Source organism: Tenrec ecaudatus, chromosome 1 (genome assembly GCF_050624435.1).
Source record: "Tenrec ecaudatus isolate mTenEca1 chromosome 1, mTenEca1.hap1, whole genome shotgun sequence".
NCBI lineage: Eukaryota > Metazoa > Chordata > Mammalia > Afrosoricida > Tenrecidae > Tenrec > Tenrec ecaudatus.
The window spans coordinates 169,211,608-169,282,672 of NC_134530.1; the positions used below are offsets into that span (position 1 = coordinate 169,211,608).

Sequence of the window (71,065 nt, forward strand, 5' to 3'; positions counted from 1 at the left end):
GACACATTATCTTTGTAAACACATACACACCTGTAGGAAATATGGCAATATGTGTGACTATATTCGTGTATGTGTTTCTGGGTGATACGGGGTTTAAAAGGCCAATGTGCTTCTAAGCCCATCATTTCAGTTTAATTGACTGCAATTACCGTCATTGCTCATTGCCACCGAGTTGGCTCAGACTCATGGCAGCCGTATGTGGAACAGGCCAGAGCGGTGCTGGGTCTTCTGCCATCTTCCTGACCAGTGGGTGGCTTGAGCTCATCGTTGTGCTTATTGTGCCAACCCGCCTCACCAGGGTTTCCCTTGTTCTTGCTAACCCTCCACTCTACCATGAGCGATGCCCTTTTCTAGCCACTGGTCTTTCCGGATGACTTGTCCACAGGAAGGAAAGTGGGGTTTCCCTATCCTCACTTCTAAGTTGCTTAACTGAGCCCCCACTGTGGGTCACTTTGTACACTACGCACCTGGCAAACTAAGACTCACAGAATATGGTCCTTGACCGCAAGGAGCTGACAGTTAATGAGAAAAAAGCATACAAGGCATTGCAACACAGTGAGAGAAGTCTAACCGTGAAAGTCTGCAATCAATACAATGATAGCGCCTAGCAAGGAGTGACTATCTCTGGGTAGAAGGCTTCATAGAGGGAGCGGCACCCAATCAAAGTTTGGATGGATACACACAAGCACAAGTTTCATCAGGTTGAATGGGATGGGCAATCCAGTTATAGGAATCAGTACGTATGTACAAGGACACCGAGGCATGAAACAACGTGGTGTGTCTGGGAAATTACAAGCCATTTGATATTGTTGGAGCATGGAAGGCAAGGGGGCCAGGGGAATGTAGAGCTATTTTTCTGGTGAGGTGACAGATAGCCACATACGGGAAAATGTGTATTTTTGTTTGCAGATAATTATGTGTGTCTACTGTCTTTCCATAATACTTCAATCAGCCTGTAGCTGAAGCAATAATGGCATGCATATTTATTACATGATTTTGTTTTTGCCTGAGTTTATCACACAAATTTCACCGGTCTCTGCTCATTGTTGGGCCATTCCCCTATTACTGGGTCACCTTTTACTCATTTTCTTCTGTAATCTAGTTATCTTGCTCCCTTTCCTCTTGTGTTTTCTCCTCCCCGTATTGATCTGAGTCCATCTCCAGTCTCATAGGTCATTCTTCATTCTAAGATCAACTGACTCCCCTTCTTCCTTCAGAATGTCCTTAGAAGCCTTCCCTGGATGGCTTAAGAATTGTAATGGCTAAGGCTTGGGAGGAAGACATCCTGCCTTTGACTTCTGGGACGATTGTTTTCCTTCTTAGTGCTCTTGTGCCAGTTCCTCACTTTCTCCAGCCCTAAGGATGCACATCTGTAAAATAGGACACATGAACACAGCAGTGGGGGCTTGTGGCGATGAAAGGGCATAAGAAATGCAAAGAATTTAGTACAGAATCTGTCTCATAGTTGGCCTTAGTAGTTGTTGCTTTTAGAGGAATTGTAAATTCAAATCTTCTAGTGGTTCTCCTGCCTACATCATATGCATATGCATACATATGGTGATTTAATTTGGTAGATCTTTATCTGGGCTTTATCTGCTTTGTTGATCAGCCTTAGAGAAGCAGGGCTTCTCAACTCAAGGGAGAATAATGCTTCTTGGAATTGTGCAACAGCCTTGGGGAGGTAGCTTTTCTTTATCACTTTCTGTCTATAGTTGGAATTTTTAACTTTATAAATAATAAGTTTAATTTTATTTTTAAGTATGGATGGGGTTTCTGGGCAGAGAGTTTTGAGCTCTTTGTTGGGTTTGGTTTCGTTTTGTGCCATTGCACACAAAGAATAAAGCGAAGCAAGCTCTAAACACATAATAAAATGCTTTTTAAAAATTCAGTACTTTAGAAATCATTCTAATCATAATTAGTTAGACTCTTGGGGGGTGGAGGTTTCATTGAAAAGTCCTGGTTGGCAGGAAAAGAAATGAGTACAGGATTTAGAACCAAGCATATCCCGATTTGGATCCTGTATTTACAAGTTATATAATCTTGCAAAACTTTCATTGCTGTGTATTTGGGAGCTAATCACCCTAACCATAGTAGGGTGTGTCTGTTCGGGGATTTACAAGAGATCTTATATGGAAAATATATAGCACGATGCCTGACATCAGATAAATGGTACCTGTGATTATCTTTACTATGTGCAAGTTGTCTTAGGTGCTGGCTTAAAACAGGTTAGAATGAAGATGCTGGTTAAAATTGGCAATTAAGTTAGAGTTGATATTAGGATTAGTTGTTAGAATCTGTAATAGATTAGGGTTAGGATTGAAATTAGAATTCAATTAAGGTTAGAATTAAAATGCATGCAGAGGTTATTATTGAGGATGGGGTTAATTAAAACTGGGTAATAGAAGTAAGAAGCCATGTGAGGAGAACTGGTTTACTTGGGTGGAAAATTGAAGAGGAAACCAGTGTGGAAGTCCGTTAAGAATTTACTGATAAAGAGAGGTCACACAGAGGAGAAGGGTTAGAGTGCAGAATAGAGTCTGAATGGATCTGAAGCCAAACTTTGTGAGCTCTTTCCCTGTAGGTGCTGTTGTGTGCCCTTCGGAGATGAATATGTAAAATTCACCCCACTCAGGCTGAGTGGCCCTCCCCCCTTGGGAGCTGGAGCGGGAGCCACGTGGGGAAAGGAATGCCCCGAGCCCACACAGCTGTGTCTAGCCCAGCGCCAGCGCCAGCACCGCATTCCACACCCCCAGCTACCCTGGCTGTTGCTGAGTGGACAGGGCATCCAAAGCCAAGATAGGGCTTCTTCCCACTCCCCCTCTCTGCTCCCTTTGGTTTTCCCTGCAGCTACCAGTTCTGTAACCCCACGACCCACTCCAGACATTGTGTAAGCCTCTGTATGTCAACACGTTAGAGTGGAGGGTAACCATAGAGATCACAATGCTACATGGATACTTTTATTTTACATGGTTTATGAGGGGGATAAACCTTGTAGGAAAGTCTGTAAATCTCTGTTCCCAATGAATAGGATACCTAATGAGTAGGATACTAGGTACCCATGTAAACAGGGCATGAGAATGACTATCAGTGAGACATTATCCCAGAAGAGGGGCATCTACATCGGTGAAGAAGATATGACCCTCACGCAGACATGCAGGAGTGAGAGATTCCTCAAATTAGTCACTGTCTCAGGATTCCTGGGAGTTCGTCTCCCAGCTTTCTTGCTCCCAAGCATATATGAGAAACCAGGGAAAGGCCGTCAATCTGCCTTCACCATCCTTCACCAATATCCCCATTCCTGTTCCTAGCTGGCCCTGTGAGCAGAAGACGCCACATGGTTTCTTTGAGTTTCAGCCCCTCTTCTATTCAACAAGGGCTATTAATTAGATCATCTTGGAGGTCCTTACAACCTGAATACTTTTTTTTTAATTCTATAATTCTAACAGTCAATGGCTTCCTCTTTTTTCCCAGGGTCTAGGCTGCTGCCAAACTGATGCTGATGAGGCAGAAAAGAGAAGATGAGCCAGTGGGGGGAGAGGTGGGGGGGGGGATGCATTCCTGAGTCTCATTTGCCAGCCCTTAATATTCTCTCCCAAACAGCTCCCCTTCTTCCCTCCCACCCTGGATCCTCATCCCAAGCAGTTACAGGAGAGGGTGGAGCCCAACCAGCAGAGTCATTAGAGAATTAAAAAGGGGATAAACAGAAGAGGATCACTACAGAGCAGCAGATGGAAAAGATGATTAGTTACAGGAACCTGAGACCTAATCCTTCATCTCATCACCCTCTCCAGCCCACACATCCCACAGAGCCCCAACTCTGACCCCTCGCACTGATCTATTAAGCCCAGCTCAGATGATCTCCACTGGTCTTCTACCTCCAAAATAATATCCTTTATCAGTCAAGAGCCTATAACTAGGATAGACTGATCCTTCCCTTCTGAAGACTGATTATTATTCTTTTAAACGTATCCAGTCATTCCTCCTATCTGAATGGTTGCCTTCTGCCAGCAAGCAAACAAACCACACTCACTGTCATGAGTCAATGCCGGCTCCTAGAGACCCGATAGGACAGAGAAGAACTGCCCCTGTGGGGGCTTCTGGGATTGTAACTCTTCATGGGAGTAGAAAGTCCACTTTGTCTCCCTTCTGTTAGGGTGTCCAATGTTGCTGTACAGAGAAGCTCTTTCTCCTTCTCTCTCCTATATCCCAAACATCACGTCCCTCCACCAAATTGCTCCCTCCAGCGTCACTTCTCAGTGATTTCAAGATGGTAGAGGCACTTAGAAGAAAAGCTCCAGGGATATAGTCATTGAGATATGTCAAGGCAGGCACGTCAGATAGTCAAAGATGCCCCAAAACAGTTCTGCAAGAAATTCCTCATAACTACTCATTCACTCAGGGAAAAATTTTTTTTCTTTCAAATCAGGCAGAGCTGTCCTCTCTCAAACCACAGATGATCTCTAGACACAATGAGAGAAACACAACGGGGTGGCACCTTGACCATCCAGAAGGAGCGCTGGAGAGAACATTTTCTCTTGGCATCTCCATCAGTGACTAACGTTTGAATAGAGCGTTACTGATTATAAAGCACTTTCCACATCGTTGTCCTTGAGTTACTAGGTGACCGAGACACTAGCTGCATCACGGAGAGCTGAAAAGCCGTATCTTTGAGGGAGAGAGACTATCCAAACATTTGCACAATGCAGCATAGGTATCAGCATGGGAAATGGACTGTCCCAGAGTTAGAAGACATGATCCCAGCTGTATTATCCAAGGCCAAAACCTTAGCCTCCTAGAAACGAGAGATGCTTTAAGAGTCAATGTGCTCCATGGATTAGCCCACCCTTGTGTTTTCTGCATGTAATTGCCCCACCCCACCCCACCTCCGCCCGTGCAACTTAATCCCCTTGGGCCTCAGTTGCACGTGGTGTTACAATAAGGAGTTGGACCAGATGTTTTCTAAGGATCCTTATACACTTAAAGTTTCTTCCCCAAAGAATCCTCATACACCTAAAATTCTTTGATTCTAGGTTGTAAACATTTAGAAATTTCTTCCCAGAAGCTAAACTTCAGCCAAAGTGACTAAGGTGCACCCAGACTCTTCCAGAGACGCTCAAACATAAATAACATCCAACCTCAGGGACTTGGAACTCATGAGCCAAGAACAAGCACTAACACCCTACCTTTCCAGCCCATCGTTCTCTAGGGCCTTGGGGACAAGAACTGCTGCAGTCACAGATGCATGGGCCCTTAAGAGGACAGCTCTCCAAGGGTCTATAACTCACACATTTCACCCAAGACGCCTCCACGGCAAACTTGAACTGTAAGGGCAAAATACTCGGAAAAATTAGGACAGAAGAAGAAACAAATGGTAAGGGTGAGGGCTGAGGGTAAGGGGATGGGGTGGGGCGGGGTTAAGCAGAAGCATTAATAAGTTCCAGCAGTTTTGTAGGTTGTTTGGTTGTGCAAGAGCAACCCGCTGTTTTTAGGAGCATGAGTCATTTCTTCGACAAGGGGTGGAAGGAAATATTGATTCCCATGGCCAGTGGGTTTGCTGAAAGATGCCTTTCAAAGGAGATTGCCCGGGGGCCACTGATCCTTTTCTTCCTAGGCACTGTGCTTAGAGGAACCAGGAACATTACATTGTGTTCAGTGGAAAGGTCAGAGTAACAAGTTACCCTTTGGAGAGATGGTTCTGGGAACACTGCTGATAGGGGGACACTCGGGGTTATGGGAATGCCCAGTGACCAAGGGATGGAGAGCCGGGCTGGAGGATCTTGGGCTAGTGGGCACGCCCTTGCCCAGGCCTGCAGTGGCCACTCTCGCCAGCTGGCCCGAGTCCCTGCCTGACTCCCCCCGCTCCACCCCAAGCCTAAGAGGGGTGCACCCCGGGTCCCACTGCTGAGCCAGCTCCCTCCCACCGCTCCCCACCAGGGCGGGGCTGGCGAAGCTCCCGGGGGAGAAGGTGGAAGGCACCACGTTGGCGCGAAGGGGGTGTGGGAGGCGGGGGGAGTGGGGAATGCGGCAGCTAGGCCCCCCCCGCGACCAGCCCAGCCCCCCGTCACCCCCCCTCCACCTCCAACCGAATGGTTTGCTCCGAGCGCCCTATTTAATCCCCGCGACTGCAGCAGCGCCGGCTCCCTCCCGGTCCCCGCCTCGGCCCCGGGCTCCACAGAGGCTGGGGGCGCCCTTCCAGCCAGCGTCGTCGTCTGCTCCCCCGCCAGCCCCAGCCCCCGGGGAGCCAGGCTCGCCAGCGCCCAGCCCGGGAGCCCCCCGGGAAGCGCGATGGGGGCCCCCGCCGCCCTGCCCCTGCTCCTGCTCGTCGCCTGCGGCTGCTGGGCGCCCTGCGGGGCCAACCTCTCCCAGGACGGTGAGTGAGGGAGGGGGCGGCGCCGGGGGACCTGGGGAGGGACCTGGGGCGGGGGCTCCGATCCCTGTGGGGGCGGAGGGAGCCTGTTGGCTTTGTTTGGAGCCCCGGGTTCAAGTCGCCTGACGCTGCGAATACCCTGGTGTGTGTCTCTGAGCATCCGTGTCTCTGTGGACCGTGGGGGGTGCCGGCGTGGGCCCCCTCCTGTGGACACCGTCGAGTGTGTGTCTGCGTGTGCACCCGGCGTTGGCAGCTCGGGGTTGACGTCCCTCGTGAGCGGCCCGGGGTCCGGAGGTGTTGATGTCCGTGCGTGTATGTGTCTGGGTGTGCGCGTCTGTGTTGGCGTCTGGGTCTGCGTTTCTGTGTCAGTATCCGTGTGTGTCTGTCTGTGTCAGTGTGTGTTGGGGGCGGAGAGAGGGTTGTCGCTGTTTCAGTCAGGGCGTGTGTTGGCTGTTTGTGTCTGTCTGTCTGTAGGGGTTGGGTGGCCAGCGCAATCCCCCAAACTGCTGTATGCAAACATTTCTGCTCCCCCTACAGTCCCCCCACCCGCAGCGGAGTTCCTAGTGGGCAGGGAGGTGGGGGGGCCTGGGTGAGGCTGGCGAAGGGGGCGTGGGCAAGGAATGGGCTGAGGGGGGGCTCCTCCTTGGAGCAAAACAACAACACAGGGCGAAAGGCCCTCCCCCCCGCACCCCCCCCCCTCAATATCCCTAGTGACTGCAAAAGAAACCCGGACCTGAGCGGAGGAGGTGGGTGTGGGGGGCGGGGTGGAAGGTTGGGCAAATGGAAGGATCATAATATTCGGGGAAGAGGATGCCCGGAACGCCCAGAGCTTTCCTGAGCTAAGCAGGGGTGCTCCCAAATTAGGGGCGGGGTGCGGTACCCAGCTTGCCCCAGACTGGAACTCCAACCTTCTTTGGTTGGTAAGGCTGGCGGGGTGAAGGAAGAGAGTGGGGGGAGAAAGGAGGCGGGGCCAGGGGTGAGGGGACTTGGGGAAGGGCCCCTCCCGCCTTGGGCTGGGCTATGTAGGTCAGCGCTGTGGGGGCACCTCCGCCGTCTTAGAGACTGTCGGCGGTTATAGGGAGTCAGGGGGCAGTGTGTGGGGTGACCAGGGAGGGACCCTTAGTTCAGACCCTCAGGTCCCTAGAGGAAGGAGGGCAGCCTGCGAAGGGACTAAAGGAATGTATCTTCCTCTCTCTCTCCTCCGCCTCTGTCAGAGTAGGGCCGGGGTGGGGGAGGGAGGAGAGGGAACTGGACCTCTGCGGAGCAAAGGGATGTGGGGAGAGTGGTGGCCATGCCCGGCCACTTGCCAACAAAAAACAGAAAGAACCGCAGGGGAGGAGAAATGGGAGGCGGCTCCAGGTCGAGGGACCCGGTGGCCATCCGGATGGGCACAGGGCGGGGCGGGAGTGGAGATGGGAGGGGTTGGCTGAAACTGGGAGTTTGATGTAGAGAATTTCATCCGAGGAAAACAGGCGGAGAATGGGGTGGTGGAGAAATAATCCTCCACCTTGCCTGACCTCCTGCAAACCAGTCTCCACCAAGAGAAAGGAGCTTCCCCTGCTAGAGGGACCCTGGGGGATCCCCTCTCTACAGCTGGCTGGCTGACTCCTTCCATCACCTACCCATCAGAAGTCCCCAAAGGGAATTCCTTCCCAAGTCACCACAGAGACGGCAGCCCTTCCGCTCCCCAACGTGGAATCCCCATTCTCCTGGGGGCTGCACTAATGACCCTACTCTGGGAGGAGGAGGGGAGAGTCCTGGGCAGCTGCTGGGTATGTAGACCTTGATGCTGACTCTCCTCCCAGGCTGGGCTTTCCCTTTCAAAGGCAGCCCCTGTCTCCAGTCTCCACATCTTGTCACCGGGAACTGATGAGCTTCTACTCTTGCTCTTCCACACTGGAGAATGGAGTGAAATGCACACTAGCCCATTCTGGCTGTATCGAGTGAATGGTTCTTTCTTCGTCCTCAGTTTATGAGCCTGGCCCTTTCTCGGGCTGGGAAGGAGAGAAATACTCTAGTCCCCTACTGAGAAAAATAACTCAGGGAAGTGGCTTGAGAGAGAGTGAAAGACAGTAGAGACTCTCAGAAGAAGAGTGGGGCTGTATGAGGTGGGAGGGAAGCCTCTTCCCCAAGGAGAAGTCAAATGGAGCATCATTTTCCTGGCACAGGATTAGCTGTCCAGATGGTCAATATTTGAATCTGTGATGTCTCAGGGTGCATAGGTGCACAAACATGCACCTGTATAGTCTTCTCTCTTAAACTAAGCCTACACCTGACTTTCTGGATCTCAGCTCTGATGGTGAGAGGTAGGCGCATAGGCTCCGTGGCCATGCTTGGTGATCCTAAAGGCCATTCTGACCAGGATCCTGAAGAAAGTGTGTTTAATAACCGTCGGTGGATCTGGTGTAGGGTCTGGAAATAGGGTCTAGGCAGTATGTACCGGAACTTGCAATGTTTGAGCAAAACTAGGAGAGAGTTCCTTTGAAGGTTGGAAGAAGGTAGTCCAGCCATCGGTTCCAATAGCACTTAGGATGTGTTAAGGCTGAGCTAAAATGCCTAATAGTTCTCCACGTCTCCTCCTCGTCTTCTTTACAAGATGCCCTAATATGCTGACGCTTGCACGGACTACAGCTGCCATCGAGAATAAAGAGAGGAAACTTCATGTGCTCCCTGTTCGTAGGGCACAGCTTGCAAATGTCAGCTCCAGGAGTTCAACAGGAGCTGAAAGACTGGCAGAGGGCAAGCCAGTCCGGGCTGACCCTGTCCCAGAAGCTCTGGAACGTTGAGGACTTCAGAGTTTGCCGCTTGCCCCTTCATTCTCACATTCTGCCAACAGTATGGGCAGAAGTTGGCAATTCTGGTTTCACAGGGGACGCAAAGCCCTATAGACTTCATGCGCTGTGTGATCATCTCTGGTGAACAGCTTGACATGTGACATTGTGACTGTCTTCTTTGGGTCTTCTCCATTCAAGCAAGTTCCAGCACTCTCTAGGTGATTTACAGCAGACAAGCATCAGTGGATAGACTCTCTTTGCTTTAGACCAGGATCTTAAAAATTTAACCTTGCACTGCGCTGCCCGATGCATGAATCTCTTTCCCTTCCCAATGACCTTCTGTCCACTGCCATCCATTCTGCACCTCTGGCCAGATGCCCAGTGTGTAGGAACATGCCCAATGTGCCAGAGAAGTCCAGCAGGCATTCATCCTTGCTTTGCCCACTGATCAGATTGGCAGAGCTGTTCTACCTAGCTTCTCTTCCAAGTGGCAGCTATAGCCACTGGGAAGGAAATATCCTACCCTCCAACATGGGGGGAGAAGCATGCTCTGGCAGAGAGAAGTTGAAACGAACAGAAAGGCACTGAGTATAGCAGAGTTCAGCTAGTTCCACGTGGAACCGGTCTTTCTGATATGTGGTCTGAGCGGTGGGTTGTCAGCTGCCTAACCAACAGGGTGTCAAAGGTTCTATATTAAGCTCTTTCTGGAGCTCCGCAGTTTCAGAGCTGTCGGTTCTAATAGTTTGCTCTGAGACAGTAGTTCTCTCATTTGTCTATTTTTTAAATGCAACCGCCCTTCATCACATAAAGCAGAGCAAAGTGCGTCTTGTTGAAGGGGGAAGTAAAACCAAGAGTCATCGCCTTCTCTTCTTTGTGGTCCTCCACTCTCTAATTCTTAGGATCCAACAGAGAGTTCTCCCTTAGTCTGACAGTAAAACGAACTGTCTTACGGGTAGTGTCTGTCTGTCTTTTTTTTTTTTTTTTCTTGATCTCTTTCCGTCCTCTTCCAACTGTGGAAGAGAAGGAACTCAAATCTAATTTCGAGAGTGCCTTTTTGGAGACATTCCCTGTTCACTGGAGGAGTGACTCATAGTTCTGCATCCCACAGATGGCGTCTCTTCGGTGTTCTGGTCACTTTGAAACAGCAGACTGCCATCGCTCTGCACATTCTTACATTTGATTTTGGTATTCCTTGCTGTTACTGCTGTCCTGCAGCCCCAGTACTAGGTCCATGGGATCAAAGCTGCTTTTCCTTAAGTCACATGATAGGGAGAAATCAGTCCCCAGAGGCTGGGGCTAGTTAAATTCTTTGTTGTTTCCTATTGCTGTAGAGCTTACAAGGCTCTGAAAGCCTCCCCCTTTTTGCTGTCTAGTTCTCAATCATGGGATTGTGTCTAAGGACAGTAATCTGAGTTCCCAATTCTCCTTGCAAATAAGCTGTGGAGTGGACTAGCACTTTGCTGACTACTGGATGAAAAATCCAGGATATTATAAAAAGTTTGGTTCATTCTATCTTTTCTTTTAAAATCTAGTATTTCCTGTTTAACTATTGGCAATAGGCCCATACACTGGAACACTCTCTTCTCTGGTTAGGGTCATGTCCTAGAGACCTATCCATAAGCTCTGTGAGCAGAAAACAACCTCTTGGAATGTTTCTAAGAAGATGATAGGAAGAGGCAAGCTATAAGAAACAGATTCAAGTCTCCAGAAAGCCAGTTAAATTAACAACAAACCCTCCAAGTCATTGTAAAATGGAGAAAAACTAGTGACCTGGGGCAAAAAAATTAAAAACATAATAAAAAATCTTACCTCTGTCTCTAGGATTAGCAGTGATGATGGTGCTGAGCAAGGTTGGAACAAGCTGTTGCTCAGGGGTCTAACCCAAACCCCAATCCAAACCCTTTATAGCAAGGTGATCCATCCTATCTCTCATGGAAAGATTAAGCTCCCAAAGGTCTCAAACCCCTGAAACTGTTGTGGTGTTTTGTTTTGTTTTTTTTTGCATGAGAGTCTCATTAAAACTATATCGTAGTTGATTGAAGCAGCAAGTATAGACAGAGAAGCAGTTTTCAGTTTATCAGTACGTCCTTCAGCTAGCTCAACATTTCCCAGCTACCTCAGAGGCTTCTACCTGCTGAGGACAATTTTCTTCTTAGGAAAGGAACCCCATGCTTTACTTCCATACATGATCAGCCAATTTAGGGCCATTTGGCATTATGACCCTGATAGATCTTCAACTCTACTCAATAGTAATACATAGCTTTGTACCTAATGTCTCTGAGGGGCAACAAAGGCTCTATTGGACCATTTCTCTCCTGTGAAGAAGATTTTAATATCATTCACGATCAGTTTTAACAAATTAAAATTCCCTCCACTACCACTAACCATGTGTCATAGTTATTGAGGATCATGCTGACAAACTCATTCCGAGGTGGCTCTCATCCCTTAGCAGAATCTCTGAAAAGTTCAAAGGACTTCGGGAGGCCTTTTAGAACAAGTAATGATCTGAAAGCAAGTCCTGATGCCTGTCCTTTCAGCTTCACTGAGAAAACCAGCTGCCTCAACCCAGGACCCAGCTCCCTTGTTCTTTATAGAACAGACTACCTGTGCTCTGAGCTCTCCATGGTGCTAGACCCTGATGGTGTCACTCCCGGCTCTTCTTGCTGCTCTCCATGGTCCTATTTCCTCTCCAAGCTTCATAAATACTTTAGTCTCCACAATGCTGACCTCGGCACAGAGTTGGAGTCTCCCTCATCACGAGGAACACATACATTATCCTGGTTGTGGTTCATAACCTGCTCCACCAGAAAGAAGGGGGGTAGAAAAATGATTGATTCTCAGGTTTAAAAGAAAAATGGTTAGACATGTTCAAGACACTGATGTCTAGAATGACCCCAAGTGGTCTCAAAAGAACTGGGTGCTTTGTCATGCCTGGCTTCACAAATTCAAAGCAGAACTATGATTGCTCATGCTTAGGTTGAGACCGTCTCGTTCCTATATGACAACCATTCATAAACAATAAATGTGGAATGTAAATTGAGTGCTACTCAGTTCATAAACGTGCACCTGTGCACACCACTCTGAGCCTGGAAATCTACTACTCTGTCTTGTCATGGTGATTATTTTCTCTTTCCCCTTAACCTTAGGGATAAATGTAAATATCATACATAATAATGGGTTATCAGGATAGATAGTGGAGGAATCTGATATGAGAGGCAGAGAAAGCAAATATCAAACACCTGACTCATATCCCCCACCTTTATAGCCATCTTGTGCACAGTCAAATGGCCTTAAGTATAACCTTTACATCCCAGAATTCTGGTCTTTGGCCAAATCTCAGTAGATGCATCTTCAAACTGGACTCTCCTGCTTTTTAGGGGTATCTGCCAATAAGCTATGATGTCAAGTGTGGCAAGGAGCCAAGAATGCTCAGCCCCTGCCAGTTGGAGACTAGAGAGCCGTTGCCTCAAAAGCTTCTCTTCCCCTAAATGCTGACTTCCCCATTTCAATTTCTGCATAATAGTTAATATCACTGTGAACCCTAATGAATGACCTACAGCACAATGTAGTTGGGGAGGAAGGCTTCTAGGATGTTTTTAAGGAGCCATTTTTACTTTCCTCTCTGGAAACAAGGATAAACTTCTTTGTTCAAGGACAGGTAATGGAAGTGATTTATCTCTATGAGTGAGCCTTCAGGAAGATGGGATTAGGGTTACTGTAACAGCTGGAGTATCTCCATCCACTCATCGCTCTCTGAGCCCTGTCTTCTCTTTGGGAGCAGACACGTTACAGAAAAGGTTTTACAGCAGAGATTACAGACCCCCCACTCCCACCCCAATACATATACCATCCTTCTATGTGAGCTCTTACATGTGGGACTTTTTAATCCATCTCATCTCCCCCCATCGTTCTTCTGGAGGTCTGCAGGGGGATATCAAAAAGACACTGCCATAGAGCCCCCCTGCCCCCCCCCAATGTGGGTTTCTGATACTATAACTAGTTAATGGAATAGAAAGCCCCGTTTTTCTCCTGAGGAGTGGTTGGTGGTTTCGAACTGCTGACCATGCAGATTGAAGCCCAATGTGTAACCACCACACCATCAGGGCCCTGCCAGGGAATAAGAAAGCTAAACCATACAAAGAACTAAACTCTTGTCTCCTCTAAGGACTTATGTATTTTCCCTTCCCCTCACTAGACTTACACTAACTGTCTATTGATTGCTAATTATCTGCACATTTACCTCATTTACTTCCAGGTCAGGATCAGAAAGGTCAGGAGCATCACCTTGTCCTGGGGGTGGGAGACAAAGAAATGAGCCTGGCTCCTCAGCCATTCATCTCCAAGACACCATCCCTGTTCCCCGCCCATTCCTCGGGTAGTACTTGCTAGAGGCTGGCAGACAGGATGAGTGCTAGTACTGGTACTTCTAATTCTGGATTACTTTGGGAATTTGCAAATCCCAGCTTCATGTATTTATTTTCTTCCATGGTCTGGCCTTTGCTTCCAATGCTGCTTCTAGAATTCTGGTCAAAGCCTCAGACAGGATTAAATTCTCCTGAAGGTGAACTGCTTTATTGAATCTCTGACTTAAATACATCAAGTTTTTCTTGGAAACCCAGAAAGCCTCCAATAAGTGCATTGATGGCAGGTAGCTTGAAATTTAGCAAAACGGTCAGCCTTTGAAGAGCCTCGGGCCCAGGTCTTTCCTTACTATAACATAAAGAGGCCGCTTTACCATTCACATTTACCTAACAAATACAAAATCGGCAGTGAGAAAATTGCACTCACTGGGTAGAGTCTAGTTCTTAGGATGAAATCTCTCCAAACACATATCATATGCCGCCTCCCCTAATCTCTATCCCATAATCTCAATCAAATATAAAAATTGCTATCACTAAGCCCCTGGGCCTCACATATTTTCATTTCTCCTCCACTGCTCCACTGCTGCCAACTCTTTTTTGGTTTCCAAGCACCGGAGTCCAATGTCAGTGACAGATGGACTGAGCCTCAGCCCTGGGGAGGAGAGGATGCGGTCCCGCTCCTGGAGAGTGTAAGCGGAAAAGAGATCCCGGGTTCTTCTCGGTGGAGAATCTCTGTGTTTAGGCCAGATGGTTTTCTGGAAGTAAGGGGTTCGAATTAACATGGGCATGTGAAAAGGGCTCTGTATCTGGGTCAGAAGAAAATCTGTGTGTTTATGTCGGAGTCAGAGAGAAGAACACAGATGTGCATAGTGAAAATGGTCGTGTGGAGTGTGTGTGCTGAGGGACCCACACTGGGAGCGGAGGCAGGGCTGGAGGCCCAGGGGGCGAGGCTGAGGGCATCTCTGTCTGAAGGAAGAGAGAGCCAACGAAGACTTGAGAAGAAAGGGGGAAACCTCAGAGTCAGAACAATATTATTTGGGGGACTGTGAGACCTGCCCGCTTAGGAGAATATATTTGTTCTGTAGAAGAGTCAAACACCCCGGAAAGTATGATGCGAGGCTCATGTGAACTAGATGCTGCTCTTTTAAAAAACACAGGGTTTTTTGTTTTTTTCTTAAGTGAGAAGAATGAAAGGGAGAGACCAAGCCCAGTTAGGATGGAAGGCGGATGGAGATTAGAGTCGTGTGGGTGTGTAGAGCGGAACACACTTTTCTTCTTGTAAAGCTCCCAACCATTGCCCCAAGCCTGTCATGCACACCCTGCCTCGGAGCACTCCGTGCAGGGAAGCTGTGACAATGAGTCAGGAGCATCCGAACCAGCAGAGATGAATGCTTTCCTTGCCTGACTTCTAACAAATTAAACTTCTTCACAGCATTGTTGTCCTACTGCAGCAAACCATAGCCTGAAATATCTAATGTGCGATATAAAGAGCGAAGGAGGATAACGTAGAACCTGGGAAGAAAGGGAATTCATGTGCCCAGGGCGGAGGCACGGGCACAGACGCAGAAGAGGGCGAGCAAAGTCGTGGAACCTGAGCTGAGATTTCTCAGCGTCAGGGAACCAAGCTTTTCTTTCTCCCTGATTTCCACGGGCTTCCATACCCTGCCCCTTCCAAGGAGTTCCACTGAAGTGCACTCTCATTTCAGCTCCCCCTGACTCGGTTAGGTTCCACTAACCAAATACTGTCACCAGATGGGGGACTCCCCAGTTTTATTACATAGGTATGAAAGCAGTAAGATCAATTCAAAGAAAGGAATAAAATCTCCCCCCACGCAGTTCTGGGAGTCTCTAGGGGTGCAGACAAAGTCAGGTCTCCCACTTCTATGTGCATGAGGTTGCAGACCCCAAGTCATACCTAGCCCTGATCTCTGAAATCGGGGAACAAGATGTGTGGAGGATATGGAGATGAGGTCATTGGGTGCTAATGCTTAAGTGCTAGACAATTAGTGTAAAGGTCGGCAGTTTGGAGCCATCCATAGTGGACCGAGGAGAAAAGCCTGACAATCTACTTCAAAGGTCACAGCCTCATAAAATCCTGTGGACTGACGACTGTGTCATACCTGGGGGTGCCCGGAGTTGGAATCAACTTGATGATGGCTGGTTTGTTTGGGGTTAGTTTTGTTTGTCTGTTGTTGTTTTGAAAATGAATTGGGGCTGTCACCCACTGAAGAATATTTATCTTCAACCTTAGGATCCTACCAAAGAAACAGCCCAAGAGAGTCAGGCCCCTGCATAGGACTCCTTTTGTCCCAGAAAGTCTTCCTGTACCATCCTTGGCTGTGCCTCAACTCATCTGCCAGGACAGCACAGAGGTGCTTGTCTAGAGCACAGAGCACTGCCGGCAGTGAAGGAGTTAAAGCTAGGGAGGGGCTCCTTAGGGGCTCTTTGGGGCCAGCAGTCATTTTTTTGTTTCTCCCAATCACTGTTCTCCTTACTCCGACTCAATATTGGCTACAGAGGGTCTTGTTTTGCTTGGGGGCCAGCCCAGGGCTCCCTCCTAGTGTTAATGCACCAAGAACACTGACTCAATAGCAAATCAAAGCAACAGCTGTCCCCACCTCCTTCTCTGCCACCCACTTACCAGTCTCTGCGCTGCAGAATCTTAACTAAGTCCCCAAGGGCCCCTCCCAGCCTACCACAAGCCCACTTCTACCTCCAGATTTTGCCTCTCTAGCTCCAGAATAGGGTAGGCTGCTCGGCTTCTGTGTTATTTCTCTTCTAGTCCCTGTCTCCCACTTCACAATCTAGTTAGCATCTCCACAGCTCTCCACTCTGCAGGTACCAGGTGCATGGATTTCTCTGTGTGTGTGTCTCTGTCTCTTTCTCACTCTCTTTGCCTCCCACACACAACCGCCACCACCACCTATTAATTACCTCTCTTAGCTTTTTTATGAGCCTGGCGGTGGCTTCTTGGCCTTCTCTTTTGCAGGAGAAGCCATCCTTTCTGTTGGGGCTGCCAGTAGCCTGTAGCTCCAGTGGCCTCCTTGGTTCTTTCAGGGGGATTTCCTCCTCACCGAAGCCTCGTTCAACCTGTCAGCCCCGAGTACAAGCACTTCTCTTGAAGTCTGTGGCCCTGGAGTTCCTTACCTTACAATAAGCAGAGAGATGGAAAGTGTGTGTGTGTGTGTGTGTGGGGGGGGGGCGGGGGTGGGGTGGGGGGGGGTCTGTCCTTGGAAGGGAAACCACACAAAATAGCAAGTTAATTGTTGAAAGGGGCTATAAAGGCTGCTTTAAAATGACACTGAGTAGAGGAGGCTGGGATCATAAACCCAGTTGTACCTTTGACTACTGGTGTAGTCCAGTTCAAATTCCTGAATCTCTCTGAGCCTTGGTTCATCATTAAAAACAAACAAACAGGAGTCAGGGGTTGAATTAGATGCTCTTTAGGATCCTTTTAAAATTTGGAAATCTATATATCAAGGCATCACATAAGTGAAGAAATAATTAGGACAGAATGGTTTGCAATTTAAAAGGAGAAGGAGGGAAAGTATGGTTGTTTGATAATAGAGCACTAGAAGAGACATTGTTTCCATCCTGTCTGGTGGGATGAAAAAAGGTTTTATGAATGACTACCGCTGGCCATTAGAGGTCAGAAGATAATGCCCAAATATGTAAATGGACTGAATGGGATTTAGGGATTACGTGACGTATATTTGTTCATGGCACCCTAGCGTTTAAAATGTCTCTTTGAACGCTTGGTTATGGACAAGCATTGGTGATGCCTAGGCTTTGTTGTGGTGGGGGTTGCTTCTCTTGTCTTGTTTCCTTTTCGTTTTTCAGTAAGAAGAAAGTTCACCCCGAGAGAGGTTTTGGTTTAATCCCTACACTCAGCCCCACCACAGGCAGGCTCGCCAACTACACCAAAGTGTTTCTCAGCCTGGATAGAGCCCAGACACCCCATTCCAAATGCAGGACACAAAAGCCTCCTGTTTTCAATCACCTGCGTATGATGGAACCACAGGCGCCTGCCAGTGTACAATGATCAGCTAGTTTGAGGCCAAGCCGGATGCAGGTCTCTTCTAAACCCACGTCTCTCGGATCATCTGACAGTGCAGAGGTGCTGGTTCTATAAACCCTGGCCCTCTTGGCTTTACCACACAATGGGAGTTCATCAGCACATTAGAACCATCCCAGTGTGAATCGTGCTCCCTTCCATGACTTACTATCATTTTCATTTACATCCTGGTTGTTTCCTAGGAGAGTTCAGCAAAACTGAGAGAGACTAGTGACTTGGGACCTAGGAGGCTGATGGGAGCCAGAGTGAGTGGATAAACAAGCCTCTAGGTGGAGAAGGAAAAAGAAAAAGAAATACAACCACAGAAAACAAAAAGAGAGAAACTAAGAGAAGAAAGTCTCAGTGGCCCGCCAGACAGAAGTTGAGGAGAGGGTGGGGATGAAGGTAGTGGTGAGAAAGTCTAGATCCAGGCAGCCGGCTGCTGAAGCGTGACTGAGACCTGAAGTCCTGCAGTGAATGTGCACTGGAGCACATCAGAGCTAAAGCAGGGAGACCCTTTAGGAGGTCTTGCTGTCGGAGGAGGGACAGAAAACGATCCCAAAGGAGCCACAGTAAGAGAAGGAAGTGCAACTGAAAAGACAGGAGGTCTCAGATGGCTGCATAACCCCCTTCTCTCCAGGTGCCAGCTTCCATGGGACAGTACTACAAAGTCTAGAATGTTAGGGACTTGGGAACTCTGGCAGAACACACAGAGTGGGCAAGGCAGAGAGAACAAGAAGGAAGAGCATGTTTTGACGTCCAGCCCCTCAACCCCTCCCCCACTCCGACTAGGAAATGACAGAGTGAAGGCGGTGGCAGGGACTGAAGGATAAGTTGGGAAAGAGCACTTGTAGGGAATTCAAGGTGCTATGTTTTCAAGACTCCTGGGAGAGAGTCTCATCAAGCACACCTCAGATGGCATCAGTTCATTCCTCTCCAACCTGCCGGGTACTGCCCCAAACCACGCATCTCTGCACGTCCTGCAACGCTCTTGGGTTTGAGTTCTCCTCCTGAGTCTGTCCCTGGCATGCGCCTCTGGGACCCAAATGCACACAGAAAGTCCTGATGCAGTGGCGGTCAGGGGAGATGTAGCTGCAATCATTTGATTGGGGAGCCTAGAACCTGGTATGGGCACACCACACTAAAAGTGCCCCGCTCAGGATTCTGGGCCACAGCCCCCACGTGTTTTTCTTTGGAGATAACACTCCTCCACCCACCTGTGTGGTAGTCGTGAGGAATAACAAGTAGGCTGAGACGAGGAGTATTTTTAACCCCAGAGTTAGAGAAATGCTGATTCATCATCATCATCATCACCATCATCAAATCCTATTCTGGGAGATTCTCTACATTCAGGTAGTTGGAGCTCTGGACCCAAGCAATGGCAAGGCCAGCAGTGGTTCTATCAAAAGTTCTCTTCCTGGTCCTACCTTCCACAATGTGCCCTGGACCCTGTGGGTGGATCTAAGGTTCATGCATATGTTGGTCCCCAAAACAGACAACTAAAATACGTACTGCCATCGAGTCCAATCCAACTCACTGTGACCCAATAGGACAGGATAGAATGGTCCCTTTGGGTTTCTGAGACTTTACATCCTTACAGGAGCAGAAAACTTCATCTTCCTTTTGCCCAGTGTCTGGTGGGTTTGAAATGCTGATCTTATGGTTAGCGGCCCAACCCATGATCCACAATACTGCCAGGGCTCCGTAAACAGACCGGGTAGGGCAAATCTGTGCAAGCAAGAAATCGGGCCTACAGTGGCACAGTTCTCTCAGAGTCACTTACTCTGGAGACATAATATGTTTTTATTCCCTTGAGTCATTTATCTATTCAATAACCATCTATTGAGTACTTACTATACACGAGGTCCTGTGCGAGGTGTAAAACCTGCATCACAAGTACCCTGAACGCCCTACATGGCACATTGTTAAAACTCTAATTCTTATACTCTTGATCTGAACTAGAACTCACGGTTAAATAAAATTAACTTAAGGAGCCCCCAAACCAACTGAGGGCAGAGAAGTTGTTTTTGTTTGTCATTTTTAGCCTAGGTCCAGAGTTCTAGGAAAATGTGAAGGGGATTGTTTGTTTGTTAAACCCAGACCTGTTTGTTGCTGGGTTAACTGAAGAGTACCCCATTTTAAGACGCTTATGGGTGCATGAAACAGCTCCAATGGTACAGATGAAGACACATTAAGAAATCCAATAAAGAGGCAATTCGGTGGCTATATATCATAGCACCATCACCACTGTCCTGAACACCTATTTCCAGTCGCTGCAGTTATTTATATCATCCTGCTGGTGAATGGGAATGTTGTTCGGAGAGGACACCTCTGGTCAACAAGAAGTTGCTCACAAGTGGCCATCGGTGCAAGAAGAAATGTTCCCTCTGCCTCTCCACCCCGAGTGCACACACATCAAATCCAGCTTCTGCAGAAGAAGGCAGGGTAGGTAGTACAGATGTGGAGAAAGCCTGGCCTTTGGGGTCAGAGAAAGAGGAGTGGGACCCCTTTTCCATCCCAGCACTTAGCACACATGTGGATGGCTGACTTACCTCCTCCAATCCTGAGTTTACTCATCTTTACCATGTGAATGATCATATCTTTTGAAAGGAGTTGTTCTGGAAATAATGAATATAGAGGTCTCATACTCAAACATATCAGCGATCATGCACATGGCCCGAGACCCGGGTCATCATGAGTCAGAGCCAACGGAACAGAAACGCAGGACAACGAGCATGACTTGGACCTTGACTCACAGCAGGTGCTCAGTGGACTGATTCACTCGCCTGCAGGCTTTTAGAGCTTCAGCCTCTGCGTGCTCTTCTTCTTTGGATAATTTCTTCTTATCCCATTTAGCTTGCTGTTTGCTCTCTACTACCGTATTTTGAAGTTCATTTGCAAAATAGAAGGTGACCCGCATTTTTGATTCACTGATTAATTATGTATATCAAGCACTTTCTAGGGAGTGCTGGTGGTGCAGTAGATAAAGTGATTGGCTCTGAACAGAAAGGTGAACAGTTCAACCCATCCCCCGCCCCCCCCACCTCCGCGCGCCCCCCCACCCCCACTCCTAGCTGCTATGCCAAAGGAGATAAAGGAGACAACCTGCTTCCGTAAAGATTTGCCTTGGGACCCTTATGAAGCAGTTCTACCCTGCCCTGGGGTCACTGGTAGGTGCCATCGAGTCAGTTACCTACAAGCCTGACTGGTGCTGTGCCAGCCTCATGACTGTTCTGCTTGAGCCCTTGTTGCACTTTGTCCTACGGAGTCATTATGAATCGGAATCCACTAGAGGGCAGTGAGTGGGCACGCACCTTCTGGGTATAGCATGCTGTATTAGGACCAGCATTGCACATAAATATAAATCAGATTTCAACCCTACTTCCAGGGAGATGAAGTGTTATAATTCCGCGAAATAAGAAATTGCTTCCATGTGACACAAGCACGGAAGATATTTTTGAAGGAGTTGCTTACATAAAGTAAGCTTTAAGGATGGATGAAGATTAACTGTGTGCAGATGACTGAGCTGCATTGTAAATAAAGTATTTGTGGGCAAAGGAAGAGATGCAGGAAACCAAAGAACTTGTAGGGAGAACTTGGGAGAGCTCTGTGTGTCGGGAGCACAGTGTGCGTGAGGTTGGGCTGTGAATGGGTTCAAGCCAGTTCAGTCAACACCTAAGCAGCAAAATCAGAACAGACCCCAAAATATAAAATATGAGTGAAATCCAATGGTAAAGGAAAGGGCGGAGAATTATTGGTCAAGACCTTGGGATGAGAGACTCAACATAGGCACAGTAAACCCTTTCAGAAGCCTTATGTAGGAGATTGGATCATTGCCAAGTCTGTGGAGAGCAACATGCGTCTAACCCTCAGCAGACGAGGTTGAATCGGCCGCCATCTTTGAAAAGGCCCCCACTGTTGCTGACTCAGCTCTTCAAGATAGCCAGTTTGGTCATGCCAGGGGCATGCTGGCCTTGTGTTATATAAGGGAGGTGAAGCTTGAAACAGGGCATCTCCCTGTGATTTCCCCCATTCTGGTTACTGTTCCAGTCTCCACAGGGTTTACAAATGTGGGCCCATTCTGGTTTGGCTTCATTGGACCACACTGAACCAGAAAGACGAGTTCAAAACCCTCGCATAAAGAAGAGAGAAGACAGAGCAGAAAGGTAGGTTGACATCAAGCTGTAGAGGGCCTCAAAAGCCAGGCTAACAAATATGGCTGTTGTCGACAGACAACTGGACTCTCTACGCGGGACAATGAAATGCTATCTATGGCTAGAACTTTCTATTTCTGTTGTTGTACACGATCAGCCTGGGCCTCCCCTCACTAATGACTGCGGTCTCCATGCCTGACCTATGTTGTAGAAGCTCTTTCAGTGACTCTGAGCCCATGTTGTAACCATCTCTGCCTACGTTGACGTCTGTATCACCCTTTGACACTTCTCCTCAGTGTCCCTTCCTGTCTGGATCCCTGTAGGGAATTTATGCCGCGGTTATCCGTGACTGGTACCATCTCAATCCAAAGACGGCGCAAGCCTTTCACAACACACGTTATAATGTCTATCACTTAGCCGTGTTCCGTTCATGGCATTGTCTTCACTCATCTGCTCCCAAGGGAATGACCATTCAGAATCTTTCATTCCAGGTTTACGATTGAAGAGAACTGTTCAGGCTTATTAGCAGGCGGTTTCCAAGAGAAGACAGGAGATCACGAGTAGTTTTCAGAAGTGGAGGGAAAAATGTCATGCCCCTGGGGAAAAAATAAACAGCCACTGCTTAATCAGTTTCTTAAAACACTGCAAACATGAGTGCGTTCCCTGTAAACTGACTGAGGCAACATACCCAGCACGTTCCAAACGTGCCACTTACTGGAGCTTATTTGATTGGTCACCAGTCTCCTCATTCAAACGGTTCCATTCTGTCTGGATGGCCAGCATCACCATTCCACTAACATCATCTCATGCAGAAAAGAACAGCGCCCACCCGACACGGGAGGAGGGGTGCAGAGGAGGCATGTAGGCAAGGAGCAAAGCAACTGAGGCGCAGGCAGCAAAAGACACGGATGAAAGAGGGAGCTGGAGAGTAAAGACGAACATGCATGCTGTTGGGGACAAATACGTGCTCTGCTTCACTATGAATAGAATGAATATACGTAACATGGTGCCGATTGTGGCTGAATGAATTACCAGACGTTGAGTTCTCAGTTAAATATATTGAGATCCCACCACGGACAACGTACTAAAAATACAAACAGGAATAGGGTGAGACCCCTGCTCTTAACAGGCTCTTCCTTCAGATGGGGAGAGCGATAGGTGAACAGATAATTAGTGTAACATGCTGAACAAACAAGTACAATAAAATGCCGCAATGCTGAAAGAAACAGGAGCTCTCAAAAAGCTTTAAGGGCACCTGAGCCAGAAAGAGGATTCTTGATAGGCATGGCCCTAGGGAAGTCATTGAAACTTTCTGAGACCCATCTCTGAAACGTGGTGCTATCTGGCCACCTCTCCACGTTGTTTTGAGATGAAATGAAATCATGGCCAGAAATTCATTCTGTAAACCCAGAGTCCTAGATCAACACAGAGAAGGGCTATTTCCGTTGTTGGCTGGGAAACATCGAGCCCAGATCTGCGGAGTGCTTACTTTTGTGCACTGGGTCGCAGTACTGTGGGGTTGAGTCTCGCCTCCTCATCTCTGGGTTATCATTGTCCCTCCATGATCCCAAATCTAAAAACCAAACTCGCTGTCACTGAGTCGCTGTCAACTCATAGCGATCCTGGCAACCTCATTCAGAGCTGCTTGCTGGCTTTGAACTGCTGACTTTGCAGTTAGTAGCCCAATGCCCAACCCCCAACACCACCAGGGCTCCTCAGCTCCAAATCTTACTAAACCAGAGACCTACTGCCAGCCAGTCAATTCCGACACACAGTGGCCCTAAATAGAGTTTCCCAAGAAGGCAATCTCCTCTTTCTCCTGAAGGTCTACTGGTGTGTTTGAACTGCTGATCCTGCAGTGAGTAGCCCAAAGGCTCAACCCACAGTATACCAGGGCTCCTCTGAATTTTACTCATCCCCAAACTCACTGTCATCAAGTCAATTCCAACCCACAGTGACCCTCTCTAGATTTTCTCAAAGCAGGCAATCACACCTTTCTCCTGCACTTCTACTGGTGTTTTTGAACTGCTGACCTTGCAATTAGCAATCCAATGCCTAACCCACAGCGCCACCAGTGGCCCTTATCCTGCATTTTAGCAAAACCCAATTTGTCATTGTACTCTGTGTTGAAGTGGTGCGCGCAGAAACACACCACCCGAACCAAGCCAGTTGCCCTCAGTGGGCTCTACCTCACGGTGACCCTGTATGCGTGTGTCAGAAAAGAACTGCCTGGCTGTCATCTTGAGGCGGTAGATCACCATGCCGCCCAGAGGAGTAGGTTGGAACTATAACCTCAGGTTAGTAGCCTGGCCATCTTCCTCTGGCCTGCAACTTTCTGCTTCTCTCTCCTTTCTCGTTTGGGCCTTAGTGCCGCTCCTGTTTGAGAACAGAGTGATTTCAAAACCCCTAGATGATATTCCGGGAGGACTTCGTGGAACAGGAGAGGTGCTCCATGGAAGCATGTGAACCTGAAGATGCTAGACACACTTAGTCCTCTTTCCTTTGAGCCAGGAGACCTCTCTCCCCCCCCCCCCCACCTTCTTGCTTTCTCTTGGGGATGTAAGAATCTCACTCCTCTTTCCTTCTTATCAGATGTTTCTCTCTCTTTCTCTCTGTCCTCCTTTACCCCACTTTTTCATTTGATTCCACACTTCCTACTTACACTCTGCTGACCACCAAAGCATGGTTTCACAGCATGTTGGGGGACTCTGGGCTCAAGATTCTTAGGTCTTGGACTGACTCTGGTCAGCCTTTGGTGACCTCACCAAGTTGTTGAGCTCCAGATTGGCTACTTCTGGGCACTGCAGGCGGGAAATCCTGAAAGGATTCTTGCCTGTGGCTGGCTGCTTTGTCCCTCTGCCTCTCCAGATTGAATTGGGGAAATAGGTCCTTAACTCTACAGTACTTCACAAAGGGGTTTAGGGGTAAATTAGTAAGAAGAGAAGTGGTGATTCAGGCCCTAGGGCTGAGGACAAAAGGATTTGTATTGTGGAGGCGGTGCAGGTAAGGGAGGGGGAGCATCTGGGCTCTCCAGGGCTGAGGCTGGGGTATGGAAACTGTAAGGGAGAGTCTGAGTACTCAAAGGCTGGTGACAAGGTGGGAAGGCTGGGTGCAACTGTCCATGCTGACGGTCATCTCTTTCCTCCATCGAGGGGTCTCCCCTCCTGAAACAAATGCAACTCCAGGGCTGGGTGCGGTGTTTGGATTTCCAGTGCTCGTTCTTGTGGTTGTGTGAGTGACCTTGGGCAAGTCACTTCATTCCATTTCCACTCTGCAAATCAGGAATGATCACGCCACCTTACTTATCTGACAGGCTTATTAAGCAGTCCATTGAAACGTGAACTTATTTCATAATTATTAAACCTGTCCTTATTCCAATGAATAATATAGTGTAGCAGAAAACATCCCGGACAAAGAGTTCAAAAGAGGGAAATCTTTTATTTGCCCCGATTGTTCTGTGGTGACTTTTATTAATCGCTTTCGGTCCTTGTGGACTTCATTTTCCTCATTGGTGAAGTAGAGGACCTGGACCAGATGATCTCGCAGACCTCTTTTGACTTTCACATGATGTGATTCCCTGACACGTTAGCCTCCTCCTTCACTTGACTCCTTCAGAGGGGGAGTTAGTTCCGTGTATGTGTTTAGGAAGTACATAGCTTTCGGCGTCTGAAGGATACACAGTGGCCTAGACTCTCCTGCCCCCACACGAATAGAATCACAGACCCCCAAACTGTAGCCGTCTCTATGGAGGGCTCATCCTTGATGGAGATTCTCTCCCCAGGCTACTGGCAGGAGCAGGATTTGGAGCTGGGAACTCTGGCTCCCCTCGACGAAGCCATCCGCTCCTCAATCTGGAGCAGCCCTGACATGCTGGCCAGTCAAGGTGAGAACCCAGGCCCTCATCACACCGTCCCTCGGTCCTCTCACCCATTTTCACCCCATCTTCCACTCACTCGATAGCCACCCTACGTCCTCACTCCTCTCATGGTCACACAACTCTGGCTCCGCTCATTTGACATCTGCTGTCTTCCTTCTCCGCCGCACATCGCTCTGGCACCCGCCCCCTCTTCCCCTTCCCGTACTCCAGGGCAGAGACCTCTGCTCCCCTCCACACACACCTCTTTCCGGAAACGAAAAAAGTTGCTCCAGGAGCGTGCACTATTTGGAATAAACATGCTCGAGAAAGACACAATCAAGTTTGAATTCTTCAAAAGGAGCCAGGGACCAAGGGGTGATGATGATGAATCCAAAATTAGGGTGTGGCTAGCAGGAAAATAGGTCCCCGAGTCTTTCACTGAGGTCGTCAAGGAAAACGCCAAGTCTAGCTTTAGTCAGCCCTCTCAGTCATTGGCACACCAGTTTGCATTCTCACAGTGGATGTTCACTGGAGAAGCATTCCACCGAAAAGAGCCCCGCCTCGAGAGTCACAAGAACCGAGTTCTAATCTTGCCTAGGAGTTTGATCTTAGGCCATCATCTCACCGCCATTGTCTCATTGTCAACATCTATAAAATGAGAGATTTGGGGTACATGAGCCCTAAGATCCCCCTCCATTCTAATTTCTATGATCCTCAACACTAAAAATAGTGAACCAGCTTGGCATTCTCATTTGGAGAGAGCTATCCTAAACCATAGATGCTTGGGTGCATCACCTCAAGCACATGGGAGGGCCTCTTTTCTGTTAGGAATGCTCATGGTATCGTTCTCAGAAACGGAGGTCCAGTGGCCCAGAAGGAATGGAATAAACAGTCAGAACTGGGGGTAAGGTCCACGTCATAGGAGCAGGGGGATTGTTTCATTGGCTGCGTCTGAGGAATATAGTAATTAAGTTTCTTGGTTTCCTACTCCAAGAAAAACAATGCTGATCAAATAACTTAGCGCTGTAGCAAACCAAATTTGTGGATGTTTCAGAATCACAGCTGGAAGGTGTTGTTCATTGCAGATTCGTTTTGGGAAGGTCAGTGTTGTTGGGCCACCAAAAGTCAGCCCTGGAATCTAAGGGATCAATAGTAGGAATCAGGAGTTCATGCGGCAGATAACGCTAAATAATACCGGGTAGAGAAGACCAGTATTAGAAGCCGAGGGACGCACAGATCAAGGGCATGTTTGGGATTCATCAAACACCTTATCAGACCTTTGTGGTTTTTGCTAGTTGGTTTTACTTGACCAAAAAGTGATTGGAAAATACATTTTCTTTGCATTGGAAGGAAAATCCTAATCTTTTGACCTTTGAAGCAAGACCAACATGCTGATTTGGGTTTGTGTGTTGGGTGGGGCAGGGGTAGTGCCAATCCCAAAAGGAATATGTGAAAGAAGTCGGTGGTGAAGGGAACTTCATTGTTGGAGAAAATGAAATGTCTCTGTCCAAATGTTTCAGTTTTATTTATCTGTTTGTTTGCTCTACAGTTCTTTCAGCTACCTGTTGTCCAATTGAATGCACAATGCCAGGACTCGGCATATTTCCCACTTTGACTTTCAGGAATTTTAGTCACAACCGCTTCTCCTGTCCTTGCTCCTATATGCAGGTGATGACAGGGAAGAAGGAAAGTGTGGAGTGACAGATGTGGATGTGTGTTTCCCAGAGTTAATGGTTAAAGCATATCAGAAAAACACATAGAGAGAGCAATATGCATGTTGGGGCGCGGTGGGGGTGGGGTTGAGCTAGCTTTATTCATCTACATGCCTATGACCTGGTCAGTTCACTTAGCAAACATTCAACAAAGGATGTTTTCCTTTATACTCAAAGCCAAAGGACATAAGATCTGTTTCCCCTACTAGGTCCCACCATCTCTGTTTCTTCCCTGTGAAGCCTTAAGGGGACTCAGAGACTGGGCGTTGGAATGCATCGATTAGAAGAGGTGGATATTGGCTGAGCAATGAGTGGAGCGGTCAGACCCAATTCTGTTCTTGCAGACAGTCAGCCCTGGACATCTGATGAAACTGTGGTGGCAGGTGGCACCGTGGAACTCCAGTGCCAGGTGAAGGATCACGAGGACTCGTCCCTGCAGTGGTCCAACCCTGCCCAGCAGACGCTCTACTTCGGGGAGAAGAGAGGTAGTATCTCTTACGTTAGCTATTGCCTGAGGAATTATGAGCCGAGAGAGAGGACCGTGGAGCCTGTGGGAACTGTCCTGTAGTCTAACCTGTGCCAACAGTAATGTACAAGCCGCCGGCTCCTCATCTGGTTCTAGAGAAACTAGAGTACAGATTTGAGCCAGGACATGCATAATGCTTCGGGTGGCTTCACTTCAAATGAGCCCTAACCTGCCACACTGAGCCAACACCGCCTCTGGTCGCCTCTTAGGTGACTCTCTCCAGTGGCAAATGGATGTTACTGAACAACCTAAGAACCACTCTACCTCCCCCAAACGCCCCCACCGCACCACACATTTCTCCCCCGAAAGAAGCAGGCCCAGCAAAGAGCAGTAAACATGCAAGGTGCTCATAAAGACCTGCTTTTAAATCCCACCTTTCCTCCAGCCCTCCGAGATAACCGGATTCAGCTGGTTCGCTCCACTCCCCACGAACTCACCATCAGTATCAGCAACGTGGCCTTGGCCGATGAGGGCGAGTACACATGCTCCATCTTCACCATGCCCGTGCGGACGGCCAAGTCCCTCGTCACTGTGCTCGGTGAGGCTCCCAACCCCAGTGTCTCCACAACATGCTTCCTGCAAACAAGCTCTCCCAGGCCCCTGAGGCTGCCTGGAGCCAGGCAAGTCTCCAGGCAGGTTGCATCCAAAGTCCAGCCTGGACTTCCCTTGCAATGGGGTAGCATGGCAAAGGCCACTTGGTCCTAACACTCGCTCTTCCACTTACTCCTTGACCTGGGCCAAATCTTGTATGGTCTTTGGACCTGCACTTTCTAACAAAAAATGGGTGGCCATTTCTATTGTGCTGAGTCCACGGATGATCATAAAAGAAAACTGAGATGCACGTGCAATGTGAGATTCAAATCTCCCATCACTCACATGCTCTCATTTTCGTCATATATCTTAATTTCATCTTGTGTGTTCCTGAGTCTCATATGGTTTCTGTGATGACCCGATAATGCTGTGAGGTATTGGAAGTATTCAGTATATCTCCCCACTACCATAGATCCTCCGGGTTTGCCCTCCTGGCCTTCGGGGAAGAGTTACAAATAGAGAGGTGACATCGCTATAGTTTTCCTACCTACCCCCCAAACAAAATATCATCCAGGCCTCCTGACCACTAGAGAGGCCATGCCAACAAGGAAAGCTGAGATGTGACATCATGTGCCTCTTCTTCCTGTCCTGGCCATCCTCTCTCCATGACAGGAATCCCACAGAAGCCCATAATCTCTGGCTATAAATCACCATTACGGGAAAAAGATCAAACCATCCTAACCTGCCAGTCTTCTGGAAGTAAACCTGCAGCCAAGCTCAGCTGGAAGAAGGGTGACCAGGAGCTCCCTGGTGAGTGTCTCTGTCTTGGGGGGAGAGGGAGGGGTAGGTGATGTGAGGGAGAGAAAGCAAAGCCTATGTCTCTATACATGCACATCAGGCATGTGTATGAGGAGAAAGGGCGGAAGGCAGGCATGTTGTGAGCACGTTTGTGTGTGTGTGTGTGTGTGTGTGTGTGTGTGTGTGTGTGTGTGTGTGAAGGCCTACATTCTCTGTGTGTACATATCCATTTCACAACTTTCTAAGTTTATCTAAGTTGAGACTCACCATCTGTATGTCTACAGTGGGGCCCACACTCTGTATGTGTGCGAGGGCTCACTCGATCTATATCTGTGAGTCTGTGTATCTGCTTCTGCGCTCCAGGAGAACCAACTCGAGCCCAGGAAGATCCCAATGGGAAAACCTTCACTGTGAGCAGCTCGGTCATCTTCCAGGTCACCCGGGAGGATGATGGGGCGAACATTGTGTGCTCTGTGAACCATGAATCGCTACAGGGAGCTGATAGATCCACCTCTCAACGCATTGAAGTTTTATGTATGTCATGGGCTGGGCGTTCAAAAAGGGTTGGGTATGAGATGGGGAATGGGGTTACAGAACGTGCAGGGGGTGGCCATACCTGAAGGTTAAAAAAAAAAGAGTCAGGAGCTGGTGGGACCACTCACCACTGGTTGTGAGCCCCCATCACGTAAGTCCCACCTCATGGCAACCACAGTGTGACCACGTGGAACTGCACCGTAGCGTTGTCTGCCTTAGACTCTTTGCAGCTGCCCGGCCTTGCCTTAGTTACAAGCCGACTGCAAACCACTGGAGCCACCCCGTTCCACCCCTAAGGATTGGCTAACTTTTTTGACACAGGGCTAATTAGTCAATGCTTTAGGTTTGCAGGGTCATTTGCTTCTCTGTTTCAGCTACTCAACTCTGCTGCTGTTGTGTAGAAACAGCCATTGACACGATGTAAACGAATGAGCATGGCTGTATTCCAACTTTGTTTCCAAGAACATGCAGCCACAGGACTTGGCCTGCAGGAGTTAGCTCATGGGTCCCGATGGCCATTCCCTGGACTAGGCCAGGAGTCCAAATGGACTGTGAAGTGACAGGGTTGGACTAGGGCGGTGTGATGAAGCTGGATTGCGATGAACAGTGGTAAGCGTGGCAACACAGGAGCCAGAGATCTACCTTCTATTCTGTGAGGTAGGGAGAAAATTAATTTACCCACTGAGCTTGCAGTTTTATTGCTAAAGAAGTCAAATAAACATGAAGATCATTAAGACTTCTTCCTGGTCTAGCATTCTATGACTCAGGGGAATATGGGCGATAAGACAACACGGTCTCTCTAGCATCATTACTCCAGGACCTTCTTGCAACTCAATACCCCACTGCCTTCCCCAGCTTTGTGACTGTTCTTGGATTCTGACCGGGAGCGGTCATATCACTATCGTGACTCCAGACCTTCCAAGGACCTCCAACGCTCTCTGGAGACTGCCTTGGGTATGAATAGGAAACACTCGTTCTCATCGGAGGAAATAGGAATTAGAAAGAGAGAGAAAGAGAGAGAGAGAGAGAGAGAGAGAGAGAGAGAGAGAGAGAGAGAGAGAGAGAGAGAGAGAGCTCAGTAGGAGAACCCAAGCAACAAAGGACACAAAACAAAAGCAGAAGCTGAAACATTGTAAAAGCAGGCATTTATTGACCTGGCATAGGGAAAGGCTGAACAGTTTTTCTAAGTAACTGAAGCCCTGTTCAGAAGAGATCCAGGACTGCTTACTTTCCTTTAACTTAAAAAGCAAAACAAAACAGAAAACCAACAAACAACTTATTGCCATCTAGTTGATTCCGACTCAGAGAAAAAGGTAGAAACCTCTGTGGGTTTCTGAGACGAATGCCTTTTGGGAGTTGAAAGCCTCATTTTTCTCCTACACCATAGCTGGTGGTTTTGAACTGCTGACCTTGCAGCATGGCTCAGACTTTGCCCCTAGCTAGGGCTGGAATGATAGCTCCTTCCACTGGGTAGCAGCTCAAATTGGAGGGAGAAGGCCTGGATTCTAGCCACTGAGTTGCTACTCACTGTCTCTGTTCCTTAGGCCAAAATGTCTCATCACTTTGTGCCTCCTCTTCTTTCATTGAGCTACCCATGAGGATAAATTAAACCATGTATATGAAAGACCTTTTTTAAAACGTCAAATGTCTACATTGCCAGCAGGTATTTTTCTAACTATGGGTTCTGAGTGTGAAGCCCCTTGTCTTAGGCTTCTTCCATTGACTCTGATCCCTGACAGAGACAGGAAAGAACTCCCCCTGACGGAAGCCCAAAGTCTATTCTGATGGGTATCAGACCATCTGACAGGTTACTCTCTCGAGACCCTTTGGGGCCAACTGTGATCAAAAGTCAGCCAACAGATCCTCCACACGAGCACTGTGCTAGAGGTTTCTATGATTCGAGGGCCCCCAAACACCCATTCTCTCACCTGGCCTGCTTCTCTTGTTCCTGTTTGAGTTGACTGATCCGCGTTCATTAAACTGGCTGTTACGGTTGGCTCTGTCCTTAGGGGAGGCTCGGCCTCTTTATCTGCTGTTCTAAACCAGCATCTGGTTGTATTGTTCTAAGCGGCCATCTGGAATTAGCCTTCTAAGCAGCACCTTGGCATCAGTGGCAGATGCCATGTTACTGCCCCCAGCTATATTGTGTCAATGCCGTTTTGCGGCCAAAATATGACCCTAATCTCTTGCCATTTCAAATCTTGGACTTCATGCTTTTGGACTGCCCATTAAAAATGAGATTTGGTGTTTAAGGTACGCTTCCAAGACTAAGCTTCCTTGCAGAGCAGTGCGGACCGAAAGGTTCTGAGTTTGATAAGTGGTCAACTTCAGGTTCATTTGTTTGGTCAAAAAGCGAGTATAATGCCCCATCCCTGCTGGGCAGAATTCCTGGGTAGCGTCAGCAGTTACCTGTGGCTGCATCCCAAAAGGTGAGGGGGTGGAATCCACCCAGATATGCCTTAGGAGAAAGTCGGTGGGGAATAGACTTCCCAAAAAGCCATTATTGAAAAGCTTATGGAGGACGGTTCCACTTTGACACACGTGGATTGCCATGAGTTTTGCCAAGTAAAAACTCACCCAACAGCAACTGGTTTAGGTGCTGGGCATAAACGAGCCATTTCTGGCCCTTCTCAGATGTTGGTGAGAACATCCCCCGGGCACCCACCCTGGAAAGGTCTCCTAGAAGGCAGGCGGCACAAGGTTGTATGCACTACAAGCAGGTCCCCAAAACATCGGACAGCAACAGCTGGGATGGCTCACACGTAGTTAAGGCAGGGGGTCTTGTTCGCAGCCCCCGAGGCTGCTGAGAAGGTATCGTGTGTGTAAGTGGGGGCTCTCTGCACATCAGGGCAGGTGACTTCCTACAGGTTGCGGGCACTTTGGCCTTGACATCATTTCCTTCTCTGCAGACACACCGACTGTGATGATTAGGCCCGACCCCCCGCATCCTCGCGAGGGACAGAAGCTGTCACTACACTGTGAGGGCCATGGCAATCCTGTGTAAGAAGACTTTCTCCTGCCCTCTCCTGCACCTCGTCCCCTCGGATGATCCTCTTCCCTTAAGTTGTTCTGGCTTTTCTGCACTGCCCGAGCCTCCCATTTCCCCCAGCCCTCGTTCTCAGATTGCATCTCTGGTACCCCATCATCTCTCGAGCCCTCCTAAGAATTCCAAGATGACCCTCGCTCCAAGTTGTCCCCCATCTTTCAGAACCATGACCTACTATCTCTTACCCACGTGTGGTTTCTTTGCCTTCACAGCCCCAAGGAATATGTATGGGAGAAGGAGGGCAGTGTGCTCCCCTTGAAGATGACGCAGGAGAGAGCCTTGATCTTCCCCTTCCTCAATAAAAGCGACAGTGGCATCTATGGCTGCACGGCCATTAGCAATATGGGCAGCAAGAAGGCCTTCTACACTCTCAATGTGAACGGTGAGCCCTCCCCTGTCCTCCGCCTCCAGCAGCCGCCCTTCTCCCCTTCTCTGTCCATCTTATGCTCTCTTCCGTTTACCTCCTGCGAGCATCCCTGCCCTGATTGGGAGTGGAGGAAAGGGAAATCAGAAGCAGCCCGCCGGTGAGCAATTAGGCTCTGGGTCCGCTCTGGAATGTGTAATAAGGAAGAATCAATGGAAAGGTGGACACCCATCTACCTTTGTTCAGCAGTGGTGGCCCAGGTGGCACCGTCCTCCAACTCCTGCCCTCATCTGACAGCAAGAAGAATAAAGCTTGTTTAGAGGAGGCCCCAGAGCCTCTCCAGTGCCGGGGAAGATGTGTTTTCCTAGTCAACCGGCTGTTCTCCTGTGGGATGGTGGGAAGGCATGCTGCTGCTGCCGTGTCCTTGTTTGCGGACCCTGGACACGGTTTAATGGGTCTGGGCAGCACCTGGAGATAAGCTGGGACTGTGCCGAGAAACAGACTCTTTTTCTCAGATGCCTAGAAAGACCAAATGATCCTCCTTCTCTGAATTCATTCCGAAGTCCGGTCACAAAATCCAGCTTCGGGGTCAGGGACAAGTGAGCACAGAATCACCTTTTACGGGAGAAACAGCTGAGGGTTTTTGTTTCTTTCCTTCACACCCTAGGAGAAGTGGGATCCAGTCTTGGAAGCCTTCTTGCTGGGGAAGGAAACCACAGTGTTAGGGGCACATCTGAGACCCCCATTAACATCGGTTCAGGATGTGGCATCTAAGTTCTCCAGGTTTAAGAGGCCTGTGGTTCTTGGATGGGTCAATCTAACTCCAGGGGCTAATGTCAGCCTCCGGGGCCTGCCCCAGCACAAGGAACAGGCAATTTATTGTGGGATCCCAGAAGGGGCACACTGACTCAGGGTTGATCTCTGATCCTGAGACTCTCCAGACCCCCTCTGCCAGTGATTTGCAGTGAGAGAAACCAGCAGCTCTTCAAAGTCCTTAAGCCCTTGGGGCTGATCCCTTCCCAACACCCCTTCTGCCCTGTGGCCAAAAAAAAAAAAAAAAAAAAAAAAGCCCAGTCGGGGTTTTGTTTGACTTCATCTGCTTCCTGTGCTGACGCCTGGTGGTAGAATGAGTTGCTGCATCTTCTTCAGGAAAATTCTAAGTAGTTTATACCCCCACCTGCCTGGAATTAAATTCACTGTAGTTCTTCCGAGAAACAAAAGGACCTGTAATTGATGACCCAGACCATCTTTCTGAACAAGAAAACACATGGCTTCTCAAAGAATTTCCTTGTCTGTATTCTCTTGAATAATTATCCAGGATTATTATTGATTATATTTTATAATGTGGACTGTGTCTCGCATTCTCCACAGGAGAAAAGATCATGATTCAACTCATGTGGCTTCCTCCAAGTTATACCATTACACACACCCCATCATGGCAGGGACCCCCCAGCCCCGTTCTCTCCTTCCCTCCCAAGGAAAGCATAAAGAACCAGAGCATGAATGTTTTCCTTTCAAATAAGGCATAGTAGACAGGCGAAGAATAGAAAACCTGGCCCAGTGAAGCCTGAGGAGACATAAGGTAGGACAGACAAAATGTATAAAGAGCCAATGAGGCATCAAGACTCCAGCTGAGTCTACAGAAAAAGAGTAGCTCTCCCATGGGTGGAAGGACTGTAGCTATAGCTAATGTATTTTTGGCCGCATCAGAAATATGTCCTGGGCCTGTGCGCTGTATCCTCAAATATGGGACACGCCGACTTTCCCTGGTGCTGCTATTCATGCCACTCCTGGCTCAGCCTGTGCCATGGGGCCATTCTCTCGGCTTCTAGAAAGGACCAAGTCTTTCTATCTGATGGCCGGCCGGGACACATCAGCCATCACAGGAGGAAGCAGCTTAGTGTTTGTCCTTCCCACAGACTTTCAGATGGTATGGAAGTCACGAAGGAGCCTCTAGCCTCTTTTTTGGGACAGGCTCGAGGATGAACTTTTTGCTGGAACCTAGAACTGCCCAATCAAAGATGCATCCTGCTTTGTACCAAGGGGTCATGGTGAATCTTCTGTTAGTGTGTGTAATTCTTGGCTCCATCCTTTTTTTCACTGGTGCTTCCTTACCCAAGCCTAGGTTAGTGGGTGGATCTGCTGAGAAACTCCATCAGAAGCCCGCTCAAAATAGCAAGCAGACAGGTGAGTAAGAGGGCATCCAGAGCAAAGACGCAATCCGGGAAAAGAGCAAAGAGGAGAGGAGAGGGAGGAGAAAGGGAGCCAGGAAAGAGAGGACAGGCACCATCTCTTAAAGTGATGCTCAAACTTCAGGGCTAAGAACTCAGCTAGAGAGCTGGCATAAGCAGATTTATTGCTATAACCAGGAATATACAATTTTAAACATGGTATGTAGGTGGCACTATGTCGGAAATAAGTGTATAAGTCAAAGCCTGCCCCTTTACTTAATGGTTCTGCTCCATCCCGCTCGTATGATCCTATATTGTCTGTTGTGTCTGACTCTCTGTGGCCCGGCCACAGATGCGGTAAGATCAGGGTTCTTCTCAATCTGACGGCATGCATCTCCCTTCCTGCAGACCCCAGTCCAGTGGCCTCGTCCACCAGCACCTACCATGCCATCATCGGGGGGATTGTGGCTTTCGTTGTCTTCCTGCTACTCATCCTGCTCATCTTCCTCGGCCACTACCTAATCCGGCACAAAGGTCAGAAACCTAAGAGAAGGATTAGTTGAGCTTGGGAGCGGGTCAGATGGCCAACGGGACACAGGCAGGAAGGATCAGGGTGCTGTAAGGGGCTCTGGAGACTTGGCCAACTCTTTGGAACCTTTGAGAAAGAAAAGAAGACCGTGAATCTCATCCGTGTGAATGCTGTGACCAGTGAACATCAACAGGCCCGCAGTAAAGCCCGATCACTTGGTGATCAAGTGCTATCCACCTTCCCACTCAGTCAGCTGCTCCCCCACGCTGCTCTGCCTCCAGGGTGCCCGCTTGCTGTAAAGCAGAACGCTTCCCGGAACTCAGCATTTCCACCCCATTTCCCCCTCACTCTTTCTATCCATTTAGCAGCATTTCCCTTTTCCTTCCATCTCACCCTTGCCCCCTCCCCATCCCTTTTCTTCTCTCTGTTTTTTACCTGCCAGTCCTCAGCCATAGCCTAGATCCCATCTCCTCCTGCCCGAGCCTCACAGCATTATGGCTTGGCCAGCAGCCTGACTGCCCGGGTTGGTCAAACGCTCCCCAGATCTGGGCCGCATTGCTTGTAAAACAAAATTAGCCGTTTCCATAACCTTACATTTATGTGAACACACGCAGACACCCTCACATACATGCTCACGCGCACGCGCGCAAGCGCACGCTACAACACATGCTCACACACTTTGAAAAATGTCTGCCTAGATTATAGAGGAGATTCAAAGGCAGGGAAAGGTTCGTTAGTGTTTGGGGGTGTGGTCGAATGGCAGATGCGAAGCAAAAGACCAATGAGGCAAAGTAGCGAAGGGAACCTCATCTGTCAGGGCTGAGATGCCTGGGCACTGCGTGCGCAGCGGGAGGGTAGGAGAGTGGTGGGCAGGATGGGCTCCAAAGGTCTGGAAGCTTCTCCTGCAAACAGGAGTCCCTTGTCTTCTCTCCAGGAACCTACCTGACACACGAGGCGAAAGGCTCCGACGACGCTCCGGACGCAGACACGGCCATCATCAACGCAGAAGGCGGGCAGTCGGGCGGGGATGACAAAAAGGAGTATTTCATCTAAGGGCACCGGTCCGTCCACTTCCTGTGCCCCCCAGGGGCCCCGTGGGAACTGCTGGGGCCATCACCAACCCGGACTTGTACAGAGCGACCCCCAGGGCCGCCCCTCCCGCTTGTTCCCCGCCCACCCACCCCCCTGTACAGAATGTCTGCTTTGGGTGCGGTTTTGTACTAGGTTTGGAATGGGGAGGGAGGAGGGCGGTGGGGGAGGGATGGGTTGCCCTCAGCCCTTCCCGTGGCTTCTCTGCGTTTGGGTTACTATTATTTTTATAACAATCCCAAATCAAATCCGTCTCCACGCTGGCAGGGCAGGGGTCTTGGGGCTAAGGAAAACAGAGGCTGGAGTGTTAGGGGGAGGATGAAGGTGGAGGGGAAGGGAAGGGAGGGGAAAGGAGCGGGCTGGTGCAGTGTGAGGCAGGGGAGCCTCTCACTAGCTGGCGGTCACCTATAGGGGAGCAGCCTCCCCGACTTCCCCAGGAGCTGGAGGCTTCTGAGCAGGAGCTCTGGAAGGGAGGCAGGGCCCACCTGGCGCTGCTCTTTACCCAGACAGGAGTTGGACCCTGCAGCCACACGGGGCCTTGGAGAGGACACGGGTCCCTGTCAGAGGGGTAGTGGAAGGATGGCAGAGACTGACGCACCCACCCTCTATCACACTCTAAATGAGGGGGCAGTGCCTGCAGGTGCTTTTCCCAGGAACTGCCCAGAGAGCAGAGCAGGCTGCCAGTCCTTCCACAGCAGCCGTCGGAGTGGGCGAGGCGAGGCGCTGCTCCCCAGCCAGACTGTGTCTGCTCCCTGCTCCTGCCCAGGGCCCCAAAGTCTTCCCTGGGCCTGAAGCGTTGCACGGCAACCACTCCTCTCCTGGCAGTGCCCAGCAGCTCCTCCTCCCGCTCTGTGCCACCCTGTGCCCCTGTCTGTCCCCGAAGCTGGCCCTCAGCTCTTCCTCCCGCTGCAGCCAGGCAGATCCAACAACAAAAAGGACTCACCGGAGCTTCCCTGCACTGAGCTGTTTTCTGCCCAAACTAAGGAAATCGTGTGAACTCTGAGTGTGTCCCAGTGTGAGTTTGTGTGCCTGTGTTTCTATGTGCATTGGCGTGTGTGCTGTGTGCGTAACAGAGCTGGAGTGTGTGTGTGTGTGGGGGGGGGGGCCTGGGTCCTGAGTCCGGCAGGGTGGGGGCTGTGGGAGGACAGGAAGGAGGGCTTTGGGGGTGGAAGATCCTAGTGAGGTACCTCCCTGGAGGTTGCCCTATCACGACCTATTATTCCACGCCACCCCCAACGCCCTTGGAGAACGAAGGTCCTGGATGTGCTGCTGCTCAGCAGTTCCTTTGATGTCTCCCTCAAACACAGAGCACTCAGACCCTGCCTCATCGCCTGGTGGCTGAGCCCCAGAGCCAGTGCCCCAGCCTTTGCTATGCACCACCCCACCCCTGCCAGGCCTCTCCCTGGCACTGCCCCTGAACTTTCCATACTCCCTACTCTGTGAGGTGAGTCGAGGGCTACAAGAGGAACCCCTGTCTCCTTCCCAGCCCCACCCCTGCTTTTGATTTTCTGTCTTCCTTCCCTGGCCCAGAGCAGGTTGCCATGGAGATGAGGTTGCTCCCCCTCTCTGTCCTAGCCACTGGCCTGTCCCCCTCAGACCCAGGATGCCTCTTGGCGCAGCTTTCACCCCCCCTCCAGCATGTCTTCCCTGCCCTGACCATGGGCATGCAAAATGGGGGCAGCTGCAATCCCGCAGGCCTGCCCACCCCCTCAGTTCAGGAAGTAACCGTTGTGACTCTTCCAGCCACTGGCTAGGGCCCTGGGCACCATAGGCAATCCCTTCTCCAAGCCAGGGCCCCCTCCTCTAACAGCAGCAAGGGAGTCTGGGATCCAGGCCCGTCTGGCTCCCTGGATCCCAGCACCCGCTTTTGGGCAAAATAACGTTTCCTCTTCAAGCTGAACCACTCTGTCCATATTACACAGAAGCCATATTTGTATGGGGGGCGGGGGAGCGAGGGGCCTTTGTGCTGTGTGTGTCTGTCCGTGGGTTGGGTGGGTGGGCAAGGGAGCAGGGAGGGACAGTGTATCTTTATAATCTTTCTAACTCTCCTGTGCTAATCTGAGAGGGGCCACCCTCAATATATCTGGATTCTCCGTGTCCTCTGGCTGCCTCCTTTTTGTGGATCTCACTGCTCCTGGGATGTGTGTGTGTGTGGAAAAGGGCTGTTCTTCTGGTGTCCCCTTCCCCTGGTGCCTCAAGGGGCAACACATCCCTCACTGTGTCGTCCACCCAATGGTGTCTTTGTATTGGAAATAGTGTAACTCCTGAGGAAGATAATATATTATTCTCTCTCCTCCCCCCTCCCACCCCACCGATCCACGTTTTGTTGGGCCCTTGCTTCCCCGAGAGTGGTTGAGGCTAGGGCGCCTGAATGGGATGGCCACCATCACGCCCTCTGTCAGGCAAGGCCGGGAAGGTTGAGATGGAAATGACCACCATCCCTCGAACGCTCCACTAGACTTCTCCCAACGTCACGTTCTAATCTTCCTCATGCTGAACCTTGAACTTGAGCTAATGCCCTAGATTGCCTGTTTCTAAGGTAACCTTTTCCACCTAGGTCATGTTACTCTGCTCCCAAGCTCCCCTAGCTCTCCTTAGCCTGAAGCTCCTTGGCAGAATCAGGGGTCCGAACAGCCCCTGTGTTCCTGGACAGGGGAGCAGGTGCCACACCCTTCTATGTCCCCATTTGGAGCCGGACACGCGCCTCTCCATTCCCAGGCCATCTCCCCAGGTGAGAAAGTGAAGCGCAGAGATGGGCAATGCAGCAGCCTACATGGTGGGGGAGACAGGGGGATTGCAGACGTAGAGAAGCCTTGGCTTCGGCGAATCTGCCTGCAGGGTGGATGTTCCTTCTCTCTGACCGACAGAGGGACATAGAAGCTCTGCCCCATAAGAAACTTCACAACTTGCTAAGATGCCAAACCAACCAAGCAACCAATCCAATTTTCACAGCTTTTATGTACCCTCCCCCAACAGAAATATGACTAGAGGTGCCCCTGTGGGCAGCAGTTCCATTTGAAAATATGCCTCCCCGTGGTCCTCCTGAGTGTACTTTCACTTGTCAGACCATGTGTCCTCTTTGATAGAGAAGAGGCATTCAGTGCACCCAAAGGTGGTGAGGCAAATGCCCAATTACTCCCTGATGAGGCTTCATTATGCCATCTGACAGCCAGCCCCAGCCCTGCTACTGGAACATCCAGACCCAAAGATAGCCAGACACACACCCAGTCAACTGTCCAGCCCACCAACGTGTACACACTGATAGATACAGGGACAAGCCAGCTGCAAACAAACGCACAGAGCTACACTTTTATCCCTAAACTGACACACATGCAGAGCTCAGGTGGTCAGCACCGCACAGCCCCGACTACAAGTGCCCACCGATCCCGTGCCAAAGCACGCAGCGTTTGAACTTTTTGCCTTTCCTTGGAATCAGTTCAAGGACATGGAGAAGTGAGAATCATCAGCTGCCCTCTCACAGCCACTTCCCAGCATCTCTCTTATCTCTTTCTCACACTTAACCCCTAGCCCTCGCTTCCTTCCTTGTGCGTTAAGAACTCCTTCTTCCTGGAAAGCCCCCTGGCTTTTCCGCCTCCCCTTTCAGTGCTTTCCCTTCTCCCACCTTTGGGAAAACACCCACTCTCTGGTCTCCACCTTTTTCTTTTCCTGACTGGAGGTTCCAACCAGGAGGAGGCTTCTACCTCAAAACAGGAAGCCAGAGGCCAGTGCCCCATGAAGGAATAAGGCCTTAGGCAGGCAGTGGGTGCGGGGTGAGGGCTTCCTGAATGTTCCCCACCCCTTGGCCCTGCCCACAACCTGATGGTTTTCATTAGTCCGTGGCATTTATCTTGGGACCACAGGCACCTACAGTTCGTCCTAACCTCTCTCTCTGCCTGTGCTGAGCCCAGCGGTGCCATGGGGAACTGCCTACCTGGGGTGAGTGGAGGGGACAACCCAAGAAACCCCAAACTATTGTTCCCATCCTTTGCCTACGCATCCCTCAGGCCTTGATATCGGTTCCCCTTTCTCGCAGCGCTCCCCCACTCCGTGGAAGGGGTCTCCTAGATCCCTCATTCTCTTCTTTATTGCCCCTTCAGATCGTGCCTGCCCAGTCCCCTCCTCTTCCCTCTCTGAATGCCTTTTGCTCTTCTCGGCCTATTCGACACCCCATCTCTGGCTTTGCTATGTCTCTCTGCTCCTCTGGTCTGGAGCCTCCCTGCTTGGCACTCTTCCCCCACCTTGATAGTGGCAGGCTTCCTTAGTTCACTGTTCTCCCAATCCCAACTTCCTTTAGTCCTCTCTTCCCACGCTCCCGTCAGCTCCCCAGCGACCCTTCGGTGGAGGAGCGTGGGTGCTTGCATGCTCTGATTGCCCCTCTGGGCGTGTATGTCCTCCAGGTTGATCCCTTCTTCTCCATCGACAAGAACTCAAGCACACTGGTCCTGGCAAACTACTTTGACAGTGAGTGGAATGAGTCCTATGAACCCTTTGACTACATTGACAGCAACCTGGAAGCTGCTGCCCCCTGCCACTCCTGCAGCCTGCTCGACGACTCTTCACTGCCCTTCTTCATCGTGGCCAGCATCCTGGGCATTCTAGCTAGCGGGCTTGTCCTGTTTGCGCTTCTCAAGCCCCTCTTCCACTGGAATCTCTGTCCTGGCCGGCCAATCTTGGTCCAGTTGGCTGTGGGCAGTGGCCTCTTTAGTGTGGTGGTGCCCATCCTAGCACCAGGTCTTGGCGGCTCCCAACATAGTACCCTGTGCTATTTGGGCCATTGGGTCTGGTATGGCTCAGCCTTCGCTCAGGCTCTCTTGATTGGGTGCAGGGCCAGCCTGGGCCCCAAGCTGAGTACATGCCAGGTCCCAAGACTCACTGTGGGGCTCACTGTGGGACTCTGGACAATGGCTGCCCTGTTGGTACTGCCGATCACTTTGGCCAGCGACATTTCCCAAGGGCAATGCACACTGAAATCCAACAAGGGCCTGGGGACATTGCAGTACATACACGCTGCAACCTGTTTTGCTATCTTCTTCTTGTTGCCACTGGGATTGGTGGGAGCCAAGGGGCTGAAAATGGTCCTGGGCAAGGGGCCAGGGCCCTGGGTGGATATCCTATGGGTGTGGTTTATTTTCTGGTGTCCCCATGGCATCATGCTGGGGTTAGACTCGCTGGTGAGGTCTAGCGTCTTGGTTTTGTCTACGTGTAGGAGCCAGCAGGCTTTGGACTTGCTATTGCATGGTGCGGAAGCCCTGGCCATTCTGCACTGTGTGGCCACGCCCTTGCTCCTGGCTCTGTTCTGCTACCAGACCGCACATAGGTCCTTGCCCTCCGGGCCCCTCCCTGCAAGGTGGTCTCATCTGGATGTCCCGGAAATCAAATCCTAGCTCTCACTCTTATCTGACTGCCCCAATTAAAGTGTATGTTGTTTTTCTTCGAGTGGATGGTTTCTCATTTTGTCTGGGGATGAAGAAGAAGAAAGGAAGAAGAATGGAGAAATAGAGAGGCTTCCCATCCGGCTCCCTCCTGGGTCTGTTTCTCTAGCAGCCTTGAGGAAAATGCGTGTGAGGCGTACGACATGCTCAGGGCACACCGATGTTCTCTGTGGTGTGGGGTCACTGCCATCTCGAGAGGGGATGGGAGAGGGACCAGAACAACAAGGTAACAACTAAACCATAGACATGCGAAGAAATGGCTTGTTGAGTAAAGAAAGAAGAGAAGGAAGCAGAGCAGAGCTAGACATTGGGGGGTAAGAGTGAAGGTGAAGGTCAGAGCACTATGGCCTGTCCCCCAGCTGGCTTGCCCAGCCTTCCTCTGCCTTCCAGCTCCCTGGCAGCTGTTGACTTGTGCAGGATCAGAGTGGTGGCGGTTGTGGGGGTGAATTGAGGAGGAACAGCACCATGGAGACCTTCCTTTGTCCTGGAAATGTGCCAGCATGATTCCCAAAGTCGCTTCCCAGGAGTGATCTCTCCAAGGTTTAGTCCTCGCCACTGCCCTGATCTCTGTGTGTGCACGCACGCAAACATCTGTCTGTCTGTCTGAATCTGGTAGATTCGTGTTGAAGGAAGCCATGCCATTCCTTGTCCCTGCGTGCAGCTGCCTCTGTTAGTGTCTGAATCGCCTGTACTTATGTCTGTGACTGACCGACCTCTCAAAGCCCCCGCCCTGCCATTTAATGCTGCTCCCATCTCTGTCTCAGGATCTATGACTCCCTGCTTACTCAAATGAGTTCTCTTTACCCGAGGTCGGTCGCCTAGTCCCTTCTGTGTAGGATGTGTAGAGGGAAGGACAGATCAAGAAGTGGAGAGAGGTAAAGAAACTAAGGAGGTGCGGGGAGTGATCCGATTCCCTTTCTCCTTGCAGTCACCAAATTCCTTTTTCACTCCCAGCTCTTGAAATAAACACATGCACAAAGATTTCCTTCTATTTCATATGTGGTACCTCTATACAATGTATCCCTTTCCCAAAATTTCCTCCCTTCCTAAACCCCCACCCCAGTCACCCCCATTCTTTGACTGCTTAATCACGATCTTGGAAGCTTCTGCTTAGCCCCTATCCAGCTGAGGTTGCGTGATTACTATAAGAGCAGCAAAGAAACATCTTTCATGCAGGAAACATCTTTTAAAACTCACCCTTTCCCCAAGATCCATCTCTCTTTTTCTGCGTACACACACACACACACACACACACACACACACACACACACACACACACACCCCACCCCAGTTAAAGACTGGGGAAACTCCAGAGGCTGCCTCGCACTGTTTGTCTGAATCCAGATGTAGTCTCTTCATTTTTTCAGAGATGCGCTCTACCTGGCTTCTCCGTTAAGTTGTCCTGCTGAACTCTGGCCTCCAAGCAAGAGAAGAGAGTTCAGGAGGGAAGCAGAGATGAGTTACGGTATCCTAGGCAGAAGGGTGCACAAGGTTCAAGGAATATTCCTGGGTGGGTACTGTGGCAAAACCTCTACATCCCCCCTCCTCCTGTCTCTTAGCAACAGCCTGGGTAGCTACTGATTGGTGCACCATAAATTGAAAGGTGGGGCTAGAGACCTATAGAGTCTCCGGAGATGGTCTGAAGCAGAAAGGAAAGAAGAGAAAATAAAAAGTAAATAATTTGCCATCTTAAATTATACTTGGGGCTTCAACCACAGTTCATGTATGAGTCTTAGCATTTTATCTTCCGTTCCCTCTGCAGCCTCTTCTCAAAATTCCCTCTCCAGCCCCTGGCTACTCTCTCCACCCCACCAGATGTTGCCAGTCTCTCTCTCAAAGTATAGGACTCAGAGGCCAACCTAGTTGATGGGCGGCTTTCTCCTTCCTGAATCTTCTAGCCTCCACCTGATGCAGGCAGGGCTTAATTTCAGACCCCTAGGGCCATTGTAGCTACTCCCAGCTCTGTGCTTCCACATAGAAATTCCTCCTCAGGCTCTCTGTCAGGTTACGGAGAATCTGGACTCCAAGGGAATAGCTCCAGGTGACAGCTATCTCCACCCACCCTTCACCCCCACCCAAGGAAAAGCCCAGGCAGAAGTCTGCTGCTGATAAGAGGCCAGGGGTGGATGGGAGATAGCCTCTCCTCAGTCAGTGCCTCCTAATTCCCACCCCTGTGAGCTTTCCCCCATCCCTTCCCGGACCTGCCTCTCCCGGTGATGATCTGGTCTGCAGACAAATAGATTGAGCCTCCTTTCTTCTGAACCGACTGCAGGCATTTCTTGAAAGCTTCCTCCCGTGTGGCCACCTTTGTCCACTGAGCCCACTACATGTCAACAACTCCCACACTGTGCTACGTCTGGCTTCTTTCCTACAGCCCCTCAGGAACACAAATCCTGCGTCCTCAGAACCCTTAAGGATTTAATCTTTGGGTTGGCAGGGACTTTAGCAGCATCTGAGTTATTTGTCCTGGCTAAAGGGAAAAAAATCATCTCCGAAAGATGAGAGCCAGGAAGGCAAACTCTTGGGAACACACAAAACCCTGAGGAGGGTCCATTTGCACTACATCTTTAAAGAGAAAGAGAGAGGTTTCTTTCTGGAGGGAAACTTGAATATTAGATTGAAGTGCGGACATATCCATTAATCAGACCAGGATACCTCCTGGAGAGACTCAAAAACAGAGACCTGGTCTCCACACCCTTTTCCCCACCCCTCATCTCCCTTTTCCCAACCTCATCAGGACTCTCCTCCGGGAAGCCACCCTGGAGGAATTCTGATGGAGAACATCCCAGGGATTTCAGACCCAATTCATCGCCAACTCTAATTGCCAGGGATTTGCATGAAAACCATCGTATGCTATCTAATTATCCTGACAACAGCAGCCCGCCGTCTGGGCACAAGGAGAATCGCAGTTTTAATTAACAATAATGCACCTTGCTGAAGAATTTGACTGTTTAGGTTAATTAACAAGCCCAAGTCCCTCCAAATCATCTCTGGACATCTAGGTGATTTGGGCAGGAAGGGTGCAGGGGAGGGGGAGGGAGAGGGGGAAGGGAGGGGGAGGGGAGGAATCTGTTCAGCCAAAAAATGCTCTCCTCTTGACAATCCATTGCCTGTTCTAGGGAAGAGGGTGCCTCTAGGAGAGCAGCCCCTGGAAAGTTGGTGGCCAGCATGGGCGGACACCGCCTCAGGGGTTCTGTAGGTCTCCCTTTAGATTTACAAAACTCTTTAGACACCATTGTGTGAAGGAGAGGGCGGCGGGAGCCTTGGAACTTTTCAGTTGTCTGCAAATCTGGTTTCTAGCAGAGGAGCCCCAATGCTCTCATTTCTCCAGACCTTCCTTAGAGCTTCCTGCCCCATTTGGGAACACTTGGGTCTCCTTAACGTTGCTTCAAACCAAACCAAAGCCAATGCCATCAAGTTCACTCTGACTAATGGCAGCACCCATGTGTTATCAGGTGGAACATCTACGGAGGGTGTTCTTGGCTGGCATCTTTTTAGACGATCTGTATCCATTCCCCTCCTAGACGGCCAGACTGGTCTTCTGCATAGACGCTGGGGGAACCCAAATCAAGCCACTGGCATTACCTAGGGACCCTTCACGAGACACCACCTATCAAAGGTGCCCGAAAAGAGCAGACAGCCCCCTTTGGCTCCCCAAGAAGTATGTGTGCTTTTTCTTGGGTGATTCTCCTTGACATGGAAGAATACTCTCTAAAGAGCTTCAAGTTGTCTTACGGTTCTGTCTTATCCCTCTCACACCCAAACCAAGCTCACTGCCATCAAGTTGATTCCAACTCACAGTGACTCTATGGGAAGGGAGAGAACTGGCCCCGTGTGGTGCTGAGACTGCAGCTCTCTGGAGGATGACAAAGCCACATCTTCCGCCTCTGAGTGACTGGCCGTTTGAGTTGCCAGCCACCATGCCACCAGGGGCTCATAAGTTTTTAACTTTTGGGGGCTCATAAGCTTCTTGGAAAATCTAATGCACTGCAGAATGTCTCTTTAAGACACTCCAAATTTGGTATTTAATTCCTTCGCATTGAACCTAAGAGTTAAATCCCAATACATTCAAATGGCCCCAATTGGTCAGGTAGGGCTATGTCTCCCGCTTGCTCACTAAGCTATACCCACAATAGCCGCAAAGGTGATTTTCAAATACAAGAGTCTCGTTTCCACTCCAAGACCTCTGCCCTTTGCTCAGTTCTTTATATGACTGTTGGCATTTCATCTTTCAGGTCTCACTGCAAATAGCACCTTCCTGTAGATTGACTGTCCAATGAGATGCACCCCCCTAGCCACTCAATGCACCCATTTACTCTCCGCCAATCCACCTGGGATGTCTCCACGGTAGCATTTATCACACACTGAAATTGTCTTGTTTGTTCATTGATTTGTTCACCAGTTACTGCGTGTCCACTCTCTCTCTCGATCAACAGGAAATACACTCTAAGAAATGCAAGAACCATTGCTGTTTTGTAACTAGAACACAGAGCACACTAAACAGTTGTTAAAAGGGCAAACGAGTGAATTCATGTCTAGTGAATAAAGTGCAGCTGCCCACTTTGGAAGGCTCACAGTGGAAAATAATGTCTGCAGCGAAATGGCCAGAACACTGACCTCTGGGCTTTGTCTAAACCCTACCGAGGAAAGCCTGCCTGCGATTCAGTTGTGTGAGGGCCAAGGAGTTGGAGAATTGTTCGTGCAAGATGCTAGCCTGTGAATCTGCTTTCTCTGTCAACGTACAGCTGCCTGGAGCTGAGGGACTTCACCGCAGCTCCGGAGTTGGAGTGACTCGGTTTTTGTTCTGCGTTTCCCTTTGAGATATTGTCGGGGAGCATCCCTGGATAGCACAGGAAGCCGGAAAGGGCTGCTGCATTTTACATTTTTATTATTACTCGAGAAAAGTGGGTCACAGGGTACCGTTACCCCACCCCGTGTTTTAGGAGACAAGGTCTTCTGTTGGTTTAGAATCAAATTTGGAGTCTGGCCACCTCCTCAGATTTCATCCCACTCAGGTATCTAAAAGTCACCCCTGATATTCATCTATTTCTATCCCCCCTTCTCATCTTTCTCAAAACCCAAACCCAAACCCGATTTCCACTCATCGTGTGGCGCTATATACGATTTCTGAGACTACAGATCTTTATGGAGGCAAGTGCCTTAGGATTAGAAGCCCAGGCCTAACTCAAATAAACATCCCTCTAAAGGCCCTGGCCTCCTTCCCCCTTCCAGGCCATCAAGTGCTAGTTCCTTCTCATCCACCTTCTGGTTTCTGCCGCCCCCCTGTGGCAATTGATCTCTTTGCAGTTCAGGGTATCTGAACCAGTTAACCCTTTAATAAGAGCTTTGGTGGCATAGTGGGTTATCATTGAGCAGCTACCCACAAAATCAGAAGTTTGGAACTCTTTTGTGGGAGAACTAAGAAGTCTTCTGCTCCCCTAAAGAGATGTAATCTTGGAAACGCGCAGAGGCTGTTCTGTTCTGTCCTACAGAGCTCTTTTGAGTCAGAATTGACTCGCAGCGAGTTGGTTTTTTTTAACTCTTTAATGACTTAAACAAGTCCATGTGCCATCTATGCCAATTGATGGTGACCGTGACTCAGGGATGAGCTATATAAGGTTTTCAGCTGTTGTTTCAGAAATAGATCTCCAGGTCTTTCTTCCTACGAGCCTGTAGACAGACTTGAACCTTGAGCCTTTCTTTGGTTAGCAGCTGAACACAGAACACTTCACGCCATTCAGAGACTCCTTTAAGGCACCTACTCATGGGCGCACTACAGAACTGACTGGACTTGCTCCCCAAGGTTTCCAAGGCTTCAGAGTTTACAGAAGTAGAAAGGCACGTCTTTTTCCAGTGAGAGAAGCTAGTGGGACCGAACACATGACCTCTCATTAGCAAGCCAGTGTTTAACCACTGTGCCACCAAGGGTCCTTTAAAGACATGTAGGCATGTACAATCTGCTCCATTTAAGGCATTTATCGATCAGCTACTAAGTTCAAGATGCCATGAGAATTACTGGCAGGCAGAGGAAGTCAGACAAAATTCTAGATACCAATCTCTCTCTGGACCAATCTGATCCTCTCTTACCCCCTTATTTTGGTTGGTCCTCCAACCTCTCCAGAACCAATCAACCAACCAATAGTATTGCATTGGAGGCCACATACACAACATGCTTCAGCCCAAGCCTCCTATTGGCATCCACAGATGCGGAGCAGATCATACAGCCCTTAGCTAGTGAGGATGGCTTATTGCCCACCTGTGATTCTCAGGTGATACAATGTTGTCTGCTGAAAGTGCAGAGGACTTGAAGCATCTGCTGAGGAGGATCAAGGATCGCAGCCACCAAATCCCCACAACCAGAACAACAGGTAACATCAAAATAAACGGAGAAAGGACTGATTGGCAAGAATTTCATGTTGCCTGGCAGTCAAGCGATCAAAGGATGCATTGCATTGGGTAGATCTTCTGCTCAAGACCTCTTTCGAGTGTTGAAAATTCCAAAACGCTATTTTGAGGACTAAGGTGTACCTGACCCAAGCTGCGGTTGTCTGACTTGCCTCACAGGCATGTGGAAGTTGGACATTGTTCAAGGAAAAGAAAAGAAAACTCCGTGCATTTGAACCAGGGCGCTGCCCGAGAATATTGAAAGTGCCACGGACTGCCAAGCAAACAAGCAAGTCTGTGTTTGAAGAAGTACAATCTGAATGCTCCTTAGAGGCCGGGCGAGCCCTCGTCTCACATGCTGTGGTCATGTTGTCAGGAGAGATCGATCCCTGGAGGAGGACATTCTACTGGATAAAGTGGAGGAGCAGCTACAAAGAGCTGATGTATTTTTGATGAGATGGATTGACACAGTGGCTACCACAAGGGGCTCAAACAGAAGGATGGTTGAGAGGATGGGGCCGGGCCGGGAGGGGCTTTATGCTGCTGTCTAAGGGGGTCTCTATGAGTTGGAATGGGTTCAATGACACCTAACAAGAAAACACATTCTTTCTGTCTGTGACCTGAGAAAGAGGTGAGAAACAAATAGATCATCTCTCCTCTAAGTCCGGAAGCTTCCAGAAGTATGACCTCATCCCTCATGTTCTCTCTTGCAATCCCCACACCCTCCTCTCAGGGCTGTGGATTTTACATTGGCATCTAGTTGACAGAGCTCACGGGGAAGCTCGGGGAGTGTGAGAGCAGGAAGGGGAGAAAGGTCACTGGAATTACAGAAATGAAATAGCCTATCGCAGGGCTACATGCAAAACCTGCACTTCCAAAAATCAATTTCATAAAATAGGATAGAAGGGACCTGGCTCAACTGAAGTTCTTGTCTAAAACAAAACAATAAAAAAACAAGACTTAGAGGTTTCACTTGGCCACAGGCTAAAGTTAAGTCAGTAGTGTGTGTGGCGGCCAAAAAGCTAACGCGGATCCTAGCTGCATTAAAGGACACGGTGCACAGGATATGAGATGCCGCCTATGTCCACCACCTGTTTAAAGGGCCTCTGCTGTGCTAATGCGCGTGAAACTGTCTCAAATGTGGTAATTAATCCAGGCCGATGAGGAGAGACTGAGGGGAGAGACTGAAGGGAGAGACTGAGGGGAGAGACTGAGGGAGAGACTGAAGGGAGAGACTGAGGGGAGAGACTGAGGGGAGAGACTGAGGGGAGAGACTGAAGGGAGAGACTGAGGGGAGAGACTGAGGGGAGAGACTGAGGGGAGAGACTGAAGGGAGAGACTGAGGGGAGAGACTGAGGGGAGAGACTGAGGGGAGAGACTGAGGGGAGAGACTGAGGGGAGAGACTGAGGGGAGAGACTGAGGGGAGAGACTGAGGGGAGAGACTGAAGGTGGATTGGAGGCTATGCTGCAACCATGTGTGAAGAAAGGTCTCCTTCGAGTTCGGAGCCCCAGAGGCCTGTCGTGAGTCGCAGCAGCCCCCCTTGAGAGTCGGACTGCTCCCTCCCTAAGACCTCCTAGACAGCAATCTTGATGGAAGCCAATGGCGACTGCTTCCTTCTGTGGAATCCACAAGGTGGGATCACAGGGTCAGCCTTTTGGTTTGCAGGCAAGTGCTTTACCAGTTGCACCCCCAGAGCTTGTCGGGAAAGCCATTCTGCCTCACTGACCCCATAGGACAGAGTCAGGTTCCCTAGGCAGATCCCCGGATCTTTCTCCCGCTGAGCCGCTGGTGAGTTTGAAGGACCAACTGGTTAACTCTAGCTGAGCACATAACAATGTGTCTTTAAATAGCCAAAACCCTGTCTTGGGAAAGACACATGTGACATTTGTGTAGCTTCCAAGCTGGAAACACTAAATGTGCCGAAGGAAAAGGGATCCTGAGTTTGGAAGCATGTTTCAGCATCAAAATGGTGCAAGAAGGATGGGCTGTGGAAGTCCTTTACATTGACGTGTGTGTGTGTGTGTGTGTGTGTGTGTGTGTTCCCAAAACAACAACAAAAGACTCACTACCATCAGGGCGAGTCCTACTCACACTGACCCTGTACAGTTTCTGACTTTTCAAGTTTCACGGGACCACACAGCACTCACTTTTTCCCATCGGAGTAGCTGGTGGGTTTGAACTACAGACGTCGTCGTTGGAAAACTTGGAAATTTCAGGTCATCCACAATTCACAAGGAGGCTTCAAAAAATGTACAGCCTCACTAGTATGACAATACCTATACAGAAGCTCTGAGCCCCTCTACACACACACACACACACACTTTCACACAGAGGTGTAGATGTGTCCTATAGGTATCCTTGGGTGGTATAAAGAGTTAAAGTCTCAGCTACCAACTGACAGCTCAGAAGCTTCAGTTCCCCCACAGCCACCACAGAAGGAAGGCTTGGAGAACTACTTCTAGAGAATCAGCCCCTGAAAGCCTTGCTGAGCACAGGTCTATTTCAGACCGAGCGCAGTGCGAGTCTATGTCGACGTGACTGTAATTGTTTGTGATTTGCATCCACGCTCTTTCATATTTCATCTTCCTTTTGTTGTTGCGGAGGATGTGCACAGTAGCTGATCCACCTAGTTCTACATGTGTAGATCGATCAGTGCCATGGATTACGTTACGTGTCATTCTGGCCCTCTTCTTCTTAGCTGTTTTGCCTCCGTGAACATGCACTCATACCCCAGAGGTTCCTGCCTAATCCTTGGCGTTACTGCCCATCAGTTTGACTCCATAAAGATAGATCTTAAAAGAGCACAATGCTCAAGACAGACGTTCTTTACTAGTTAAGCTAAATGATTGCTTAAGACCCTAGGAGACATTTTGGTTTGATGTGTAGAGATTATTTAAGGGCAATAATTTCAGGAATTAATCCAGGTTCGATGGCTCCAGGTTATCTGGATTTCATGAGAACTTGAAATACTGTTCTTTATTTTCCCCATTCCAACAGGACTTTACTACGGAATTTTTAATGAAAATGTTCAGTAATAGTAGGCGCCATCCAATTCATGGCAAATGGTAGCCATTGTTCATGGTGACAATTAGGCATACTTTCTATTTCTTCCACCTACTGCTGACTCCACTTCTTTCTCTGTGGCCCCAGGAAAATAAAACCAAACAGTTGTAACATGAATGCCTACTTGCAAACTTTGAAGACTCCACAGCATAGAAAGAGCTAGAACAAAAGCACTACATGCCTTATTAGGCCAATTAACTGGAATGTCCCATGAAACCATGACTCAGAACCTCCAAATCAGGAAACCAAATGCTATGAGGAGGTAGGCTCTAAATAAGCAGTGTGGGTTTCGTGTGTTCTGCGCTGGGAGGAGCCCAGGAGGCACAGGGGTGGAGCATTCAGCTGCTCACTGAAAAGTCAGAGGTTGAAACCACCCAGTCGCTCCAGGAGAGAAAGACTTGGCAGCCTATTTCTGTGAAGATGTGCAGCTTTGGAAAGCCTGTCGGGGAGTTTGCCTCGGCCCTATACGATGACTATGGATCAGAACCAACCTGAGGGCAAGGGTTGCCCATGGACTGTGCTGCTCTATATTCTTGCTGTCAGTTGGTGAGCGTACCACATGTAGGGGGTCACCACCTTTCAGGAGTTTCAAGACTAATGGGAAAGGCACACATTCGACACCTCAAATCAATAGATACACATTCAATTGGAAGTACCCTTGAGAGAGAGCAGGTAGCAGGTGCCATGGAAGCGGTTGAAAGTGGGTGTGCATGAGTGCACAGATGTGGAAACGGTTCAAGCCTGAGCTGGACAGTCCCAGAACCACACAGCGGAGTAGCAGGATTCCTTGGGCCTTCTTAGGTTTCCATTGGGGACGAGTTTAAACCAATCCAGTGTTCTCCTACCCCCACGCCAGGGAGACTGTGAATTACAATCAGATTTAGATTTTAAAGATAGCCTTCAACCCAATAGAAGATGTTCTGAGTTATAGTGTTTGTAACTAAGAGACTCCGAAAGTCCTATGATTAATATGCCCCATGAAAACCCTCCACCAACACTGTGCTCTTCCACGCTGTTGTCTGGGTCCTACTCGTCATGATTCCAATCTCTTTCTTGGATCCCAGAAGCAGATGTCTTTAGAACAGAGCTGAGATGCTCCAATGTCTTTAGGACCTCGTTTGTGGAACAATAACGGGATCCCTAGCCAGGCATGCACCTGATCTGAATTTTTCCAACAGAAGGATACCATTCCAGGAACCTACTGCAGCAGAAAAAAAAAATGGTGCCCGGGGTCCCTCTAGTGGTCAGAATCTGTCACTTCAGTACTCATTTCTCTACCAGACATTGGGACAGGGACATAATTGCTCATAACAACTCTAGAAAGGATGAAACGGCCGTATTTGGCGAGCTGGGGGAGCAGGGAAGCCTAAAGACATAATTTAGTAATTAATATACAAAGATTTTTCTCTAGAGTTCATATTAAAAAACACAGGTAACAGAGTTCAAGAACTGCTTACCACACACACACACACACACACACACACACACACAGCCCTTTTTGGCTGATCAGGGTAGACAACATCCTAAGATACAAATCCATCACTTCGGAATCTCCAGCGCTATTGCCATTGTCTGGGAAAAGGCAGCGCAGGCCAGAGTGGGGTGGTGAAGTGGAGCATAGGGTGAGCGGGGAGACATGGGTCTTGGCACAGGCTTGGGACTTTACGTGCCCCTCATCAGCGTCGAGAGCCCTCAGGTTTCTTACCTGAGAAAAAGCCGGCAATGATACCTGCCCTGCCGGGCTCACAGAGCTGATGAGAAGATCAGGTGAGCTGCCAGATGTGGAAGCTATAGAACGAGGTATGGCTGTGAGGAAATACTCGGTACTAACGGAGGGTTTGTCCCAAAAGCCATTGGGGAAATACCCAGATCCCACTGGGACCATTCTACCCAACACGAGTTCTTACAAAGACAGGATTCCTGTGAGTTACCCTTCATCTCTGTCCCCTGTGACACCTGGCTAATGGAATCTGCCGAGAGACCTTGTGTATTAGGATGCTGTCATGAAGTATTCCTTTGAAAAAGTCACCGAGCTTCTCTTAAAGGTGGGGGGAAAGGTTGGAAGGGGTTAACAAAAGTGATGGTTACTCAATGTGTGAGGCTGGGTCATGTACAGAAAATAAAAACAGTGACGCTCATAGATGTGTAACAAACTAGTTTGCATCAAGCAGGTGCCCCAGCCCAGCCAAATTCAAGTCCATGGGTGAGTGCTAATAAGACCCCTCTTCGGGGGGGTTCACATAGCTGCAGGGGGAGGATGCACGAAGGTGAATCAGGAAGCAGGGAGATTGAATAGATCTGAGTTTGGGTGGGGGAAACATGGCAGGGCACCCCTGGAAGCAGACACAGAGTTCCAGGGAGGAGGAAGGCAAAGGAGCAGAGAGAGAGAGAGAGAGACATTCTCACTATTTCACAAAAAGGTCACGCCTCCAAGGAGGCATCCTCAGCTACCACCTGATTGACAAGTTGGACTCCACCCCTACACTTTCACACTGGTTCAGGTTGACATATCATCCAATCTCCACACTCAACAAGATGAATAAAACCAACGACACTGAACTGTGCTTACCAAGGATGGTGCGTACATACTTACCACAAGTATGTATATACGCAAAGGGGGGTCGTATGGCAGGATGAAAGTTACGGGTGGCGATGGAGATTGTCAGTGGGCATTGGCTTGGCATTTGGACTGGCGTTTGTTGGGACACGGCATTATTTAGTGAAAAGCATAAGGTGCTCTTGAATAGTCAAAAAGCAGTGGTACAACCTTGCTCTCTAGGCCTGAAAATAACCACATTTCAACTCTGCTCTCATGTCTTCTGTAGGTTTCTGATCCTTGGAATACGGAGTGGGGAGAATCTGTCTGCATAGCTGTCAGGAAACTCCTCCAACTCGTTGGAAATACACTGGTGCCATGTACGCTATGCCTAAGAGTGGGCTATGTGTCACCCTCAATGGCATCTGGGAGCTTGTCCGAAATGCAGACTCTCAGGCCCCACCCAGACCTGCTGAGTTAGAATTTGCACTTTATAAAGATCACCAAGAGACATGCATGGCAAGTGAAGTTCGAGAAGCACTTCGTACTTTAATGGACATTCAAATGTGGACCCTGTCTCCAACCAGGTTTCCCCTTCCCTGCCACACGCAGCCTGGAAGTGGAGGGCCCTGCCTTCCTGAACCCTCCTCCAGTATCTCAGCGCTGCAAACTCCAGTCCAAAAGTTAGGAATCACTCTGTGTTGGGGCAGACACTGCACAAACGCTCAGCTCCTATGTTTTCAACAAAGTGACAAAAAGGCAGTTTCCTATGCCTTTCCAGGTTCCCTTTGCCTTTTGCTCAAATGTCCCCCCAGTGACATGGTTCTGAGAGCTGTGCTGCAGTGGGGACCTGGCCTTTATACCTTTCACTCTTCCTCCTGACCTGAATGGGCACGATCTCTTGAGATTGAAACGTTGTCAGTCTTGGTGAGCTGAAAGCAGGCGAGAACTGACTGATAGTGAGGAGGGGTGTTGGGGAGCTGACCAAGAGCTACAGGAGAGAAAGATGGAGGCGGTGGAAACCCATGCAGGGTTACACTGCACACAGGGCCTTATATCCCAGAGGCAGCATGCATATTCACATACACATGTGCACCTATACACACACACGTGTGCACAAACACATACTTTCTCCTGCTTCTAGACAGTGTCAAGGGACCACCATGTTCTTCAAACCACGGCTCTGCCATCCCACTCCCAGTAACCAAGCCTTATTGATGCTGGGTGGCACAGCTGTTTCCCACACGCTGGCCTGTGCTAGCATGTTAGTCCAGGTAGACTAGAAACAAATCCAGAGACACTCATATGTGTAAGAGAGAACTTTATATCCAAAAGCAATTGTACATTGTGAAAACACGCCAGCCAGGGCCAGATCAATTCCTTAAGTCTGATATTAGCCCATATGTCCGATTCTAGCCTGTAAATTCCTCTACACACTCATGCAGCCCATGCAATGAAGCCAAATGCAGTAATATCACAGGCCAGGGGGTGGAAGGTCTTGTGGATCCAGTGACGTTGAAAGCATCTCAGAGCTGGTGTGGGTCTCCACATGGCTCCTCCAGCTCCAGAACTCTAGTGTAGCTTGTCAGCAGGAATATCTCACAGGGAGTGTGTTTGTTCCACCTGTGGTGAGCTATTTGTCTCTGTAGGGCCTCCAAATGAGGTCATCAAGCTGCGACCTTAGTCTCAAGTTGGCATCAGATTATGTAACTACTACATCCAATGAGCAAATGCCCAGTTTTACTGTGCGATGTGAGTGGGGAATTCCAGCCACAGTTCAGTCCCTGCCACACACACTCACACCACTGACCTCTGATGTACTGCTAAAAGATCCTTCTCCCATTGTTTTGAGACACTGCCCTTAACCTGTATCCCTCTTAACACAGAAGTTTCTCTAAGAAAGGTGATTAATTAAGCATTGAAGACAATATACAAGTAGGGATAGGGAGGGTAAGATGGATTAGCCGATGGTTGTAATGATGGACTTAAAGAAGCCAGGCATTTGAGAATGACACAGGGCCAGGCAACATCCCGTCCTGCTGTACATCAGGTCGCATGAGCCTGAGTCAGAGGCAATTCAAAGGCAGCTATGCCTGTAGGTAGGTATCCATCTGTCCATCTAATCAAGGAATCATCTACCTATCAATCAATCATCTAACATCATAACATCCAAGCTAATTTATCAGAAATGTTTTCATCAAAAGAGTCAAGGCCAATAGAAGAAACTGGGCAGCTGAGGAGGAGCAAGGAGCCAACTGGAAGGAGGAAGAGAGATGAGGAGTAGAAAGGTGGACTTCACTTGCTTCACCCCTGTATTAGCTCTGTAGAATCTCTCAGACCTGGCTGGATCTCTTAGACCCGGCTTTTCTGTGCAGGCGGGGAATGGAAGCTAACATCCCCTGCCTTTCGAGGTCTCTCCTACGTGCTGGGCTAGCCCATCCCCAAACATCTCCACCTACAGGTAAAGTGAAACCTGCACTCTGCCAATATGCCCATATTACTCCTTTGAGCCCCACTAGCTTCTCCCAACGCTAGGGGTGAATCTAGTCTGAGCATGGCATCCAAGGCCCTCCCTAACTTTCCTGGGCGCTTCCTTCCATCAATCATAACGCAACTTTAAGTTGCAGACACAAGCAACCTTCTGTCAGGCATTCCATGAGTTGCCCCTTTAGCCTAGAAAGCTTTCAGCACCTCCCTTGGTCTAGACCAGTGGCTCTCAACCTTTCTAATGCTGTGACCCTTTAATACAGTTCCTCATATTGTGGCAACCTCCAACCATAAAATTATTTTCATTGCTACTTCATAACTGCAATTTTGCTATTGTTATGAATCACAATGTAAATATCTGATATGCAGGATGTATTTTCATGGTTACAAACTGAGCATAATTAAAGCATAGCGATTAATCACAAAACAATATGTAATTATATTGTGAAATATTTATGTGCTTTTCAATGGTCTTAGGCGACCCCTGTGAAAGGGTCGTTTGACCCCCAAAGGGATCGTGACCCACAGGTTGAGAGCCAATGTTCTAGACAATGCAATGCCTACTTGGCTTTTCAAGACTCCATCCAGGTGGCCTCTCATCTGTACCCGTTCCCTGCGCTCCCAAGGGCCAGCCTGGTGAGCTTGTGCTCATGCTCCGGACTTAAGCATCTTCAGCATAGGCTTGCCCGTCTATGCCCTTTCACCTCTGACCTTGCATATTGCAGGGACCAGAAAGGGCTTCTTAAGGCTCTGTGCTTCTTACCATCCCATTTCTAGGAGCTAGCATAGTGCTCGATACAGAACAATGTGCTTTAAATATTTGCTGTGCCTATTGGGGCCGTTCTTGAGGCCTGAAGTCAAGCACAAGCATCCTTTGAAGCTTTACTGTAGGCTTTTGATAGAAGTGGAAACGGAACTCAGACAACTTATGCCACTCGTCCAAGAGCAAACTGGTAAGAATCAGACAATGTTAACATTTGAACTCCAGACTCTTTTAGAATGACTTCAAAACTCTGTTGTTCTCCACTCCTATGTCCAGCTGGCAGTGAGTGAGTCACAGCCACACAGCCACGTTGCTCTATTTGTCATCATAGATTCAAGACACTCAGCTCTGACCTGCTGAGGAGGGGCTCAGAGAAAGAACCAGATGCAGCCCTCTCGCTTTCTAGATGATGGGATCAAGCCTGGGAGGTGGGATAGATTCCTTCTTCACTGCGATGTCCAGAGCAGCACAGTGCTGCCAGCTTTCTCATCATGGACTGGCCCAGCCTGAAACGGCACATCTGAAAGGTGAGGAAGGAGACCACACCAACCGAACTCACTGCCATCAAATCACAGGGACTGGAACGTCTTCACCCTGCCTCCTTTAGACTAGATCAAATGGGATCACCAGTAAGCTGTCTTTTTTTTTTTCTTTTTTTTTCTCTTTTAAATTTGGTATGTCAGTGGCTTTTTTGTCTGACAGCGTGTCGGTGTTGCTGCTGTCGATGCCACGTTCTCATGTGCCACTTGGGTGCTGTCAAAGCCATCTGCATTTGTATGCACATATTACTATATCTGCAGGTCCACCTAGATAAGATAGGCTGGACAAACAATGTGAGAAGAAAATAACGGGACCAATGGTCCTGGAGGGACATGAGAGTGTGGGAGGTAGGGGAAGGGAGGAGGTGTTGGCCAATACAGGGACTAGGGAAAAACGAGTGGTTCAAAACCAGTGCTAGGGAGGGGATGGGAGGACTGGTAGGGAGTGAGCAAGGGCAAGGTAACTGAGAGGAATTACTGAAACCAGAATGAAGGCTGAACATGGTAGTGGGACAGGAGGAAAGCATAAAGAAATAGAGGAAAGGAGTAGGAGGTAAAGGGCATACATAGAAGCCTAAATACAAACATGTACATATGTAAATATATTTATGATTATGGGAGAAATAGACCTATATGCATATATTTATAGGTTCGGTAGTAGGGTAGCAGGTGAACATTGGGCCTCTTCATGCACACTCCCTCAATACAATAGCACCTTGCTCAGCTAAACGGTCATTCCATGATACCCACCTTCCCGACATGATCACTAAAGACACATGTGTGGATAAGCAAACGTGGTGAAGAAAGCTGATGGTGCCCAGCTATTGAGAGATATAGCATCTGGGGACTTAAAGGCTCGAAGGCAAATAAGCGGCCATCTAGCTCAGAAGCAACAAAGCCCACAGAGAAGAAGCACACAGTCTAAGTGAATATAAGGTGTTGAATGGACCAGGTAGCAGACACCAAAGAACAAAAACCATCATTCTGTGATCACCTTCTTCACATAAACACTGAAGATGAATGTGTGCATAAGTAAGTGTGGTGAAGAAGGCTGATGGTGCCAGGGCTATTGAGGGATATAGCATCTGGGGTGGGGAGGAGATGAGTCACTCAGGGTTCAGGGTAGCAACAATGAAACTCAAAACCTTCCTCTAGTTCTTGAACACTCTCACCCCACCCCCCCCAATTATCATGATCCCAATTCTACCTTGCGGACCTGGTTAGACCAGAGGATGCACAGCTGTGCAGTAGGGATCTGGAAACACAGGGAATCTAGGACGAGTGAACCCCTCAGGACCAGCAGTGAGAGTGGCGGCACCGGGAGAGAAGGGGTGTAGAAAGGGGGAACGGATATCCGGGATCTACATGTAACCTTTCTGGGGCATGGGCAACAGGAAAGTGGGTGAGGGGAGACACCGGGCAGTGTAAGATAAGATAAAATAATAATTCATAAATTATTAAGGGTTCATGAGGGAGGGGGGAGTGGGAAGGGAGGGTGAGAGATAAAAGGAAAATGAGCTGATTCCAGGAACCCAATTGGAAGGCGAATTTTGAGAATGATGAGGGCAATGAATGTATAAGGGTGCTTTACTCAACTGATGAATATAGGAATTGTGATGGGAGTTGGATGAGCCCCAATAAAATGATTTATTAAAAAAAAGATACATTGATTCTCCATGAATCCAGGTCTCTGGGTGAGACAAGTGGTTTATAGTTCGAAACTCCCCTGGGGAAGAAGGCTCTGCTGATGTGCTTCTGTTAAGATTGCAGCTGAGAAAACTGACAGAACAGATGGACCCGAAAACACACAGGGGTGCTATGGTAGGAAGCGACTAGACAACAAGTCAGCTGGACAATGGCGTTTGGGTTTCAACCATAACCACGTAGGTGCCCTCTCCTCCTTTCAAACCTCTAGCCGTAGGCGAAATATGAGCGGAACGCGTTTCTGCAGCAGTGCCCTCAGCCCCAAGCAGGAGCGACGGAATCCATCACCGGGAGCTTTCTGGGGGGTGGGGGGGTCGCCCCAAGGGGCCACATCCAGACGGAGAAATGAGTGCAGAGGGCCACGCGCGTGTCCATGCATTTGCATACGCCTTGCCTTTCGCACGCGGATATGTAGTTCATCCTCAGGCAATTTTCGAGTTCAATGTGATTATTGCCACCTTCAGGTTGTCACGGTTAGAGTTCGCTCTTCTCACTTCCCTTCTCGCCCGCCCGCAGTGCAGGAGCCTGACACTGTGCGCGGCACCGCACACCCGGCTCTTCTCTGGGAGGTGGCAGCCAGAGACCCAGAGCCGCCAGGACACCGCCTGGCCCTCAGCCTCAACACTGCAGAGGCGGCACATCTGCTGGGTCCACGCTGAGACGACAGACAGCCCACTGTGGGGAAGTTCTCAGCAAGTGGTACCCTTTCCACCGCGGAGGGGGCCGTGCAATACACAACCCCTCTCGCACCCAGGACGGTGGGCAGCTGACAAGCCCTGTAGGACTGGGAGCCGTGGAGTGAGAGGTCCCTTTAGAAGCTTCCTTCTGACAGGACTCCTCCACCTTTCTCATAGAAGCAGTGAGCCTACGATCTGGCTCACAGCAAGCTCTTCCCTGCAGCCTTTTAATGGTACAGAAGCTCAAAACCAGAGGGGAGCCTATTTGGTCTTTCAGGCTGCCAAATAGTCAGTGGAATGACTGGGTCCCTGGAACCCCAGGGAACAAATCAGGAGGCACAGACATGGCTGTGCTTCCCGGCAATGAGGAGGGTCTGGGAGCAGTGAGATATGAGTTCTCTTCTTCTTTGGATCTTTCAGTCAGAGAAAAGACTCTCCTGGCCGAGGGCCCATTGAATTTGTTTACGCAGACAGCGTGTAAGTTAAATGAGAGCACGGAGTCACCAAGCCCAGAGATGTCAACCTTCTTCTATTTGCATTTGCTGAGCAGCGAATCAACCAATACCGTCTGCGTGCCTCCCACAGCCCCAAGCCCAGTGCCCCACACAAGCTAAGCCCCCAATGGATACTTGCTCATCGTGTTGAGTGGAACAGAGGTACTGTGCTACGTGCTGTTGAAGGCTTCGGGAAGTCAAAGTAGTCTGGCTCTGCCCTCTAGAAACTCCGTTTGGTGATGACACTTGACGTCTTTTCTTTTAGTGAAATCGGACCCACTGAAGGAAGAGATCCAAGCGCAATTGCCAGCTGCATGGCCGGGGACAAATTACCCAAAGTCTTAGAGTCTCCGCTTCCCCATTGCACACATGAGCTATTTTCAGGATGAGATCCGTAGGTAGCAAGATAAATAGTTTTGCTCGACTGCTCATTCAGCCAGCAATACCACCGAAGAAAAGGCCTGGCCATCTGCTTCTAGAAAGATTCCAGCCAAGAAACCTCTAAGAAGCAGCTCTGCTCTGGACCCAAGGGTCACTGCCTACTCAACAGCTACTCACAACAATTTCCAGGATTACATTGACTAACATCTAAAGAGTTTAACACCATGTTTTGCACCGAGTAAGCTTTCAAGCTATTATCTGGAATATAAGAAAGGCATAATTAAGACCCAAATGCAAGGATCTCGATTTGGACAATTTCTAGAATTAGAACAAACCTTTAAAAACCCTTGCATCCCATATTTCCCAAACAACGGTCGCTCTGTGGATTTATGTCAGTTTGTGATTAATTTTCACCAATCTTCAGTAAAATGAAAAACAAAAAGCAAAAAAGATAATGCAGCAGTAGACAATTCTTCCTTTGATGCCAAGTTCCTTTTTAAAATAAGTTGACATAAGCAATAGGATAGGATTGCTCAATATTTTCCCAGTGAGTTGACAAAAAGTGTAGATTCATAATCCTATGTGTCTTCCCCATCTACTTTCATGGGTGTTCTCTTGTTTAGGAGAATTCACATTCCAGAAAACACAACCCTTAAAGCGACCAATCATATGCCGTCTTTTTGACTCCCCTTGAAAGTGATCAGTGCCAAAATACTGTCACTGACAGGACACGTCTTCCCCCTTGGACCCCAGATAGGAAGGGATAAAAGAACAAATTGAATCCCTCCTCCTAACAGCCTCCCTTTCGATTCTGAGGACAGAAGAAGCCTGGTACAGTGGGAAGAGCCTAGGGCTTAACATAAAATCCACCTCTGCCAGCACGTGAGTCAGTCCTCTCAACGTTCCTTCACTGGGCTGAGAGCACCTGCCACTGACAATGCCAAACGATGGAGGGAATCAGTGTGTCTGAGAGTGCTTCGGAAACGGTTACCTGGCTTGCCATGCCTCTGTTGTTCTAGGAAGGAAGCCTCATTTGCACCTGAAGATCTTCTTGCCTGCAGTGTCTACTCTTTGCCCTCGGTTCTTACACCTCTGGCTCTAGTTTGTCACCATCCCCATAAAATAACATGCCAAGAACGAGACACATTCATTAGATCTAGTCAGTTATTTGGAGTGAAATGGAACAAACATCTAGACTGGGTGGTCTATAGGGACCTTGGGCTCGGTGACTGCGGTGCATCCTGACCTGAGCCCCCTGCTTTGAAGCTGCAACCACAGCACAGATAGGTCCGGTCTCGTTTCTGGCCAGCTAACATGCTACATATCTCATGAAAGCTAGTATGTGAGGGCAACCAGAAATGTTTCCCTGATCTATTTTGACGTCTCAACGACAGCAAGGCCACTCTTCCTTCCCCAACTTAAAAATCATCTCTTAGGAGAAAATGGCAACAAAATAAGATTTTGGTAGGGCCTCAGTTTCTTTGACATCTATTACTGTTTTACCTCCTCCACTAAACCCATTATTTTCTTATTTCTCTTACGTGAGATATTCCTTTTAAAAGCCATTCGACATGATTATTTTTTCAAAGGCCTATGTGTTCTACTCTTTAACCTGCCTTATACTGTCCTGGAAAATACAATAGATGTAGGAGCACAGTGTAGACATGAAAACTGTTGACTCCGGAACCAGCTTGCTTGGATCCCAATACTCCTTCTGCTACTTAGTGTTTGGCTGGGACCAGTATCTTAAGCCCTTGTGTTTCAGATCCTTCAACTGTGACAAGAAGATAAGTAGGGTGCTCCCTTCATAATGTAAATATCTATAAAAACCCCGGGAACCGTATCTGGAACCGAGCAAATCCTCAGGAAATAACGGCCATTATTATTGCTATTGTCCTTCCAGGACCATGTGAACTGTTGAATTTGTTCTGTGATTAGCTCTCTTCCTTATATCCCATTGAACAGGTCTTTCTATAATCTGAGCTCATCAAAGAGCTCTTTATGCAGCCTCATGGGCTTTGCTAGCTGACTCCTCCTTTTTTATCAGGATGACTCATGATTATTTTATTTGAGTTCATATCTCAGAAGTGTCCATTCCATTGAAGAGTGGAGCTCCACTACTATTTTACATCATGGGCCACAGGGACATAATGCTCTTCTCTGAATCGACAGAAATTTACTCTCCTAGCGTCTGAGGTACACTGAACTGAATGTATTAACTTGTGTAATTGAACACTGATTGTATCCCGAAATGAATTGAGATGGCCGTAAGTTTGACTGTAAGATGGGGACACCCTAGCATGTGTTGTAATAGTCCCTCTCTTCCCAATTGCCTATCACATACACATCACTCTCCAGGTCTCCCTTACCGATCATAAATAAATCCTTACCAGCAGTTTCCCCTCATTGCTTTTCCTACCTACTGAGAGATGAAGTTGTCAGCAAGGCAAGGCAAGAATTCATCAGATGTTCTGCACGAGACTTCCTGCAGGTGTCCTGCTAGTCGAAGTCCCTCATCGCCACTAGATTTTTGCCTCTCTGCCAACTTTTGCATACAGAGAAAAGAGATTAGTGAAATATCTATGTTCCCATCATCGCTTCAGTAAGACTCAACATGCTAGGAAACTCTTTATCTAGTTCAAATATATATCTCTCTGAGATGCCTAAGCCACTGCTAGAGTTGCTTTTTTGTTGTTGTTGTTTTTAATCTGCTATTTTTAGACTTTAGAAATATCCCTTGATATGGAGGGTCTTAAAACAACAACAACAACAACATCAGTTAAAGACCTTCTTTTTAATTTGACCTGTTCTTTTGACTCGGAATGCCTGCTAGGTCCCTCATCTGGAACACACAGGAGAAAGTAAACCTCTGAGGATCCTGGTGGACTTCTGTGCATAGGCCTCTGATTGATGCTGAATCATCAGCGCTCTGGCTGGCCACCCAGCTGTTGGTTTGCTAACTAGGTTTCTATGTGTCCTCCAGCTGCCTACTAGCCGACGGTGTCTCATGTCAACCTTATATCAGAAAAGGATAGCAATTAGAAGTATTAGTAATGTAATTTAACTTGAATCTAAGTTTCTTGAGGGCAGGAGTCAAGTCTCTGATTGACTTTCAACATCAAAGGAAGTTGGTGAAGTTCAGTGGAACAGTGACATTTATTGAGAACCTGCCGTGCTTCAGACAACTGCAGCTGGAATAAATAGCACAAAAAATAGGAAGGCATAGCCCCCACTTCCAAAAATCATACAGGAGTACAAGTGTGTCCCTGGCACACTGTGCGGTACATGCAGTGATGAAGGCAATGTTCTGCTTATCACAGGGCACAAAGGAGAGACTACCCGGCTCAGCGAAGGGAGAAACGTGGAGCGGCACGCAGGCCAGCTGGAGGGAGGGAGAATGTGGCTGTCAGAGGGGCTTCAGGTCAGCAGTGATGCTAAGCTACGGTGGAAAACTTAGCAAAGGCTCTGCCATGAATAACTGTCAGGCAGTTTCTTGCTTTATCAGAGAGATACCATTATAAGGTACCAAACGAGCCATTTCTTCCTCTTGTTGGCGAAAATGAACACCCTTTGGGTTTAAAGGGAAAGGAAAGGAGAAGCATCCCCCCTTCCCCCAGGAAGCTATGGTCATAAATAGGCCTGTGGTCCTGGAAGGCCAGCACTCTATTATGAAAACTCATTACTATCACATCGACTCCGACTCACAGCAACCTTCTGGAGGACCTACATGGCGGGACATCGTCATGGCGCATACAGTCTTATCTTTCTCCCACTGAGAGCTGGGTGGGTTTGAACTGCTGACCTTGTGGCTAGCAGCCCAGTGCTTACCTGGCAGCACCACCAAGGCTCTGTTCCTATTATGCAAGAAGGGCGGAATCAGTCCCTAATGGGGAGCGTCTCAAAGAAGTAGTGGGAAGATACAAGGGAAGCACAGGAGAAATAAAAACATCTCAGAGTCCCAAGTCTGTGGATATGCCATTTGACAAAATGTGGCGGGTCCCTGGGCCAGCGACAGCCAGAGGTACGGGAGAAGACACCGTGGTCTGAGTAGAGACTGGCAAGCAGCGGCATACTGCCATGGCCAAAGTGGGAGGCAGGACAATAGAAGTGGAGGATGTCAGACCACAGAAGGCCGTTTAGAACAAGAAATTCCCGGGTGGCCCCCATGGTCAAATGCTTGACGTGATAGTAGAAATGGGGAGAGAAAGAAGAATTCAGCAAATAGATAGGTAGTAAAATCAGCAGAATGGGACAGAAAAGGAGACAGATGGTGACAAAGAAGTCAACGACAACACCTGTATTGGTAGTTAAAGTGAAAAGGCATTTGGAGAGTGTCTACTATATAATACGAAGCACTAGTGGCATAGTGAGTTATGTGTTGGGCTGTTAATCAAACAGTCTGTAGTTCAAACCCACCAGCTACTCCATGGGAGGAAGATGAGGCAGCCTTGAGAATCCAAAAGGGCAGCTCTGCCTGTCCTATAGGCTTGCTATGAGTCGGTATCAACTTTGGAGTTGTTTGGAACACCACATAATGGATTCTTGACAAATATTTATGTAAATACAGTTCATTGTCTTCATGATCATCTTTCTGTCATTATCACTGTTACTAACATGAGCATTGAATAGGATTTTAAGAGGTTGAACTCAAGTAGGTTGCACTCTCTGTGTCTTCCCCAGAACCAGTGGGTTAGAGTAGGTGCGTTCTGACGTCATCTTTGTCTTTGACGTTGCTGGCAACATGTAACAGCTTTTGATGACCAGATATTGGGAAAAGATCATAATTTCCTGCATCTACAGGTAAATGTGCTGCAAATTTAAAACAACTAACTGAAAATTAACTCGTTGAGACAGCATTTTAAACCATCGGCACAGGGGACTGACTGCCTGTTTTCTCTTGGTCTCTCTTTAAAATTGTTTTATTGGCATATGCTCCACATGCCATATACTTTAATGGCCCAATCATATTAAGAAGAGTTGTACAATCATCACAATCAATTTCAGAGCATTTTCTTCTCAAACTCATTTTTGTTAGCTCTCCATTTCCATCCATCCTTCCTTGCCATGCCCCTAAGCCGTTATCAGTCCAATTAATGTCCCTATAGATCTTCATATATCATATCCTTACCTCAACCCCCTCAGTTATAATTTCTTTGTGGATACAAGCCTTGCCTGTCCAAAAGTCTTACAAGACCATGACATATTTTTTTTTGGATTCCCTATAATACCTGGCAAAGTACCAAGAAGGCACTCAAAAATTGCTTGAGCTGATGTAATTGTGTTCCTCTTCAGGGGCTTGATTCTGATCCCAATTGTTTCAATATGCATGCATGCATTCATTCATTCATCTGTTCACTCAGTCAACAAATACTTACAGAGCACAAAACCAAAATGAAAAACACATGAACTGTTTACTGAAGGAGGAAACGGTGTAACAGAGCAGATAAGATATGTGTGCAAGAAGCAATAATGTGTGCTGAGAAGTGAATGCTGCTATGGGAGAGGTACAGATAAAGCAACACAGATGTTAACAGAAAAGAGTAATTACTTCCAGAGAATGGAGACGGACCCCAGCTGTCTTTGGGAGGTACTATACTGGTTTGTTCCGTACCAGGGAATTCTGTAACCAAGAGCCATGCTAGCAGGTACAGAAGGCGGACGTGGGGAAGTCTGACCTGACAGGGCTCAGGAATGTGCTCTGACCTGGGGCAGAGTTCTGCTAGAGTGATGGTCATCAACACCAGTATACCTGGTCAACCCCCAGCCCTCGGGTTCACACGCACATATACTGGGTAGAAAGAACACCAGGACTTGGAATTAGAAAGGGCGGGTTTACTATCAGCACTGGATACTTTTGAAGTAGTTGGCCATGGATAGCCAGCCCAATTTGCCTCATACTCTAGTTGCTTCATCTGAAGTGCCTTTCAGCCTTGTGAAGGCCCGTGGAGGTAATGACGGGAATCCATGTTGCAGCTGCAAGCTATGTAACTGTCCAAAGCACTTAACAAGAGTACTTTGCTTAATGTTCATAGTAAACCTATAAAGTAGATGCTCATATCACACCAGGAACTTGCCCAACGTCCTGTGCTAAGAAGTGGTGGAGAAGGGAACAATCGACAAGTGAGCTCCAGAGTCACACTGCTCTGATCATTGAACTCTGTTCCCTCGTCCAGCGCAGCAGCACTTTGCAAAGTGTAATATGTTATTCAGTGTGAATTATACTATTCTTCTAATGAAGTGTGCCTATCAGCCCACACTTAAAAAAACTGGAGGTAGTCACATAGTTAACCAGGAAAAGATGGAAGACACATCAAATATCAGGACCAATCTTCACATTAGCTTCTTGGTGGGGTTCTCTTCTAAAAAGATAAAACTACAACTAATCAATTATCTTAGCACTTGAATGACAATTAGTAATTACATAGCCAAGACTTTAAATTTTACAGATAAAGATGTACCTCAGAAATTTAAGTGACTTAACTCCAAAAATCCAAACTCATTGGTTTCCAGTCCATTCTGCCTTGTAGTGGTCCGCTAGGACAGGGTCGAACTATCACCATGGGTTTCCAAGTCTTTGAAAAAATGAATTTGGTGTTGTTGACAAATAAAACTTGTATGAGTGAAAGCAAAGTTTTGATAGGAAGTTCTCACAGACAAGAATAAACCATTTCCAGAAAGAGTGGCGAGACACGTGGTCCTAATGATCTTAATCCCTCACACCCTCCCTCCATGAAGGTTCTCCTCCCATATCCTCTTGGGAATTGTAGTAGTGCATGAGCTAATGGCTCAAGTGTGCCTGTGAGACTGCAACTACTTATGGGTAGAAAGTTTCATCTTGCTCTCGTGGAGGGACTGGGGGCTTCAAACTGCTAACCTCGTGGTTAGCTGCTCAACTGGTAAACCACTACACCACCAGGCTACAGTCATACAATTGGCAAAGTAGATGATGGAAGACAATTTGGTTATTGTAGAATTTAGAATTAAAAGAGGGGGTGTTTTTTAAAGCTATTGCTATCTCTAATAAAGTTTCTATTCACATTTTCTTTAAAGAGCTATTCTTCAGTAATTGAATCGCTTCTGTATGCCAGTGCTGAAGAGACATACCATTTGCAGGGCTTCTTGGAGAAGAGAACTTAAAGTAGACCTTCATGGATCTATTTGTATAACATCACTTGATTTATGACATAGAAAGTCTAATAATTTACCTCATTTTGCTTTCACAACATTTTAAAACTGGCTACTTCCTCCAATTGTATAAAAAGAAACCCTGTCCACTTATGAACAGGTTATTGCTTTTCTGTTAAAATCATTCGAAGGACTTATCCATTATATTTGAAATTTTGAGCCTTGATGAAGTCTATTGTGTCAACCTGGCCGTTAACACATGTGGGGCTAATTGAAGGGCGGAGGTTATAAATGGCTCGGTGAGCCTCGCCTTTCTAGTTCTCGGGTCTCTTGCTTTGTGATGGTCAGACCAGGATGCAGCTGCCTTAGCCAGGTCCCTGCTTCAGCTGGCAAGGCTCACTTCCTGAAAGACATCCCTGAGGAGAAGCAGCATGGACCTACCCTGATGCAGCCTTGGGTGCTGGAGCAACCATGTGGAAGCCCCTGGCAGCACTGAGATGCTTACACGTTCACTGATTCAGCTTTCCTCCTGTGGTCGGCACCATGGCGTGTGTTTTGTGAGATGGAGGAGGATTTTGTGGATTAGTGTTGGACAAATGGGCTAATGTTGGACTTGTGGGCTTGGTCAGCACTGGGTTGGGATGTTTTCTTGATGTGCACTTACCCTTTATATAAAACTCTCCCTTATACATATGAGTCTCTGTGGATGTGTTTCTCTAATATGCCCAGACTAAAACAAGCCTCTTGCCAATGCCCCTTTGAGGGCTTTTGACTCTGAGAGCCAGGAAACCTCAATTTGCTGAGTTCCAAGGTTCTGTTACTTTGGTCTCTGTTAAGTGATGGAAGCCAATCTGATAACATAATTTAAGCTCTGTGGCTGGCTGGTAATGGCTCTGCATGATTCAGATAAGATGTGCGCCACAACAGAAGCTTTTACGGAAGGAATTTGGGGTGCCTTCAAAGAGCCCCTAAAGAGGCGAGAACATGGCAAGGGAGTTGTAGAATAAAGCAACAGTGAACAACAAGCAACAGTAAAAACATATGCAAAGTTGCTACTTATGAAGTTCTTGATCTGTGCCAGAAATGGAAGTTCTGAATGAGATCTCCTTAAATGCTCCTTGTGAGTCATAGAAGATCAGACTTACTTTGTTTCCTTTTTCATTACTATATTTAAATGCAAGCTGAAGACAAGCATGGGTGACACGGGGTTCATCACTGTGGCTTGATAGTTCCGCAAGGGGCTGTTGAGTTTAGAGGAAAGGGACCCTCACCTTCCAGCGGGTCAGAATTGTCATGACATCACCAGGATCCACGGGTCGAGCTGACTTGACTAACAACAGCAACAAATCTGTCTTTCAGAAGCCACACTCTAGGTTCAGAAGCAGCCCTCTAATCTCTTCATCAATGAACCCCCTCTAACCAAATATTTCTTGAGCTTTTTCAAGATTCCAGACAGTGAGAAAGACATGTCCAAAACAAGACCAAGTCCTTGTCTGAAAGAGAGGGTTATTCTGGCTCAGTTCCAGTTTGCTTACACGTGAAAAATATTGATTTTTTGCCCATCTGCACCTAGACTATGAGCCCCTCTCTGCCCAGAGAGAGCAGACTCAAGGGCATGGAAAATAATACTAGTTCAATGACAGGGCTCAGGCCCACAGCCACGATTTAATCAGGACACAACCCTCTGGCCACCTCTCAGTACCCACAAGTTCAGGATGTTGGCACAGAAATAGGTGGTGTCCATCTGGGCTGGTGATAGCGCGTGATCTTCCCTGAACATGTGATGAAGCAGGCGCCCAGAACAGCCCCCAGACAGCAGGCTCTGTGGCCTTTTTTTTTTTTTGCTGCTGGGTAAATTTCCACTGCCACCACATGAGGAGGGAGGGAGTAACTCTTCCAAAGGTTGTACCCCAGGACCCCGATCCTTTCTCCTTCACTTCTCCAGCCACACCCCTCCCCCACAGCTGTTTCAGAACACAAAGATGCTCTTTTGCAATATGTAAAGCTCTCAGGATACAAACTATATCTGGTTGAATAATTAAAAGTACACTTTTATTGCCCTGGCCTAGCATTTGCCAACACATAAAGCAAGTCTTTATTGTCCCCTCCATCCTGCTTCCCGATTTTAGCTCTTGTTCTCCCTCCACCCAACCATCATTCTAGAGATATTTTCTTTGCTTCTCTGGCTCGATGGAGAGACAACGTCCTTTCTGTCTTGCCCTCAGGTCCACACCTCATTTTGAAGCTCAAGTTATCACCCTAACTGCTGAATTTCATCGTGCTGTGTCCATAATGGATATCCCCGGATTTCCCTGGACATGTTGCTAAATGGGACAGGTAGGAAAAAGCTTTAGGGGTCTGGCAGGAGTAGCAAGAGTCAACTGTGTGATTCAATGGAAATATATCCACGTAAAAGAGAGGTGGCCCAGCTCCATGATAGTGCACTGGTCGCATTCCATCTGAACTGGTTCTTCACTTAGGAGTATCATCAAACTGCCCCGCATAGACGGACACGCTAGGGACAAGAGTAGTGAGGGTCTGCATCAGGGTAATCAATTATTTTCACAATGTGCATCGAGGACCTCTAAAACAATAAGCATTTTGAGTGCTTA

The 71,065-nt window shown here is 48.6% G+C and overlaps 2 protein-coding genes across 2 annotated transcripts; both read left to right on the plus strand.

Annotated features, from left to right (window-relative positions):
- The first annotated feature begins 6,156 nt into the window (after positions 1–6,156).
- On the plus strand, positions 6,157–37,171 carry CADM3 (cell adhesion molecule 3). The gene is made up of 9 exons (XM_075540425.1): positions 6,157–6,370; positions 27,623–27,763; positions 28,190–28,342; positions 29,008–29,145; positions 29,497–29,667; positions 32,577–32,667; positions 32,926–33,095; positions 35,657–35,782; positions 36,712–37,171. Exons 1-9 carry the CDS (start codon positions 6,286–6,288, stop codon positions 36,828–36,830), a joined length of 1,194 nt encoding a protein of 397 aa, XP_075396540.1. The 5' UTR covers positions 6,157–6,285; the 3' UTR covers positions 36,831–37,171.
- A 3,610-nt stretch (positions 37,172–40,781) lies between these two features.
- On the plus strand, positions 40,782–42,276 carry ACKR1 (atypical chemokine receptor 1 (Duffy blood group)). The gene is made up of 2 exons (XM_075540783.1): positions 40,782–40,802; positions 41,129–42,276. Exons 1-2 carry the CDS (start codon positions 40,782–40,784, stop codon positions 42,248–42,250), a joined length of 1,143 nt encoding a protein of 380 aa, XP_075396898.1. The 3' UTR covers positions 42,251–42,276.
- Positions 42,277–71,065: the final 28,789 nt, after the last annotated feature.

Excerpts from the sequence above, each read along its gene's own strand:
- CADM3 (XM_075540425.1), top strand. The coding sequence starts at position 6,286 with ATGGGGGCCCCCGCCGCCCTGCCCCTGCTCCTGCTCGTCGCCTGCGGC. Across the intron at positions 27,764-28,189 it reads CTACTTCGGGGAGAAGAGAG|CCCTCCGAGATAACCGGATT; the intron begins GTAGTATCTCTT and ends CCTTTCCTCCAG. Across the intron at positions 33,096-35,656 it reads CTACACTCTCAATGTGAACG|ACCCCAGTCCAGTGGCCTCG; the intron begins GTGAGCCCTCCC and ends CCCTTCCTGCAG.
- ACKR1 (XM_075540783.1), top strand. The coding sequence starts at position 40,782 with ATGGGGAACTGCCTACCTGGG. Across the intron at positions 40,803-41,128 it reads TGGGGAACTGCCTACCTGGG|TTCACTGTTCTCCCAATCCC; the intron begins GTGAGTGGAGGG and ends AGGCTTCCTTAG.